General features: G+C 33.0%; 6 protein-coding genes and 1 pseudogene across 15 annotated transcripts in view; 4 read left to right on the top strand and 3 right to left on the bottom strand.

The window, feature by feature from the left end:
* Positions 1-4487: 4487 nt before the first annotated feature.
* On the bottom strand, positions 4488-4928 carry LOC106763661. Its single transcript, XM_014647828.1, has one exon. The coding sequence runs from the start codon at positions 4926-4928 to the stop codon at positions 4488-4490; it is 441 nt and encodes a 146-aa protein (XP_014503314.1).
* Positions 4929-5546: 618 nt separating this feature from the next.
* On the top strand, positions 5547-7925 carry LOC106764163. The gene is made up of 2 exons (XM_014648394.2): positions 5547-6526; positions 7716-7925. The coding sequence occupies exons 1-2, from the start codon at positions 5694-5696 to the stop codon at positions 7780-7782; spliced, it is 900 nt and encodes a 299-aa protein (XP_014503880.1). The 5' UTR covers positions 5547-5693; the 3' UTR covers positions 7783-7925.
* A 17775-nt stretch (positions 7926-25700) lies between these two features.
* On the bottom strand, positions 25701-29244 carry LOC106763012 (F-box protein SKP2B). Its single transcript, XM_014647164.2, has 5 exons — positions 29097-29244; positions 27999-28366; positions 27025-27373; positions 26800-26941; positions 25701-26400 (listed from the first exon to the last, which is right to left on the bottom strand). The coding sequence occupies exons 2-5, from the start codon at positions 28262-28264 to the stop codon at positions 26036-26038; spliced, it is 1122 nt and encodes a 373-aa protein (XP_014502650.1). The 5' UTR covers positions 28265-28366; positions 29097-29244; the 3' UTR covers positions 25701-26035.
* A 13346-nt stretch (positions 29245-42590) lies between these two features.
* Positions 42591-44037, bottom strand: LOC106763660 (flavanone 3-dioxygenase 3-like). Its single transcript, XM_014647827.2, has 4 exons — positions 43812-44037; positions 43387-43610; positions 42960-43290; positions 42591-42879 (listed from the first exon to the last, which is right to left on the bottom strand). Exons 1-4 carry the CDS (start codon positions 44019-44021, stop codon positions 42631-42633), a joined length of 1014 nt encoding a protein of 337 aa, XP_014503313.1. The 5' UTR covers positions 44022-44037; the 3' UTR covers positions 42591-42630.
* Positions 44038-51893: 7856 nt separating this feature from the next.
* Positions 51894-56803, top strand: LOC106763659 (annotated as a pseudogene).
* A 4692-nt stretch (positions 56804-61495) lies between these two features.
* Positions 61496-66590, top strand: LOC106763109 (ACT domain-containing protein ACR3). 7 transcript variants are annotated; one of them, XM_022782353.1, is made up of 8 exons: positions 61496-61570; positions 62253-62341; positions 62645-62690; positions 63251-63365; positions 63719-63786; positions 64303-64914; positions 65306-65410; positions 66110-66590. In XM_022782353.1, exons 2-8 carry the CDS (start codon positions 62271-62273, stop codon positions 66434-66436), a joined length of 1344 nt encoding a protein of 447 aa, XP_022638074.1. In that variant the 5' UTR covers positions 61496-61570; positions 62253-62270; the 3' UTR covers positions 66437-66590. The 7 variants fall into 7 exon arrangements, 6 of the variants coding, with proteins under 6 accessions (XP_022638074.1, XP_022638072.1, XP_022638070.1 ...); XM_022782351.1 differs by lacking the exon at positions 61496-61570 and adding an exon at positions 61681-61858; XM_022782349.1 differs by lacking the exon at positions 61496-61570 and adding an exon at positions 61681-61858 and having other exon boundaries at positions 62142-62341.
* Positions 66591-71296: 4706 nt separating this feature from the next.
* Positions 71297-72089, top strand: part of LOC106763111 (TOM1-like protein 3) — a 7458-nt gene continuing 6665 nt past the window's right edge. For 3 of the 4 annotated variants that reach the window (XM_014647296.2, XM_022782347.1, XM_014647295.2), the window contains exons 1-2: positions 71297-71462; positions 71910-72072. In XM_014647296.2, coding sequence (XP_014502782.1) covers positions 71963-72072 — 110 coding nt within the window. In that variant the 5' untranslated portion in view covers positions 71297-71462; positions 71910-71962. Of the gene's footprint in view, positions 71463-71909; positions 72073-72089 lie in introns of those variants that run through there. The other variant, XM_014647297.2, reaches the window with a different exon arrangement.

Below are 72089 nucleotides of genomic sequence, written 5' to 3'. Positions count from 1 at the left end.
GTATGTAGTGAAACGTGTCAAGAAATTGAGTGGATACGTGGCCTTTTAATGAAGGATTAAAAAATGGTAATGATCAATTAGTTATAAACTGAAATTAAAAAGGGAATTAGGTTTCAGTTAATTGAAAAAAGGATTTAGGGTTCAGTTAATTAAAAAAGGGCATTACGGGGTTCACTTAAATGAAAAAGGGAATTAGGGTTCTGGAACATCGAAAAGCAATTGGGACTAAGTTACATGAGAAGCTTCAGAGGAGTGCATCGCAAGTTCATACACATCGCAAGTTTCAGATGAATCATACGTGAATCGGTCAGTGGAGCTTCGTCATTCCTTACTTTAAGTTGAATCGCGACTTCGTTCTGCGTTTTGGTGTAGTCGTTTCTCTTGAAATTGGTGGAAGGTAAGTTAGTTAATTGGGGATGGATTTTTTAATATGTTGATTATTTGGGAATGCCTTTATTTAATATCTTGATTAGTTGTTAAAAGTTGTTTTATGGGGATGCCTTTTTTAATGTCTTGATTGTTGTGGTTTCTCTTGAATCTGCTGAGACAGTAGTTTAATATTTGATTGTGATAGTTCGTATTGTTATGTGGGGATGGCTTTTTTATATGTGGGGTATGGGTTGTCTGAAAATTTGTTGTATTGTCTTTGCGGTTGTGGTCCCCCATGTCCCCCATAGTTATACTTAGATCTTGTTGTCATTATCACTTTATTAANCGGTGTCTTTTGTCCTTTTATNGTTATTGGTAGGTGTAGCATATTGTTTACGGTTACGGTGTTNTGAGTGATGNACCATATNGAAGTAGTTATTCATCATGGGNGAAAGTTCGTNAATGANGGNTGCTTAAAGTATGAAGGGCTAATTGAGACACTTGTATTTGATCCTGACGTATGGAGTTNTTTTGTGGTAGTGAGTGTAGTNAAAAGTCTAGGGTACGATGGTTTTAAAGAGTTGTGGTACTCTGTTGGTTGTGGTCCTATCTTAGATGATAGGCTGGAAGCATTGACTGATGACGTAGGTGTCATGCAAATGGTCACTTTAGCTCACTTAAATGGACGAGTTCATATGTATGTAGTGTACAATGTGTCTGAGGCTGAAGTCATTCACATGATTGAGTTTAACGTTGATGAAGGAGGTGAGGATGTAGCTAGTGATGGTGAGAGGATAGCTGATGAGGGGATAGCTGTCTCACCAGATGGTCAAGCTGGGGATGTTGCTGGGGATGTTGTTGGTATTGAGGTTGATGAAGATTATGTTCAGATGACAGAGGTTAATAGGGCAGAAAAAGTTGAAGTTGAACTTGAGACTCCTAGTACTGAGGTTAATAGGGGAGAGGAAGTAGATGGTATTGAGGTGCAGCCTGATAGTGTTGAGGTTGATACGGTACAAGCATGTGAANTTGAAGTNGAGGCTGAGAGGATACAACCACANGATGGTCAGATGGATGATGTAGAAGTTGGTGATTGGAGTTCAACACATGAAAGTGATGGTGAGATGGATAAGGAGGATGGGTTAGTAGACGTAGATATTGAGTGTGATGTAAGTGAAAACTGTAGTGATTTGGAGGTTGAGGTTGAGCCATTTCTACCTGAGTCTGATTCTGATAAGGATGGAGATGAGATTAATGATTGTAGTTGGTTCAATGATGAATGGAAATCTGATGAATTAAGTTCACGTGACAATAGTGATGAAGACAATGAGCACGAAGGTTATGGACATTTTTCCACATTTATGCAGCCCAAAAATATGGTAGATTTTAAGTGGGAAGTGGGAACCTACTTCGTAGAGAAAGAAGACATCCTTGATGCAATCAAAAGTTATGCAATGGAGAATGGGAGAAATTTGAAATTTGTGAAGAATGATAAAAGAAGAATAAGGGTTAGATGCTTGGGCTCAAAAGGAAAATGCCCGTGGGTGGTATATTTTGGTTTCATGGGTGCAATTAATTCATGGCAAGTAAGGACTGTGTTTGACACTCATACATGTACTAGAGAACACAAGGTTCAACTATTCAATGCAAAATGGCTTAGTAGAAAACTAGAAAAAACAGTGAGAGAGAATCCTAATGTCAAGGGAGTTGATATTAGAGAAAAAGTTTGTAGGAAATGGAATATAGCAATATCTAAGAACATGGCATATAGGGCCAAAACATATGCATCAGATGAAGTGGCAGGCTCCTTTACTAAGCAATATACTAGAATATATGATTATGCACATGAGTTATTAGAAAGAAACCCTGGGTCTTCAATCAAGGTCAAAGTTGAGCCATATGATGGGAAAGTAATATTCCAAAGGTTTTACGCATGCCTAAAGGCTTGCAAAGATAGCTTTCTTTCATGTAGGCCAATCATTGGCCTTGATGGAGCCTTCTTGAAAGGTCAACATCATGGTGAGCTATTAACTGCTGTGGCCAGAGATGCAAACGACCAAATGTTGCCATTGGTGTATGCAATTGTTGAAGTTGAGAACAAAGACACCTGGAAATGGTTTCTGGAGCTATTGATTGAAGACCTAGGTGGTACAGATGTGTGTTCTGGACTTACAATAATGTCAGATCAACAAAAGGTCATTTCCATTATACTTGTTCTCTTTTCTCTTACACAATTAAGTAGTTCATTTAACGAACCATTTGAATGCCTTTACAGGGTTTAAGATATGCTGNAGAAGATGTTATTCCTGGAGTTGCACAAAGATTTTGTGTAAGGCATTTATATGCCAACTTCAGGAAAAAATTCCCTGGAAAAAACTTGAAAAGGCTTATGTGGAGGGCAGCTACAACAACTCATCCACAACAATGGGAGATTGAGATGAGAAAGATGAAAGCTGTTAACGTAGATGCTTTTAGACATCTCATGGGAATTCCTTCAAGGTTTGCCAATCTTACTTAGTACTACTTTTCAGGTCATCTAACTTAACAATAGTTTTCATGTTATGTAAGTTAACACTAGTTTTCCTTTAAGGTTTTGGTCAAGATCAAGGTTCACATCCACAGCTCAAAGTGATACCTTAGTGAATAACATGTCAGAAGCTTTTAATAGCATTCTGGTAAATACAAGGACAAAACCCATTATTTCAATGTTGGAGGACATCAGATTGTATATGATGAAGAGATGGGCCACTAATAGGTTAAGGGTTACTTCTTTTAAGTCATCAATTTGTCCTAAAATTCAGAGTAGACTAAACAAGGAGGCACAACAAACAAAGTATTGGATTCCCAGGTATGCACAACTAATACATATGTATATACTTGTTTATGTTTACCAAATAGATATAAATAATGTTTGTTTTTCTTAACAGCTGGTCTGCACACAAAATTTTCGAAATCAAACATGTGACCCCAAGTGGGGACAACTTTGTGGTGGATATAGATAAGTATACATGTTCTTGCAGGAAGTGGAGCATCAGTGGAATTCCTTGTGTGCATTCATTGACAACAATGAGGTTTCTGAACCTAAATGCAGAGGACTATGTACCACTATGCTTTAAAAAGTCAACCTATGAAGAGATGTATTCCTCCATTATATACCCCATTAATGGAAAACATCTATGGGAGGTCACTGAATGTCAAGATGTCTTGCCTCCACCAAAAANACAAATGNCNGGTCGTCCTAAGAAGAAAAGGAGATTAGAGCAATGGGAGTTGAAGAAAAGTACCACAAAAATGTCAAAGGGGGGCTTACTCAAAAGATGTACCATGTGTAGGGAAGTGGGACACAATAAAAGAAATTGCCCCAACACAAGCCAAGTGCAGGAAGAGGGACAACCTAGTACATTGCCTCAGGGTGAGCCACATGGAGCAGATACCCAGGGTGAACCACATGGAGCAGAAACCCATCCTTGAACTTGAATTTTGCCAGATTTTGTAATAGGCCATATTTTGATGGTAGCTCATGTAATAGGCCATATTTTGTTGTAACCAGTTTTAGTTCATTATCAAATGTTTAAGTTTACCAGACTTTGTTGTTTTAGTGGTACTATATATGTAATAGGTCACTTGAATGATGAAAGATGTAATATGTCACTTGAATTTTGCTGGCTGTATGAACATTGAATGGTTACCTTTTGCTATTTATATAAAAGTTACGAAATTCCAGTGCCAACTTTACTCAATCAGTTCTTTTTTCATATTGATATGTATCAGTAAAATATATCAGTATAATTACTGTTAATCTTCTTCAATCAGGTCACAATATATAACTTTCATAACTGAATATATGGAAATGCTGCCAACACATGCTTTCCAAAATACCATTTTCATTAAAGATAACAACCATACATCAAACATCTGGTCCACTACATTAAACATCTGAAGCACTATATCTTCAGAGCACAAAACTACAATAACATAACAGACCACCTAACTACGATAACATGACCACCATAACAGACCACCTAACTACAATAACATGACCAAATCCTGCAACTCATACCAAAACAAACCAATCCTAACTACATTAAGATGACAACAACCTACAACTACATACATCATCAAGCCCTTCGCATCATCATTGCAATTATAATCGTGTTCATTACAAACAGAACACTAAAAACCACAACCAAATATTTCATCTCTCTTTGAAGACCCACCACAACTTTCTCCACATCAGACATCTGCTTAACACCTTGCTTTTCAACAGATTTCACCAACCTCACGTCATTTGCTTCCAAAAGCTCACAGCTAATACTTTCTTCAACTCCCCAATCACTAAACCATCTGAAGAAGTTGCATCCATTTTCACTCCCCAGCTTATACCTAGGGCAACCCCAGAACTGTTTCCCTCGATTCTTGGTGGTTCTTGCAGTCCTCAACACATTATTCTCTCCACAATGGCAGATCAGCGATGCATCTCCACGAGAGCTAACAGAACGCATATGCTTCCTTCGATAGTCATTGCAAGTTGAAGAGGAACAAGAATGCGCCATGGACATCGTTGCGTCTTGTAGTTTGGAACTTCCCTCTTCAAGTGCAGCCCAAGCTTCAACTCAAATGAACCCTAAATAGCTCGATCTGGGTGTCCCACTTCAGAACTTAAGCTCAATCACGATTTCATTCTTCTCCTAATTACACAATTATAAATATAATTACAAATCTTAATGAATGGAAAAAATGACATGTTTCATTCAACAGTGCCAAATGTCGCAAATCAGTAAAACGTCTACCACGTCAGCCAACACATCTGCAATAGTTTAACACCGTTAACGATTTTTAACGGGAAGGGTTAATTGGTTTCAAATTAACACTTAAAGGGACTTAATTAGGACGTTTTAAAAGACGGGGACTCAATTGAAAAAACATTACAAAAACAGGAACGCCAAAGTGGTTTTAACCTAAAAATAACGAAATTAGAGACTTTTTCATACTCCTGACTGTAAAGAAGTCCAGTTTTGAAATAAAAATAAAAATATAATGATTTTGATAAAAAGAAATTAAATAGATTTATTTTAAGAAAAAAAAAGAAGGGTAAAAAGAAAGAAGGAGAGGAATAGGCCCACGTGTCAGTCCATCTAGAATCCCTTGACTTTAAGGACGCTCTCTCTCAAGCTATTCTTTTCTTGTTTTAAAAATCTTAGTCTCCAAGAAATTAAAGAGCAGCATCACCTTGAAGCTACACTTGTTGTGATTCCTGCTACACTCTCCCACCGTTTGGAAACCAACCACACAAACATAAACACAACCCTCATTATTTTTATAACATGTTTCATCCGCAAAGAGACCAACAACCCACGATTTCTTTTCCTCTGTCGAATGAAAAAGGACACACAACAACTCATAGTTATGACGCTTGGGGAGCCACAAACTCTTGTTTAGTAGCTTCAAAGAAGCCACCAAAAAGCTACCAGAATTGTCACAGCTGCAACGACATGGAAGTGCAATTCGGAACAGGGTCAAAGGTGGATGATGAATCTGGCATGTGTTCCCCTCCTTTGTGGTCCACCAGTCCATCAAAGAGTCCCCATCACCGCAAAAACCACTACCGCTGCCTTTCCCCCGCTTCCAAGACTCAAGCCATTGCAAGAGGCCAAAGGGAGCTCATGGAAATGGTTAAGAACATGTCTGAGTCAAGCTACGAGCTTTCTCTTAAAGATCTGGTGGAACACCCCAGAGTCGAAGTTGGACAAGAGAAAGGGGTGAAAGGGGTTAAAGGGGTGAAAGGGGTGGAAGAGGCAGAGGAGAGGAAATTGAACAACAAAAATGTGCATGCTAGGATGGTTGATAAAAAGGGTCAGGTTAAGAGAAGTGGGAAAATTGATAGTGGAGGGTTTTATTTGAAAATGGTGTTTCCAATGTCTCTGGGATCCAAAAAGAAGACCAAGAACGAGGCTTTGGTGAATAATAGTCCAAACAAGGTGTCTCCTAGAACATCGGTTTCTGAAGGATCTGCTAAGGGTGTTGATAAAGATTGGTGGAAGAAGAGCCTTTCAGCATCTGGTGGAGAGAGTGACAGTGGTGTTTCCAGCATTAACAGTGGAAGCATGAAGAGTTCTGCTAGCAGCAACAGTAGCAGTAGTAGCAGAAGTAATAGCAGGTATGTTCAAACAAACCAATACAAATGGATATTGAGTTTACATGTTGAAACTTGAAACCATAGAAAATTTATTGCCTAAGTTGCTATTCTCAAAGTGGTATGAATTTGGCATGACAAAAAGTATGAATTTTGCTGGAGGACTTTGATTTGCTGTGAATGATGACATGATCAGCATCTTTCTAAGATCATTTAGCAGTTAAATGCATAAAGGAAATTAATACTGATGGTGTAGATTTTTATCAGTTAATTCTGCAGAAATTTCAATGTTCTTGTACTTTTCCAAAGTATTTAGTAGTTTGATAAATTCTTAATTAATATAAAATTTTTTATTGTAATACTATATGTTTAACTTTTAAGAAAAGGTATCTGACTGTACTTGAAACACGTACATAAAACATAATTATAAGCTAAAGTTACTGTTATGTAGCATTCATGGTTTCTTATTATACTTTGAACCATGTATGTTTTCAAAATTCAGAACACCTCTCTGTTTTCTTTAAGTATAATCTTGAGTAAAAGTTGTTTAAACCCTTTAGCTTTCAAAATGCTTTTTTGAGAATAGTCACAACACCATGTTGTTTCCTGTATGAAAATGTGTTTCTTGGGAAATATGTGCTTGAAATCTTCACTGTGTCTCTGGTAAATGACAAAGTCAATGAATGTAAACAAAAGTATGCACGCATTGTCGGTTTATTGGCCTTACTTCACGGAGGTTAAAGGGTCAAAGGCACCACCTATTGTAGTCTTTTAATTGATAAAGTTTGGTGGCGTAACTTTTAAGGTCTTTAAATCAAATCAAATGTTGCAGTGCTCAGTTGTTGGTGGATAAAAAAAAAAAACAGACTGATCTTGTTCGTGAGCTAGGTACATTTTTGTCGGACACCAAGATTCTAATTAAGAACATAAATTGTTGATTTGTTGCATCACAACAACCAAGTTTATTGTTCCAACGAATAATCTAGCACACATTGCCGAACAACACTAACAACTATTGATTTGTGTTCACATAGATCAATAGTTGCTTGAACATGGTAGCAACTTCTGTTAATTACATTGTTGGAGTTTAATTATGTCATTTTTTAGGTAATAATAACAAATAAGAGTTAGGCTTAATTCGAATCATGGATTTTTTGTCAACAATATATCATTATTATGAGAAAATTGACCAAAAACTATTTTTGGGATGCAGGCATGAAGTGAGTGGTAGTAGTTGCTGGCCTTTCATGCGAAGACTTGAAATCCAATCACAAAAATAGAAGTTGGCTGAGATTATTATGAGTACAATTTGATATACGTATATGCAATTATAGTTTCTTGGGTTTTAGACATGACATGACACATAAAAAATATAATAATAATGCGAGGAGTGTCTTTATGAATATTTTCTCAGAAAGTTTAATTAACGAAGTGGTATCTTTTATTCTGTTTTCTCGAAGAACATGAAATCACCTCGAATGGATAGCTTAATAGGGCATAGTATAATGGTAGGGACAAAGGCCTTTTGATCTTTTAAAATATTTAGGGTAGAATAATCTGGTTCTTCATTATGCGAGGATGATACGTTATAAAAACTATTTAAATCTTGATAAATATTTAAATTACTTATGAAAAAACTACTTTTTTTATTTATTTATCTTAGATAAAGAAGGTATTGAGTGCATAGCAAGGTTCCAGAATTCTATGAGGCATTCTAATTCTAAAATAGTGAGTATCTTAAAACAACACACAAAAAATGACTTGGAGATGTTCGATCAACAATTATCAAGTTGAACACGAAATCATACTAGAGAGGATTAGAACACTGGTAAAAAGATCATAGAGATAGGTGTATCAATTATAATAGTTTAATTAATCACTATCAATTTTTTTTCTGAACTCTTCCTAAAATTTGCAATATAGCGAACAATAACTTAAGTCGTTATTCATGAATGTTGTGGGAATTATGAGACAGGTTCAATTAAATGATGTAAATGATTATGAAACATCAATCAACATATTCTTAGAGTCGTGCATTATTAATTATTATAGTGTAGTATAAGGGGTAGCCGGTTAAATGGAACGTAGTAATACAAAGGGAAGTTGGCAAGGTAAAGATGAATGGTTGGCTGGATAAAGATAAGTCAGATGGGAGGAGTTGGGAGTTGATCGGTAGGAGTTGGGAGTTGATCGGTGTGGCCGTTAGACCGGTCGGTCGGATCGAGTGAATAGGGGGAGTAGGTACGGTGAAATAGTTGTTGGGACAAGGAAGCGAATATTTCGGGCATGTTGGTAACGGTCTTAATTAGTGGACGAATCTTGTGGATTGATGGATTAGCGGTTACGGGTAGTTAAAGCCCATTAATCGAGTCTGATGCCTATAAATACAAGGATAATTAGCCATGTATGACACTTTTGATCTAATAACATTTACATTGATTTCATTGTGACTCTACTGACTTGAGCGTCGGAGTGCAAACGTGTAGGTCGCAACCGATCGGACGTAAGCGTGAAAGATCTTTGGGAGCGTGACACCAGGGTAAATTGGATTGTGTTCGGTCTTGGGTCCTCCATCCGAAACATTTTGGCCCCACGGTGGGCGCCATATGTAGTGTAAGAGGGTGGCCGGTTAAGTGGGGCGTAGTAATGCAAAGGGAAGTTGGCCAGGTAAAGACGAATGGTTGGCCGGATAAAGATAAGTCGGCCGGGAGGAGTTGGGAGTTGATCTGTGTGGCCGTTAGACCGGTCGGTCGGGTCGAGTGAACAGGGGGCGCAGGTACGGTGAAATAGTTGTTGGGACAAAGAAGCGAATTTCTCGGGCACATTGATAACGGTCTTAATTAATGGACGAATCTTGCGGATTGATGGATTAGCGGTTACGGGTAGTTAAAGCCCATTAATCGAGTCTGATGCCTATAAATACAAGGATAATTAGCCAGGATGACACTTTTGATCTAATAACATTTACATTGATTTCATTGTGACTCTGCTGACTTAAGCGTCGGAGTGCCAACGTGCAGGTCGCAAGAGATCGGACGTAAGCATGAAAGATCTTTGGAAGCGTGACACCAGGATAAATTGGATTGTGTTCGGTCTTGGGTCCTCCATCCGAAACATATAGTATTTTAATTCAATTCAATAGTAAAATAAAACTAACTTATGAACTAAATAAAAATATCATTCCAATTAATCCTAAAATATTTATCAGCTATCAATTAATTATCTAATTCAATTTTCACAAAAATTCATATCACAATCAAGATTTAACAAATTTAGATTTAAAGAAAAGAAAGAGCATAATTGAGTTTAATAATTATGAAACGAAACATAAATAATAAGAAATGAAAGTTGATTGAATAGTTTAACCTTCCATGGATCCATGAGCAGAAGATGAACCAAGATAGAGAAAAGAAACAAAAGAGAAGAAAAGTTTGAGATCACGAGAAGTCTTCAATTTTATCACTCTCATCTTGAAACCTATTGATAAACTAAATTTGTGGCCTTATCAAATTAATCAAACTCAATCCCTTGTTCTCGAATACTCATAACAAGTAATTCCCTAAAAACATTATTGGAGAGTTGTGACTTTGTGACACATTTTTAGGATCTTTCTACATGAAAATTAGTTTTGAGAAGTCTGAGATCTTTCTTTTAGATTTTCAAGGAAACAAATATTGATAGTTTAAGTGATAAGACGAATTAAGAAAATTAAGTGATAGTTTAAGTGAGATTTGAGAAATTGTCACAAATGGTCCTTTTGTTTCTACTATTTTTATTAATAATTTGCAGAAACCTAAATCTCGTGACCTTTGAAACGTTGACGATAGAAGAAGATCCCAACAAGATGTAAGGGCTCGAAATATAATATCATCTGCTTTAACTGTTGATGAGTTTTATAGGATCTTAATATGTAAGACTGCATAAGAAATGTGGGGGGGTTTTAAGGATCACTCACGAAGGTACTGATGATGTTAAAATAGCAAGAAAGAATACTTTTATCCAAGAATATGAGATATTCCACATGAAACAGGGAGAAACAAGCATAGATATTTAGAAACGCTTCACTCATATTGTGAATCATTTCAATGGGTTAGGTAAGTCATTGATGAATTAAATATTAAAATTCTTAAATCATTAGAAAGGACTTGGCAATCGAGTGTGACTGCGATATGTAAGTCACGAAATCTTTATACCATGTTAAAGGTTCATTGATTGGTAAATTGAGAGAAAATGAATTGGATCTCAGAAGATTGAACAAAAGGGGGCATTACCGACGACCAGAGTCCGTCAAAAACAGAAAAAAGTCATCGAAATGCCTATTACCGACGGATTAGTGACGACCAGTTTTTCATCGGTAAATCATTTGTCGCTAACCATTACCAAAGGGCAAAAGCCTTTAGTAGCTGCTGAAGGGCAAAGGCCTTCAGTAATTACCGAAGGGCACACGCCTTCGGTAATTATCGAAGAGCAGAAGCCTTCGATAATTACCGAAGGACAAAGGCCTTCGGTAAGTCCTTCGGTAAGAACCGTGCATAATTAAGTTATATTTGTATTTGTTATCCAACTACACATACCTGCATAACATGTTCACAACACAGACAGACCTGCATAACATTTTCAAACCACAGACAGACCTCCATAATATGCATCCCAAAACCATTCAATCATTGATGAAGTAAAAAACAATATAATAACATCCCAAAACCATTCAATCATTATTCAAATTTAAGAATTTGTAGTTGTAAATGAAACATGAAACATAAAACATCAAACAATATGTTCATCTAGACCAACAATGTATATGTTTGAAAAACATTAGCAAATGTAATGTAGCATAATCATAATGTTATAACATCCAAATTTTCTAACAACTATGTTCAATAACAAAATAAAACTAATAATCTACATAGTCATCATCAGAATGATCTTCATCAACTTGTTGCTCTGCAGATGGTTGGACTAGTGTGGGCTGGACTGATGTGGGTTGCACTGATGTAGGTTGTTGAGGGACGACGAGTGACAGGGAGGGTTGCGGTTGGGTCGAAGGGATGGTGGAATGAATGTGAAAAGCTTCAGGTAACGCTCTCATGACTACGTATTTGAAGTTTGTAAACTTGTTTCTCAATTCAGTCTATTCTTCTCTCAAATCCCGATTTTCCTGGTCACGTTGTTGTAGTAGTTGTGTCAGGCGCTCAACGGTCTCGTCAGCAGTGGTGGTGCTTGAAGAAGAAGGTTGGTGCTTCAGAGTACCTCCTATTGTTGTTGTTTAGTTTGAAGTAAACTGTTTTACACCGTACACTTGCCCTTTTAATGTTCTATAAGGATTTTATTTTAATGTTTTCATTTAGCACTTAATTCCATGTTACTTGTTCTGCCATTTTTATTAATGCCCAAAGGGGGAGAGCAATTGGAAAACAAATTTCTTATTGTACATCATAAAAAAAGGGGAGATTGTTGATAGGGGAAGCTATATCTATCTATACCCATCTAAAATACGTGTTAAATTTCTCTATATTTCAATATATGCTTAACAAGGGAAAATAGTCGTGTAGTAATCGATTACATTAGTTGTATAATCAATTAAAACACGTTGTTATGCCAACATGTTTTTGATAAGTGCATTATATGTTTAAAATGGAAATTGATTTGGAAATTTGCTTAAGTATGGAACTTAACCGATTACATAAGTTTCCTAATCGGTTAAATTGTTTATCTTGTGAAAGTCAATTTCACTTAAAGCCTTAACTGCCTATAACGATTATATTAATTGGTTGTTGACTTGTATGATTTACATAATCGATTACATGCGGTGTTTAATCTATTAAATCTAAAACAGATGTAAAACTGTTAAAATAGAAGGAAAAGGTTAACAGATTACATTAATTGCATAATTGATTAAAGAGTGTCATGATTTGAAAATCCTATATATATTTGTCTTCCGTGTTGTTTTAATATAACTCTTTGAACATTCACTTTCATAACTAACTTGTTGATTGAGTATTGATTGCAGGAGCATCTAAGAACGTATTGGAGAATCAAGATCACAATTTGGGTTAAATCATCAAGATTATTGCAAGAAAGTTGAGCTAAAAAAGTTCTGATCTTATTTGCACTACTAGTGTATTCCTTGAATATCAGTTTCTATATTTGCAATGAAGAGGATTGTGTTCCTATACAGGTTATCCAAGAGGAGAGAACCTTGGTGTTCTTCATTGAGAGTTGGGATTCCTCTCAAGGTGTTCAGAAATTTGGGATTTCTTTCTGGTTTGGTAAGATTGTGAGGATTGTTCACATCTTATACTATAAGTGATTTTGAGTGGGGGAGAACTACATTGAGAGGGTATATCTCTGTATTCTTGTAACTCAATCATTATATTGGATTTCCCTTCAACAAAGTTGTTGAAGGAAGACTGAATGTAGGCTTGGTCGAACCAATATATATTATTGTGTTGATCTTTCTGTCCCTTATATTTTATTGTTGAGTCATCTACTTGTGTTATTGATTTCAAGAAAACTCAAAGATTTTGCAATGTTTTTTAAAAGAACAATTTTTTAAGTAAAATCAAATTCAACCCCTCTCCCTCCCCTTCTCTCTTAGGAGAATTTTTTAGTATCTTACTCGATTCTTCTTTGTTCTATCTTCAAGTTGATATTCTGATGAAGCTTGTGATTATCCTTCTTTTCTTGAGCTCTTCTCTTTTTCTTTCTCCTTGGTTAGAGGAATTTTGCTTTAATAGCTCAAAGAGATTTCCTTGCTCAATTGATGGTGATATATCTTAGTGTTCATGTTTCCTTCATCATCTTCTTCTTCTTTTTATCATTTATTTATACACCTTGATAATATAGTTGTTCTAACGATACTTGTCTTGAAATTTGATAAAATGATCGTTTGACGAAGCTTATCTCGAGATTTTTTCTCTTCTGGCCATTGATGTAGATGTATGTCATAGGATGAAGTCTTTTGTAAGAGCATATGTGCTTTTTAGAGCTTTATCAAAGGCATATTTGACTTCTCATTTGGCACACCTTTTGATGACCTTTCTTTTACCTTCTTCTTTCCAACGTTCATTTTGATTCTTATGAGATGAGATAGATGAACGTTTGTAGTAATCATCCTACATATGATATATTAGAAGTTTATGCAACATGTACGTCCTATTTCTTGTTTACTTTGATGTTCTCAAGTGCTTTCAGCATTTGTTCAGGATTCTATGTTTTCTAATGTTTTGTTTGTGAGTGTAGTTGATATCGTTTAGCTTGTAAAAGACTCCTTCTCGAGGTGTGTTTTTGTTGTTTTCATGATTTGTTTTAGACGTAGGTACTGTGTCACGATTTCCTAAGACAAGAATATTCTGTGAATGTCTTTCTTGTTACAAATACCTATTATTGATCTGTTTAGGGTTTTGATGTATAGTTCATTCATCATATATTTTTGTTGTTTTTGAACGTTGAGCATTTAATGTCATTTAATGCTTGTTCAGAACAAGAAAGAGAGCTTTCCAATTTTCTACCGTTGAGGTAGCATTTAACAGTTTAGCTTTTCTTTTAAAGATACCAAGCATTGAGAAGAGACTTCATCATTGACGGAGTAACATTTTAGCTCATGGTATCATTTAGACTGTGTAAACACATTTTGTCATTTTACCTTTGTAGAGCAATAACGTTTAGCATTTTGTGTGTTTTCTTCGATGTTTTATGTTTTAGTCTTTTAAGATGTTTTTATCAGCGATATTGTCTTGACATTGTTTCCTTTTCTCGAAAGTTGAACTGAATACCCCTTTGGTATAGTAAGCTTGCGCGTTTAACTTCAACTCTCTTAGACTCTTTGACCTAATAGTCGTGTAGCATAGCGTTTGGGTGCTTTAACTTAGTTGGTTTTCTATTTTCTAAAATTCGATAACAGTAATTCTTACCATTATCTACGGTGCATTTTTTATACCAAATCAAGTCTTTTTGAGCTTGAAGCTTGTTAATCCTCTCTTTTATCTAACTTTTGTGAATAAATTTAGTCTGGGTTACACTTAAAGGATTTTCATCACTAATTCCCTCATTTTGTAGGAAAATGGTGTGCATTGGAAAAGCATCAAAACTGTTAAGGAGCTGGAACCCAGGAAAAGCAGCAACAATATCAAAATAGAAGGCACATGAAGGCAAGTTTCCCGCCCACGAGCCCCTCTAGGGGCGTTGAGCTCCATTTGGCTCGCCAAGCTCGAGCCTAGGTGCCCTAGCCAAGGCGCTAAGCATCATTTGCCTCGCCAAGCTCGTGCCTTGGCGCCCCATTCAAGGCGTTGAGCGCCATTTGCTGCACAACTCTCGCACCTGGGTGCCCTCCTATCTAGACGCTGAGCGCGAAACTTGCTGATGTGACACCCTAGACCTATTTGAGGTTATCACGCAACGAAGAGACGATTTTTTAGCAACTGAAACGCAAAAATACATTCTTGGAGATCTTGGAGCAAGCTTGGGTGCGTGGGAACTCTCTATTCTTCTTCCTAGGGTCTCCTTTGCTTTCCATTTTCTTCCATTGTAAGCTCAAGCTCTCCATTTACTTCAGTTTTTGTTGGGGAAGGATGTAACCTCTGAACTTCATATATATGAAAAATGTTTTGAATATATTAAGCTTCTTTCATTGAATGCTAGTGGTTTTCTTTTGTTCTTAATGCTTGTTGTGTTTTGGTCATTCATAACTTGATTTTTGGTTTTGTTTGATATTGGAAAATAGCTCATGAACCGTGACTTGGAGTAAGCTACCTAAAGGAAATAGCATTTAGGAATGAAGCTAGGACCTTTAGTTGTCATAAACTTCTTTTTATAATGCAAAATTGATTATTAGGATTTTCAAGGAATTGAAGTCTAATAAGCAATTCTAGGCTCTCAACTCCAAGGGATTGGGTTTTGAGTAATCTAGTTAGTTGGCATTAGCATTTTTATGAAGAAGATGAGTTTTAATATTCATGATACTGAAGTAGGTGAAATGTAACCCTAACATTACCATTTCATTTTATTTCAAACCTCATTCATTTCCAAGTGTTTTGGCTACTAAAGATCATTTTATTATTCAAGCAATACACTTACTTTAATCATATTTAAGCACCCTTTACATGGAATCATTCGTTAGTCTACATTAGTTAGAAATTATACGATTATTTGGTGACACGAGTCTCTTGGAAAATGATATTCAGTCTTATCAGTTTTACTACTTGAAACGATTCAATACATTTGTTGAGGTCTTAACAAAATCCTAAGTGTTTTTCTTGAGTTAGCCTAATTTTAATGTTTTATTTGTGTTTTTCTATAATCTTATTGTTTTCTAAGAGTTTTCCGTAGTCTTTCTTTAGCTAATCTAATCATGTTTCTCTTGCGTCGTATCTAGCTAGTGTTTAGGTTTCTACTTGTCCTATTTTTCTAATGTTATAGCCTAGTTTGATCTTTCTGTGTGTTAAACTTCTTTCTAACTTAGAGTTCTATTGTAGCGTATAATGATTGTTTGGATACTTGTTATTTTCTTGTGTGTTAGACTCTTTTCTTAGAGGATCGTCTACGTCTTTTCTTTTTGTGTGGATACTAGTTCTTTCTAACTTAGAGTTTCTATCCTATTATTTAATGTTTATGTTTTTAATCTTCTATTCTATGATACTTCTTCATTTCATGTTGTTTAGTTAAACTTCAAAACCAAGGTTTTATAGACGGTCTTGTCTTGCCTTAACAGTTTAAACCTCAAATCTATTGAGATAACATCATTAGAGTTAATCATTACATTTGAGGTATTGATTGTTTTCAAACATAGAGCTTTTATAACAATTTTGTTTTTAAAAGGTACCTTAGAGGATTGAAGGAGAAAGGTGTATTTAAACTGCCATATGCCTTAACTCTTAAGCGATATAATACTATTGGGTGTACTAAAACAAGTCCACCAATTGAAGGCTAAGGGAAACAAGGTTTTTAGGAACCTCATTTTTATTCCCACATATGGCACTAATATTTTGACCTTAAGTTCATTAAGATAACATCGTTAAGGTCAATCACCGGATCTAAGGTACTATTCTCTTTAGAGCTTAAAGCTTTTGTCATAGTTTTGTCCTTAAAAAGCATCACGGAGAATTAAAGGAGAATTGTGTATTTAAACGGCTTCTGGTATTCTTAGGTAATGTGGGACTATTGGGTGTATTGGAATAAGCTCCTTAGTTGAGAGCTAATAGGAAGGAGGGTTATGAATCTCATTTTCGTTCCCATAGACGATGTCAATGTTTTGACCTTAAGTCTTTTGAAATAACATCATTAAGGTCAATCACTACATTCACGATACGGTCTACGTTAGAGTATAAAGCTTCAATTACGGTTTTGTCCTTGAAAAACCAATTTAAAGATTGAAGGAAAAATATGTATTTAAATTGTATTAAAACTTTATTTTTAAGTGATATGATACATATATCATTATTTATATTATTAATTCAATCTAATATGATTTCATATTGTCTATCTTAAATAACTCTTAAATACACATTTAATTTATTTTTTAAATATAATTATTTCCCTATTTAAAAATAAATTTTAAAATTATATAATTTATTTATTTTATCTTTATAATAAAAATTACAATTTTTATCAATAAAATTGAATTTTTAGTTAATAGTTAAACTATATCTAATAATTTAAAAATTGAAAATATTAGTTTAAATTCGCAAATTTTGTTATACTTAACCTATTTTAAAATATTCATTTTAAATATTTAAAAATGTTCATCATTGGTATAAATTTTTATAACCTAATTCAATTATTTACTACTTGATGGTAAATTGTTATATTTAAAATAATTTATAAGGTAATATATTTATTTGAAAAAGTATTAATCTTTCACTCTCTTTTTTCCCAAATAGTCGTTTCCTATAAATTTCGATATCCTGAGATCGACTTAAAATTATTAGTACTCTATGTCAATATTAACAACTTCTTTATTGTGCTAAATTATTTCAATATTTGAAAAAATTCATTAATTAAAACAATAACAATTTCATTTAACATAATCACTTTTATTTATCTAGTGTCTTTTAAAAAAAACATTAACTTAAATTAATAAAAGGTACATTTCTATCCATAAACGGTCACACATCTAATCAATAACTAAAAAACAATTATAATTTCATTATTATAAAGGTGTTCTAATTTCTTGAACTTAGAATTTTGATATGTTTGCCATTACAATCAAAGTTGTCACCTCAAACACGTTAAGAGATATATTAGATACACGTCAACCGTTCTTGTGTATTTCCCCAAATCCAAAACTTATCTATTATCGACCAATGCAACGTGTACTAGCTCCGTATACCACACAGTTTAAAGATAACGACGTTTTATTAGATTTATACAAGTTATATTTTGATATTTATTAAATAAAATATATTTATTTAATATTTAAAAGTAATAATATTTTAATTATATCTATTTTAATTTTTAATTTAAAATTTTAATATATATTATTATTATAATGTTATAGGAATGTAAAGTGGATATAATGTTTTATTCAAGAATATTACAATATTGTTTTTTCTAAATTTATATATAATTCAAAAAATTGTACATTATAAATTGTGACTAGTTGATTTAATACAAATTAATGTATAGTTAATAAACGCATGGGAAAAATAAAACATAAATACTAAATTTTTTATCCATGCACACATATGTACTCTTGCACTAAAGTAAAACATGTAGATGAATAAAAATAGAAATAATAGATTTATTTCATAAATTTGATTTTGAGTAAATAACGATTAATTGTTGCTTTTTTACTTTAATGTAAACTTATTTATTTGCGTTTTTTCTTATTATATATATATATATATATTAAATACATTCAACTTTTATTTTATTTCTCATCTTCTTTTATATTTTTTTTAGTCTTAATAATTTGTTTGGTTCTAAGTTGGTCGAAAAATTTTAAATTAATTTTTTTGTCTTAAAATTTGTTAAAATGCTTCAATTATTTTTTTTTAATGTCGTTAAAATTGTTAACATCTACATAATTAGACATGTTTATTTTATTAGTAATTGTTATGTTTTCACAAGGTATTACTAGCTTTATTGGTGATATATTTTCATTGGGTTAAGTGGTTACATGTTAGAACTTAAATCTATGTTATATTTATTTGGATTTTGTTTTAATAAATGCAACATTTGTTATTATATAATTGTTGAATTTGTGATATGTGTGATTTTAAATGTGATGTGTTGGACTTATATTTTTAAGAAAAAACTTATGTTTATTGATTGAGAGAGAGAGAGCGCTTAAGGACAAGAAGGTATTTTGTTTCTTAATAGATGCAGGTAAAACTCTTATGTGAAAGTGAGATAGATAAAAGAAGAAGGCATGTGTTGTTTGTGTATTATGAGACATGAATTAGGGTTTGGGGTTGTGTGAATTTATGATGAGTGCATGATAGGGATTATGCAAGTTGTGTTTATAATGTGTTTGTGGGAAAATATGAGGTTTGGCCAAGTGAGTTTATATGTAATGATTGAGTATGTGAGAAATATGCAGGTTGAGAGATTGTCATATGTATATGTGTGTTGTAAAGGGTTATGTATTTGTTATATGCAAAATAATTAGTGATGTTGGGTTAAATTTCCATAGTAATGGGTGTTGAATCATTCTTTTGGTATGATTCAAGTATTTAGATGTTTTCCATGTATTTAGGATGCTTGGAGGTTTGGTTAAGGTGTTAATCTTATTTTTACGAAGTTTAAAGATGATGTGTGGATTGTATAAGCCTTTTGAGTCTTTCTCGTGTGGTTTGGTTTTGGGAATAATCATCGTGAATGATAATCATTCTCCGCGAGTCACTTTAGAGTTGGATCTTTGGAATAATTGATTGTAAGAAACAAAGTGTCTTGTTTCTCAACACCAAGAGGGGAGTGAATTGGTGATCAATAAAAAAAAATGTTTTTTTGCAAACTTTGAATGATCTTTAACCTTTCTTGTAATCTAAGCAACATGTGTATGCAATGAAAGTAAAGAGATAAGGAAAGAAATACAAACAAAGAATTTATACTGGTTCGACCTTAATGCCTACATCCAGTTTCCCTTCCAATCAACCTTAGATTGAAGGATATTTCACTATAATGATTTGAGCTTTACACCAAAGGTTTTACAAAGAACTCTCTCACAATGTAAACACTTCTCCCACTGTTGGGTGGCCGACAAGTGTATCGGATCATAGCAAGTAATAATCCTGGTAAGATCATGTATCGTTTCCCAAGAGACTCTCGGCACTAAATAGTCACATGATAATTTGATCAATTAAGAATTAAAAAAGAACGAAATCATTGGTTTAAAATGCAATTATACAAAAATTAAATATGAATGCAAATTTAATCAATTGAACAAAAGAATAACGATGAACGGGTGATATTTGTATTATGAGATGAATATGTTGTTGGGGTTAGATTTCACCTAGTTTACTCTCATGTATATAAGAATTCTTCTTCTTCATTAATGTCAACGTCACTTGCTAAATTACTTAAAACTCGATCCCTCGGCGAAGAAAGTTTATCCTTAATTACTAGGTCACAATCCCTTCTATCCCTAATAATTAATTTTGCAATAAGATTAGGAGCTTAAGATGACCAAAACTCATACCCTCATCCCTAAGAAATACTACTTTTGGGAATAATTCTCTAGAACCTCAATTGTAAGATACCTCCCAGTACTCATCCAAATCATACATCATGATATGAATAAGTTAAACAAAGCAAGCATTGATCACAGAAGAATTACCCTAACAACTAATGAAAGAAGCAAATATAATTAAGAATCAATTCAAATACATGAGAGTTCAAGAGGTTACATCATCCCCCAACAACAAATAGAAGTTAGTTCACCATTGTCATGGTGAAACTAGATGTACAATGGAAAGGAATGAGATAGAAAAACCCTAAAGGTTGAAGATGGAAGCTCCCACATCCCAATCCACCTCCAGAGAGTGAAAGAGTGTGTTGTTGCACCTCTTCTGCCAAAAGATACAAAACCTAGGGTGTCCAGGTCCTTTAAATAGGGCGAAATCACAACAGAAACAAAGCCCAAGCCCATCTCGCTGCGCTTAGCGCCCACTTAGAGCGCCCAAGTGTAGTGCGGTGCTAGAATTGTTGCTCAGCTTCACTCAGAGGGCAAGCAGGCGTGGTGCATCTGGAAGAGCGGCGCTCAGTGCCCCAAAAAGGGCACCCAAGTGCCAGCCGATAGGTTTTGGCACTGAACGCCCTAAAAAGGGAGCTCAGGCGTCCTACGTTCCTCCTTTTTGGTGCTCTTCTAGGTCTTTCTGAGTTCCATCTCCTTGACACTTCAACTCTGCTTCCATATTATCTCATTTCCTGCTAAAATAAGGGAATTTGAGTTATACTGCCCAACTCACAAGAACGCTTCTCTATAGTACCTCACACAGCAAGGGCGTAGCCAAACCTTACAAACCACCAAAATGGTGATGGAAACAACTCTTAGAACTAGAATGGATAGAGAAGATGAAGAAGAATGCTTCTAGTTACATGCACCAAGTAGAGTTGCATGTCCTAGGTTCCTAAAGCAACAGAGGAAAAAGATAAAGTGACTTACCAGTCAGATTGAAGAAAATGATCGGTCCAAAATGTATCCCTCTATGCTGGGAACACGGGAACGTCACTTGATCAACAATCCGATGGCTCAGTGAAAGGAGATTGAAGAGAGAAGGAAAAGAAAAAAAGAAAGAACTTGAGAGGAAGGTGAAACTTAAACTTAATGTTTTAAGTAACTTATTTTATTATAAAAGCTCAGCCCTATTATCAGAAGACACGTGTTCACCTTGAACGTTTTCTTTTTCTCAGTCGTTACAAAAACAAATATTGGTAAAATAATTATTTTAATTGAAAAAGTATATATAAAAAGTAACATCAAATAACAAATGTAAACAAAAAAAAAGATAAATGCTGAATAGGTATATATATTCATCACTTTCTTTTTTTTCATTTTTAATATAAAATATTTCAAGATTAACAATTAAATATATTTTTATTCTTAAATTATTTTTAAACATTTATATTTCATGTGTAAATTAAATTATTATCTATTTATAAATTTTATATAAAATATCTTTTTTAAAATGTTTAACAATTTTCATGTGAAAAAAAATAATTCTACAATAAATTGTAATATAAAATTTATATATCTATTTTTATATTATATTTATTCTTATAAAAAAAATAAGTATATTTTTTAATTTAAAAAGAAAAAAACTTTTAAATACAATTTAGAGATGGAAAATACATTTAGTTTAATTTAATGTTTTCAATTTAAAAATAAATATATTTTTAGTCTTAAATTTAAAAGTAAAATATTCATTTCCATCCACAATTTTAATATATTTTAGTCTTAAATATAAAAAATGAATAAAATATAATCTTTTTAACTTAATTATATTAATTTTTTAATATATCAACTATGTTTTTCAATTATATTAAAATAAAAATATATTAAAAAAATATAAACCATTCAAATACTAACATAAAATATATTTAATACACAATAACTAAATTCATTCAATTTCAAATTTAGAAAGTAAAATAGAAACAAATATTTAAGTATTAGATCTTCTGCCTACAATATTATATCTAAATTTATTGAATGTTTAAGAAAAATCTAGAGATGTGATGTGATCATACTTGAATAGAACAAAACAAGATTTGTGCCACGTCATAATTGATATCCACCATCAGTATCCATCAATTGTTTGTTGTTTTTCAACTTCAACATAATAATCGTACTCGAGTGTTTGGAAAATGGGCCACCAAAGATTCTACACTGGACCCCATTGACCCAGTCTCACAAAGTAAGACTAATTACTTTACTATTAATTGTTAATCCTTGTTTAAGAGGCAAAAATTTTAATTTTTAGAAACATTACAATTGATAATTATTTAATTAAAATGTTTCTCTTAATTTAATCCGTCTTACATTTAGGATTTCAAGACAACTCGGTTTTACAAATGGAAAACATGGTTTCCTATTTCAGACAAATATATCGAACAGAATCAAATTTCAATCTTAAGTGGATAGAAGAAAAAACAACAGAAGGAGACACCGAAATTATGTAATATTTAAAAAATACCACTACCATAACCCTAAAAGTTTAATAAAGATACATATCTCTAAATCAAATGTTCATTTAGTACTCACAATTTATATATACATGGTTTAATCATCCAAATAATTCCTGTTTTTGTGGTTTTTTTCAAATAGGATTTTATTTCTTTTCTATTTCATCTTTAATTTTGAAAAATTAAAACAATTGAGTCTATTTTATTAATTCAAAACTAATACTGTTAGAAAAGTATCATGTGTCACTACTAGACTACATGTTATTACATTTGTCTTAATTTGGTCTCTGTATTTTTATTTTATTTCAATTTAGTCTCAGTATTTTTATTTTGTCTCAATTTAGTGTATTTTTTGAAAAATCAAATACCATTTATTATTAAACTTTATTTATTTTGTCTCAATTTAGTACTATTTTTATGAATTGTTGAGGAAGGAGTGAGACTATTTTTACACAGATCACCTTCACAAAAATATTTATTTTTGAAATGTTAATTTTTATAGTTTTCTCATTTATATTATTTAGGTCAAATAATTTCAGTTGTTATTTAATTTTGTGGAAAAATATTAAATGAGTTTTTTTATTATTTGTCTCAATTTAGTTTTTGTTTGAAAACTTTAATGTAATTAAGTTATTTTTTATAGTATAAAAAATTTGTATAAAAAATTTTATAAAGATTTATATACAAATTAAATTTTGTTTGAACTTAGAGAAGAACAAAAGTGTTTAATTTTTAAAAACATTAAGACTAAATTAAGACAAAATAAAAATATAGGGACTAAATTGAGATAAATAAAATGACATGTGGTCTGACAACGACCCGTGACACTATCAGACCACGTCACATTGTCATTGTCACATGACATAACGTCAGCTTGACACGTGACACATTTTTTATTTAAAAAAATAAAAAAATTAAAAATAAAAATATTCAAAAAGATATTAAAAAAAAAACACGAGCTAACACGTATCATTTCTTTAACGATGTTAGTACGAAAATAACGAAAAGGACCTAGTTGCTTAAAATTTTCAAAATAAAGACCCAATTGAGAAAAAAAAAGGTGAAGGACCAATTTAAGAAAAATCAGTCAAAACATAAACTATCTAAATGAAAAATTTTATACATCCTTTTATTTTTATGTTAATTTTATAACTGGTCTAACTTCCAAATGAAGAAAATTTTACTATAAAGGACTATTTTTTCATAAATTATATCATTTATCATGAAAATTTTATAGATCAAATTATCACAAAATTTTTTTAAAAAAGTTAGTCATTTACTTGATATCATATCCCATATCCTAAGAATAAATCTAGTTGTTTTCAATGAATGAAAGCATTTTTAAAATTAATAGTTTTATAACTTTGATTGTTAAACCACATGATAATATGTTTGATAAGAGGAAATATTTTAATACCAAAGTGGATAATAAGTTGATTTAAATTATAAAAAAACCTAATAGAATATATAAAAAAAAATTAATACTAAATCCTTTACAACAAAAACTTCTAAAAATTAGGCACTAGTAAATACAAGTAGTTGAAAGCTATTTGAAAAAAGAAAAAAAAAATTGTAATTGTATTACTTATAGAAATGACTTTGTTAAAAAAAAAAAATGGATACTATGAGTATAATAACAGGAGGATAATAATAATTGTAGAGTAATAGAAATTAACGGAGGAAAAAAAAAATCACATGACAAACTTGTCTAATGTGATTTTCGAGTAATTTTTAGGATCTTTCACACTTCTTTTAAAGAGGTAACTTTTACTATTTTCTCAAAGATGTGTGTGTGGATACTGGGTATGGCCTAATAGGTACAACACAATAATAACAACATAGATTGTGGTATTGTGATTGATAAACCTCTAATACACATCAAGTGTCTTTGGTTTATATAGATTGTTATGTCAACTATATTGTGTGTTAAGTTTCTTAATCTAATACTTGGTTTATATAACTTACTCTATCAGCACTGCATTATAACTTATCAAATCCAGAATAAAAGTTTCTTATTTTTTCTTAATTTTTATTTAACTAGAACAAAGATTTGCGCTATTACTTTATACACAATCATTTTCTAAATTTACAAAAAGATGACATATTTGAAAAAGAATTATCTGTAAAACAGAAAATCACTTTTGAAACAACACTATTTGAATCAAACATCTTTTCTATTTTTTTTTTCACAATATATGAAGGATTGTTTTAAATAATAATTTATAGCAAAAAAAATGTTGGATTTGAATATGGAAAGGTCAAAAAAATATTGCCAACAATAATAAATAATAAATAAATAAAATGAACATTTGTACTTTTGAATCCAAAATTTCTTTTACAATAAATTATTATTCTACTGACAGCTTCTTTTCACATGACTGTAATTGCATTTTAGTTAAGGTTATTATTTTAATGTTGGTGTTTCTTTGATTAGTCAAAGTGGTAAGAGTTGTAGGTGTTAACAATATCTTATTGAATTGGTCACAAGTACGCTAGTGTTTAGAGTTTCATAGAGTGAAGGCAATGTAATTGAAGATTGTGTAATTAGATCCCTACAAATATTCTGATTAAGGACAACCATTAAACCTTTATGGATACAATTCGCTAAAGTTGTAAATTTAGTATAATAATATTGACGGAAATGAAGTAATTTTTCACAAATTTGATTGAGGGATTTCATTAGGGCATAAACTCTGATTTTAGAGCTCTAATGAACCTAACCCATGATTAGATAATCATATTTAAATAATCAAAGAAATATATTTTATAATAACTTCCTATATTTTGTTTTGTAAATGAATTGAAACACAATTATGTTAATGATGAAGTACACAAATGATCACATAGAAGTTTCAAAGAATCTATCTGAATTATAATAATAATTAGTATTTTAAACTAAAATTATTATATTTTTATAAGTTTATATATTAAAAAAATAAAATTGCATGCATGGATTAGTTATTATTTGTCATGCCATGGACCCATAAACGAATCCACCCAATTAATAATTATAATCAGAAGTAAAAGTAGATGAAAAAAGATCCAATTTTAACAAAAGCATTTCAAAGTTAGAGCAATATGAATCAAGTAAAACTCAACTTACCTAATATTTCTCAACTTCAAGAAGAAAAAACAAGCATCCTTGCATAAAAGGATGCAATAGTAAGAGTCTATCTCACCATTAATTCATAGCCAAGCTAGGAACAAACCCCATTTTTACACCCAAAATATCCTAAGCTTTTCACATGAAATCCAGATATGAACAACAGCTCAAGCACCAAGTTCAACCTGTTCTACAATAAACATGAAATGATGCAACATTCAACATAAACTAAAACTAATGCAAAAGACCTAAAACTCTGAACCCTTCAAGTGAACTTCTCCAAAGTGTGTTTCTGCATGAACCAGTGTCGCTCAATGTGCTGTATTAGGAATGGTGCTGATACCACGGTGTGCTTGGACAGCACATGCACAGTGCACAGATGTCAGACTGAGACAACCACTCATGATGAGTGAGTGTCTTCCAGAACAGGTGTGGAGTGCAGGGGATGAGTCACACACAGCCTGAACAGCAGAAGGGGTGAGTGCTGTGCATTGGCTGATGTTCAAAGTCCTTAATCCATCTTCATCATTTCCACCTTTCACAGATCCCCACATTCTATTCTTCACTTTGCTTTGTGCCAAAGAATACATTGCTCTGTCTGTTATGTTTTGGCAATAGTACAGTCCAAGGGACCTAAGATGAGGACATCTGTTTGCCAAGGCAATTACACTGTCATCTGAAATAACAACACACGAGTCAATGTTGTACTATTGTCAATCAAGAGGCCAAAACTGAAGCATTTATACTAAATGAAGTGACTATTGACCACTTCCTGAAGCTGCATCATGCTTAAGAAAGAAAGAACAAGGTTATGAGAATGTAGATTTTGAAACTTTATTGTAATAGACTAACTATCAAATTTGGATTAGTTTTGAACTACTGTACTGCTATCTAGATATTTCTATTTCTCTTCTAATAAGAGCACACCCAAAACCATGAATAAGCTCAATACAAAGAACAATGTGGATAAGAAAGTTGTTTGGGTAATGAATTTGAACTTGTAAAGCAGAATCACATGATATGAGTAGTGAAACCAACTGGCATTTACAGAAGACTTAAATTACTGAAATGATACCTGTTATAAGGACACAACCACACAAGTCAAGTGTTCGAAGATCAGGGCAGCCATAAGCTAAACTCGTTACTCCAACATCACTGACATTTTCACACCATCCAAGGTTCAAAGACTGTAACTGATTGCAGTAACGTCCAATTGCCTGCATTCCATTTATTTATTAGAATATATCTCAGCCATCTTAGTTCTTATATGGTTGTGAAAATCAACTGGTCTTGAACATACCTGTAGTGCAGTGTCGGATGCAGCTTTAACACATCCACATAGATTCAATACTTTCAGCTCTCTGCATAAACTTGCTAGGTAAGCCAGAGCACTGTCACTAAAGGCTGAACAACCACTAATGTTCAGTTTTGTAAGATGCCAACAACCTAGGGCTATGGCATATAATGAACGATCTGTGAGCTTGAAACTTTTGCTGAGGTCCAGGATTTGCAGGTCATGACAGAAATTTGCAATAGACGCAACAGCATTGTCCTCTAGTTGAGGTTTGTCTTGACGAAGGATTAAAGTTTGCAGTTTTGTAAATTTAGGAGTAAGGGATAGGACCAAGTTATTCATGTTCTTGCTACACCTGAAAGGAATTACATAATCAATTTTGTAACTGGTTTTGAACTCTACCCCCAAAAACATTGAGAACAAACATCAGTTTCCTTGTTTAAATTTTCTAAAACCAAGTTGCCCTATTACCAGTAGCTTATAGTTGTTATTTAAACAAGTGCAGACCTGTTTATCTGACCTAAAAGGTAAATGTTCAACGACATAGACACATTTCATCCTCTTGTTTTGCACACAAAGGAATTAATCCATATTGCTAAATGAAATGCAAAGCAATCATATGAAATTAAAATGGGCTGTTACTCACCAAGTCTCTATGCTAGCAATCCATAAACACATGTTAAAGGTGAGCTAAAACATACGGCAGAATCGAGATTGCAGCAAAATGAAATCAATTCATGACCATATAATAAACCAATGAAACCAAGAATAACAGTTTTAATTTGCAGCTAATAGCAGATAAGTAGAAAAACATCATGTGCAATCATAAACCAGACAGTGAAAATATAAATTTTTTGTGGTTTATAATGTTTGATATACATAGATAGCATTTAGAAATCAGAAAACACAGTGAAGTTTAAATTATAACTAATCAAAAAATTAAAGAATTTTTGAAGGGAAGATAAGAAATAACGATGTACCATGAGAGTGACAACCGGGTAAGGCCAAAGCAAATTGCCTCTCTCCACCCACGACAAACTTCAGAAGCTATGATCACCGTTTGATCATCAACAAGTGACAAAATTTGCATCAAAAGCTCCACTGGAATATCTTTCCAATCAGTGATCACCCCAGCTTTCAAGTTCACTCCTTTCCCACTATTTTCACCACCACCAACCATCATAAGCTTCCCAAAACTCAAGTTCAACACCCCAGTTCTCAAACCCTCCTTGCCAACCATTTCCATCAAAGCCAGATAAACTTTGCCCTTGTTTTTACAAAGTAGCAGTGATTCCACACAAGAAACAAGGATAACACAACAAACTCTAGAACCTTGGAGTAGCCCTTGCTTCAGTGCAAACAAAATAATAACCACAAACCATAAATAAATTTAGTTAACGGCCACAAGTTACTACCAGAGAAAGATAATAATAATCATAGCAATTAACAATCAACAGATGAGCTTTTTGATATTTTTTTCTTTTTGTTTTTTACATGTACCATCTTTCAAAAGATCAAATGCAGATCCTCTCCTATAAAAAATTCCATTCTTAATTCACCTCCTTATGAAAAACTAACCCTAACCCCAATATTATAACATTTTGTGAAGGAAATACATAATAAATAAATGATAAAAACTGTCTAATCTAATTGGAAAATTTCTGCATATTCCAGAAATACCCTTAACGTGCTTTTTAATGACACGATTGGGACAAAACATCAAACTTGATCATCACAGAAAGAGTATTAAACATTTTCTCTTTCAAAACATTAAAAACCCCTTATGCACAAATTTGACATGCAGGTTAAAAAGAAACCCAAATACTTCAAATCGTAAGGTAAAGGACCAAACTAACCATAAAAAAAACAAAAAGTTGATCAACAGAAAAACTAAACCTTTTTAAAATATAAAGCAGCAACCACAGATGAAAAAACTAAAAAAAAAAAACCCACAACCCAATCTAAATGAAAGTTTTCTATTCCACTTCTTTTAGAAAAAGCCATCAGAGTTTAAAAATGTGCAGGATCAAAAGTAAAAGTGGAGAACAACGCAACAGAGATAATGAAACCACCATTACCAGCTCGTAGTTATATGCCAAAAAGCTTGGTTCTTTATGATGCTATTGATTCAAGGAACAAAGAGTCTGCTTCGCTTCTCTGAAAACTGCAATAGAAGTGAAGGGAAGGAGAAGAAATAAAGAAGAAACTGTGACAGAGAGAAGAAACGGTACGGCTCATGATAGCGACGCGTATGATGCCACGTGTAGCTTGAAGTGACAAGGATGTGGACCCCACCTGAAGCTATAACAGAGAGAAAAAATAGTGATCATCACTAATTGGCACCCAGAAAGAATTGGAAAAAATTGAAAAAAGGTTATTACTTTAATGCATGAAAGGAAAAGAATCATAGTTATCATGAAGTTAAGGAAAATCGAAATTAAGGAAAGAAATAATTGTGGTGGTTTTGGAGTGTGTAGAAGGTTCGTTTTGCCTGAACCCGAAACCGCGAGAAAAAGTTGAAGATAATAGGTTGATGGGTACAGTATGAGAATACTGTGATCCATGAAGATGATTATATTTATTTTTACTTCTTCAATAAAATTAATTATTCAGATCAAATCTTATTAATTTTTTTATTTTGAAGAAAATGAATGTACTGAGTTTGAAAAATAACAATGATACAAATAGAGCTTCATTTAATGGTCATAATATTGTTTATCTCACCATTAAGATGTTTCTATAATTTCACCATTTTTAATGGATTTTTTAGGTACTTTATTTATGTAACTTTTTTAATTTAACAAAATTAATATATTTCAAAATTTAATATAAAGAGAACTTGAAGTAATTGAATTGATAGTGAGAATAATGTATTGTTAAAATGAATTATAAATGAAAGACGCAGGTAAGAAGGGGAAATTCATATTTTATTTTAAATTATTTTTTAATTTCTAGTTAATTTAGAAAAATGATATTTTTGACAATTATATAACCATTTAATAATACATTCTTAAGAGTAAGAGCAAGAGTGCTATGATTATAAAAGAATATTTTTTTTATAATTATAAAACAGAAAAATAAAATAGAGTAACGAGTTTCATTATATAAATTTACTAAATTGTTGACATTGTGCAGGATTTTCTCTCAATTTTTATTCTTATTTATAAAATTTCTCTAATGTGTGAAGTTTAATTTCTTTTTTCAAAATTGGATATTTTTGTATTTCCTACTATTTGACATTTTTTCTTCTTTCATTTGTGTATTTATTCTATGTTGTTTTCTTTCTGTAATATTTATTACTTCCTGACAATGTTCAGTTTCTTTGTTTTTAAATGAAGAAGTTTCATTAATGTTTTAAGGTTCAGTTAAAGACATTAAAGACATAAAAGTTGAAGCCACATCAAACATAAAAGAAAAAAAAAAGTAAAATGTTATATTTTTATTTATTTAGTAATTTCAAATATTCATACTCTCCACATTTGTTTTACAGAAATTAAAAATATATTTGAGTAACAAATTATATAATTGAAACATCAAAAAATAATATCACGAAGATTAACTATAAATATTAATTTTACTTCTTATTAATTATTCAGGTAAAAAAGAAGATAAATTTGGTTACAAAAGGAAAAAGTGCAAATAGGAGAATAAAAATGAATGATAGTTTTATTGACATTTAAAAAAAACATTGTTAATATTTTATGCATTACAAGGAGATGAATTTTAAATAAATATATAACAGAAAAAGGGTATATAAATTTTTATTTTCATATTAATGTTTACATTTTATTGATAAAAGCTATATTGGCGAGTTTATTAATATATATATATATATATATATATAAAATTGACTTTTCAATACTTGTCTTATAAGAATAATTTATTACCTTTAATTGATTACTAGCCTTTGAGGATTTCTAAAAGTGTCGAATAAAATTTAAAATGTTTTTTAAATAGATATATAAAAATAAATAAATAATTAAAAGATCATTAATATTGTAGTTATTCATTTAAGTGTTTTGAAAAGAAATAGGTTAATTAGAAAAAGTTTGAAAAACACAGAAATGTTTTAGAATATTTTTAAGATATACAAAAATAAATAAATGAAACAATATCACAAATGAAAACACTATTGAGAATTTCATGAAGTTCCTTGGCTTCTATGGAATGATTTATGGTTGAATTATGCTAAAAAAATCATTTTTTATTATGCTTTTTTTAACAAGATAATTATAAAGGTTTGCTTGCCTTTTATAAATGTTGTATTTCTTTTACTTCTTTAGTTGTTTTCATCTTTTTTGAATTCCTATAATTTGGTATTTTCAGTGATTTGTTTAAAAGTTATTTATGGAAAAGGTGAAGTGGTTAGTGTAATGGGTAGAATCTGACTGCTGATACTATTTTGGATAATACTAATTGGATTGTGAGCATGGTGATTAGATTAACTTCTGAAACAAGAAATGGTGTTCTAAAAGTTTCATTTATCTACTAGTTGATGTTCCTAATGTGGACAAAGTTTCAAGCTTTCTGCTAAACTTTCGTAAAATTGGTCTTTCTTACTTAATTCTTATGATTAGGAGAGATTGATTTTGGTGAATTTCATCTCTCTTGGAAAAACTGGTTTTTTTATAGTAAAAGATGAAGAGATTCAATACAAATGTTTTTCTCTGTGTTTTACGTGTTGTTTATGTAAGTAAAAAGAGAGAAACACATTAAAAGAAAAAAAAATATCATATCTCCATGTAATACAATTTTATTTGTGGATTACTTATGAATAAAAATCTATAAATAAATTTTGGTGATAGTAAATGTTATTTATGAATTGATTTGTAGGTAATTTTATATAAATATATTAATAAGTAATTATATATTGATAAATCCGTATATAATTACTTAAATCGAAGAGATTCAATACAAATGTTTTTTTATGTGTTTTACGTGTTGTTCACATTAAAGAAAACCATAGTTTATCAAAATCGTACTTGATACAATTTTATTTGCGGATTACCTATGAATAAAAATCTATAAATAAATTGGTTGTAGTAAATGTTATTTATAGATTGATTTGAAGGTAATTTCATACAAATATATTTATAAAGTAATTATATATAGATAAATTTGTATATAATTATATCTGTATATAATTACTTAACGATTCGAATATAACGTAATTGTTTGTGTTCTCTGATGAAACAACTTGTTTCTTGGAATAACTATATAAATTTGTATATTGATTAAAGTACACATACTACAACAAACATATCTAAGAAATATTCATTAAGCAAATAATGTTAACATACAACAGTATTCATACATAAAAGCTCTAAATTCAAACATTATAAAATAAAAATCTCTAATACTAATAAATAAAATTTAGAGTCGATAAGAACTTAAACATGGTAATAAATAAATTTTGGAGTTCTCTAATACTAGAAACTATGATAAGAACGAGGCGAACTAGGGGATCATTCATCTTGTTGTATTTGATCATTGTTGTGTGACTGGTTTCGTTGTTTAGTATTTAGCGTCTGAAAAATATTTTGTGCAACCGTTGCTGCCAGAGGCAAAAGATATTGAATGATCACACCAATAAAATTCTATAAGGTGTCAAATCTGGTTTGAAATTAGGAATTCATTTGTCAAATTTTTCCTCACTATTTGCCAGTCACGTTTGAAGTTGAATAAACTCCTCTAGATTGCAAGCTAGAAAATGCTTTTGTTTGTTGTAAGTAACTATTAACACAATCATTATGAGAATCGACATGTCCAATCTCGTATACGCGTCCGTTGTACTTTCCACCGACCACCTCTAACTAACATTTTTTCCTTAGTCTTTCCTCCTTAGCATGATATAGGGACTGCATTATGAGACATCAAGAGATGTAATCTCCCTAACTGCTTGAGAAAATCTAGTTTGAAATTCTTCTTTTTAAAATAAGAATGTTTGTGTTAAAATAGTAAATACTTCAGGTGTAAAATGTAATAAAGTTGGTAAAAACTAACATCCACTAGTAAAAAATTGAGTTTTTACAGCGGACATTATGTCATGGTTCACCAGAAACCACAACATAATACTGTGCGGTGACATTTTTGAAAATAAATCGAACTTATAGGCCGCGGTTCAAAGGGGAACCGCGACCTATTCCCCAACGTTTCACGCCATGTCAGCCCTTGCAATAAATTAGCAGGGGAATTTCAGAAGTTGTAGGGGAATAGGTTGCAGTTGTCCTGCGAACCACGACCTATTCCTCTACAACTTCTGACATTCTCCCCTGGTCAGCCTTTGGCCAGCCCCTATAATAAATTGGTAGGAGAATAGGCCGTGGTTGCTCTGAGAACCGCGGCCTATTCCCCTATCAATTTATTGCAGGGGCTGACATGGCAGGGAATGTCAGAAGGTTGCAGTGGGAATAGGTCGAGATTTGCAGGGCAAAAAACTCACGTTCATGTTGTAAAACCAATGAAAAACTCTTAACAAGGGAAGGCATGGGACCCATTTACATTATTTCTAGTAGAACTTGTGAATAACTATTAGTGAACTCTCGAAGGAAATTTATAACATCTTTGTGTTCCTTTTGAAGCTTGGGAAGAATACCACAAGAACACAAAGTTTAATAGTGGAAAGTAAAAACACAACGATACATTTCTAGATTTTTCTACATGACCTTCTACGGAGTGTAATATTCTAACACAAAAGAATCACCTTACTTACAACTCTATATTTGATCTTGTAAATTAGTGATTCTAAATTGGTTTGCATGAGAGAACCTGATGGCAACCCCTAAAGGGACTTCCCATCCAAAGAAGTATCAACTACACTAAGACTATGAAAGGGAAGTTGATTGAGAACCTAATCTTTTCTTTCTAAAATCTTAGCATGATTCTCTTTCACTAAATGCATTTTACTTTGTTTGTAGGTAAGAATAATGAAGCAAAGGAAGAACAAGAGGTTTGCTCACGGCTAGTACTTGCTAAACACATTCTGCACATGGAAAACACCAAGCTAGCCACACTTATGCCATTTTCCATATGCAACAAAGAAGCTGGCCGAGACTCATATGTGGAGCACCATTTCCATGCATTTTTCACGTGATTTTATACCTAGTGCAGCTCATGTTCCACACTTGGCACGTGAAACTCACCTTCCACACTTCATTTCTGCACATGTCCAATTGATAGCTTCCTCTGCACACCTCATAGCTCTTCTTCTTCTTATAAAAGAGGAGCACCACCACTTGTAATCTTTAACTTGAATGAGAATTAGTGTTATGTTGTTGAAATTCTTCCAGCTGCTAAAATCTTCGAGTTCATACCTTGCTTTGCTTTAGCAAAAGCCTCCTCTAGCTCCTTTCCCTCTAGGAAAGTCGTCTGAGCTAGTTTCTTCACTGCATAATCTTCTAAACACCACCAAACCTTTTATCAAACACCTTCTGTGCGATTCATCAACTGCAACCGTTCTCCATTTTTGCTGCCACACCTGACCGAGGAGTTTCTTCCATCTTAGACGTGGAGGTTGCTTCTATCAATTGGTATCAAGAGCCAACATGTTCGCGCGTCTACACGAGAGCTAAGTGTAGTTTTCATTTGTCTTTACATTCTGTCATGTGTTGTTCTTCACATATGTCACTGTTCCATTGTATTTCAATTTTAATTTTGCATTTTCTGTGAATGTTGATCCATTTCACTGTTCTATAGCTCTTATTCATCATTTTAATCGGTGCTTTTGAGTTGTTTGAGTCAATTCTACCTTTCACTTTAATTTCAGTTTCTGTTAGTCATGTGCAACAATGTTGCAAAAATTGTTTTCTCTGTTTTACGTATTTGATTCTTTCCGATCTTTGAGGTTTTTCCATATTTCTACCGTTGCTTCCATCCACATGACCTAATGTTTGATGGCTAGATTCATGGATCTTGTGAGCCACGAGATTACCATGTGATTATACCGACGCCATGGATTATGCAGAGGATCAAAAGCGAGAGGACAGGGGAAGTCAGTTGTGATGAATATTTCTTTGTTCTTTGTCTTGAGAGCAACAATCATCTCTCGTTCCCATTGATAATAGTTGTATCGGTAAGAAGCACGACAACAATAATCAGTATTGGATTTTCTCCAGGGTGAAGGTAAAGCGGATTTGAAAGATTTATGATGTGATCTGTAGATTGATTGAAAGAAGAATTTTGACTGTGGGAATGTTAAATAAACTTAAATTCATATAGGGTTAATTAGTAATTTTGGGTGCAGTTTTATTTTTTAAAGTCGGGAATCAGTTGCATCGTGGATCACATTTCAATTATTATTTTAGTTTTCGTTTCACAGTAACAACCTTGGGAAGTTAATGGTTGGTTTTTATTTTGGTAGAAACGGTCTAGATTATTTTAGTTTTTTTTTTCAGTTTTATACTTTTTTGCGTCAGTAGTTTTTATTCTCTCTTGCATCAGTCAATTTTATTCTTATGTAATTTGTTACTTTTGTGACTATATATAGAGCCTATGTTAGTGAATGAAATTAACACACATTAAAGCATTAAAAGTTATATTATTAGTGTGTGGTTTGTTTATTTTTTTAACAAAGTGGTATCAAAGCTTTATGTTTTGAGTACCAAGGAGAGAGAAGAAAAAGTGAGAAAGAATGAAACATTGTGAGGTAAACACCGAGTGTGCTTAAGTGTCTTGAGAAAAGGGAGAGATGGCTAAAGTAATCAATGGAATGGTTGTGCCACATTTGTCACAGAAAACCAATTATGATAATTGGTGTTTGTAGATGAAGGTTCTGTTGGGATCCCAAGATGTATGGGATATAATAGAGAACGAGTATCAAGAACCCGTGGAGAATGAAATCCAGATGGTGGAACAAATTACCATATTGAAAAAGGCACGAGTGAGAGATAAAACAACCTTGTACTTCTTATACAATGCGTTGGACTTGATAGGCTTCGAGAAGATAGTAAATGTGACATCTTCAAAAGAGGCATGGGAGATTCCGAAAGTGACATACAAAGGAGACAATCATATCAGACAAGTACGACTACAAGGTCTTTGAGGTTAGTTCGAATGTTTGAAGATGGAGAACAAATATATGGTGGCCGAGTATATAGCTCAGGTAGTAAAGGTAGCAAATCAACTCGACAAGAATAGTAAATGCCAACTAGCCAGATTATGGAGAAAATCTTGAGATCACTAACAATTAATTTTGATAGCATCGTTTGGCCCATAGAAGAGTTGAAGGATTTGTTAGTTCTCTCGGTGGAAGAAATTTCTAGGTCGTTGGAAGCCCACAAACAAAGGAGGAGAAAGATGTTGGAACCCTTAGATCAAACACTACATGCACAAGTTGAATTGAACGTAAGTAGGAATACTCAAGGCTAAAGTTCTAGAGGTAGAGGTCGTAACAGTAGAGGCCGAGGAGGTCGTGAAGGCTGAGGAGGTCGTAGAGGTTGAGGAGATCATGGTCAGGATGTTGTTGAATTCGACATAGATCAAACCGGACATCAGAATCGGTGTGGCCATGGTCAAGGAAGAGGTCGTGGGGTACAATATAAATCAGGTGTGGAATGCTTCAAGTGTGGCAAACATGATCATTATGCAAACAAATGTAAATCAAGGAGTTGTTACAATTGTGGTAAGATTGGCCACATAGCAAAGTTTTGCTATGCTGAAAAAAAGAAAGAGAAGAAGATGAAGAAGAGAAAGGGATACTTTTATTGTCAAAAGTGTGATCAATTGGCTACTAGAAAGGAGATCTGAGCTCAAGCCATTTCGCATCGAGCAGGTGGAGGCTGGGGTACTTGAGTTTGAGCAAGAGACAACCGAGATGCTAAGTGTCAAGTTGTCAAAAAGCTCGATAATGCTGATGAAGAGCTCAGAAATAAAAAAGGAGAGTTCAGAGTTGGATGTGAAGGATTTAGATGTAGAGTCATGCTTGAAATCAAATGTTAAGAAGATTCCTACCAAATCAGTTTGGTATCTAGGCATTGGGGCAAACAATCATATGTGTGGAGGTGATGTTTTCTTTGATGAACTCACCAAGGTGGACATCAGTTTCATGTCTTTTGGAGATGATTCCAAGTGGCTGTGAAAGGGTATGGAATAATTAGACACATAAAATGATGGACAAGTTGGAGAAATTAAGGACGTTTACTATATTTCGAAGCTAAAAAATAACATTTTAAGCATGGATCAACTGATAGAGAAAGGAAACTCAGTTCTAATGAAAGATCGAGTATTATACTTGAAAGACAAGCATGGTCGTCTTGCAGCGCGGGTAGAAATAAAGAAAAACGAGATGTATAAACTAGAGTTGAAGATCTTACAAAAGAATTGCTTAAAGCTAAACATAAAAGATGTGGCACTTTCGGTTTGGACACCTTAACTTTGGAAGCTTGGTTGAGTTATGAAAGGGGGAGTTAGTACTCCGACTATCTGGTGTAGAGTTTGAGAAGAAATTATGTGAAGAATGAGTACTCGGGAAACACTCTAAAACTAAGTTTCCAAACTCGGCTATGTATAGGTGAAAAGAACAACTCGATCTTATTCACACCAACCTTTGTGGACCAATTTCTCTAAGCTCCTTCAACGGTAAGAGGTATTTCATCTCCTTTATAGATGATTTCTCTAAAAAAGCTTGGGTATACTTCTTACAGGAAAAGTCAGGAGCATTGGAGGCATTTTAGATGTTCAAGCTTATGGTGGAAAAAGGAAGCAAATAAGTAGATTAAAGTAGTACGATCAGACAGGGGAAGTGAATTCACATCAACAAATTTTAAAGAATATTGTGAAGAGCATGGGATAAGGCAGTTTCTTACAACTCCATATTCACCACAACAAAACGGTGTGCCTGAGAGAAAGAATCAGACCATCCTTGATATGGTTCAAACCATGCTTAAAGGGAAGAATATGTCAAAGAAGTTATGGGTAGAGGCTATACAATGTGCAGTATATGTGCAAAATAGGTGCTCACATTCGAAGCTGGACAAAATGACACCACAGGAAACATGGAGTGGGAGAAAACCGAGTGTCAAGCATTTCATAATATTTGGAAGCATGACTTATGGACATGTACCAAATCAACTTAGAACAAAGCTTGATGACAAAAAAAAAAGGTATGTGTTTATTGGTTATGGTGAACAAACAAAAGCCTACAAGCTGTACAATCTAGTTTTAGGCAATGTTATAGTAAGTCAAGATGTGTAAGTGGATGAACAAAATGAGTGGAGTTAGACTGACTTGAAGGAAAAGCCTTCATAAAACATTGTTTCTAGGGGAGAGAACTCGATAGTAACAAATATGAGCTCGATTGACAGAAGTGGGCGACCAAAGATTACAATTGAAGAGGATGAGCATAATGAAGAGGAAGATGAACCCATATGACCAAAAATTTGGAGTTTAAATGAATTTATAAATCCACTAATGAGGTACATGTAGTATGTCTCTTAGTAGGTGTAGAAAATGTTAAATTTGAAGAAGTTGTATTTGATGAAAAAACAATAGATGAAGAAATCAAATCAATTGAAAAAAATGAAACGTGGGAGCTGAGAAATCTACCCATAGGTGCCTGACCATTTGGTGTAAAGTGGGTATACAAGAAGAAAACTAATGCAGAAGAAGAGGTCGAGCGCTATAAAGCCTGACATATGGTGAAGGGATACAAACTGAAAAAAAAGAATTGACTATGATGAAGTATTCACTTTAGTAACAAGGATAGAGGCAACTTGACTACTATTCTCACTAGCAGCTCAACAAGGATGGAAGAATCAGTTGATTGACGTGAAGTCTGCATTTTGAATAGGTTTCTTGAAGAAGAAGTCTATGTAGACCAACTAATGGAAGCGCCTGAAAAGAAGATGAACTGGAGTTATGCAGATGCCATTCGAACTCCTCAACTTCCTCCAAGAGTGAAATACGCTGCGGAATGATATGAAATCTCTAGATTGAGAGAGAATTCAGAAGAGATTCTAGGAAACCCTAGGAAAGGGGGAAAACATAAAATGAACTGATTAAACGGTTCAAAAGCTTGAATGATCGGTGGAAAGTGAAGGTCAAAGGGAGAAGAGATGTTTAACGAGATAAAATGGAAGAACAATTGGTGAAGATGACTCTAATCGGTAAGAAGATGGATTTGTGAAGATAATGGTTGACGATGTGGTGAGACGCTCTCGAGCGAGAAAATGGCTCGCGAGAGTGCATTGAGCGAAGAAGGAAATGAGGCGTGGTTTTTTATGCATGAGATGAGAAACCAAATGATGTGGAAACACGTGCATATGATATGGCAGTAAGGAGTTGTTGCGCTGATGTGTGCTACATGTGGCGGCAAAGGAATGATCGACGTTGATGAGGAGAGAGAAACACAAATGGAAAAATGGAATATGAGAAACGGAGGAGCGTGCTTGGAAGGTGGCTAGAGGCGGATCTCTTGGATTCTCTAGGTTGACTTTCAAGAGAGAATTTTATCTGGAGTTTCTCATAGAAATCAAATTCTCATTATGTTCAAAAGTAATTGATACAATGGTGGAGATGGGTATTTATAAGGCCCATGCTCCTTACAAGCTAATATTATAACATATAAAAAATGTAAAAGTACAAAAAGATGAAGGGTTTTTAGGCGGTATTCCATCATTCCCTCCCTCTAAAAAAAGATTTGTCCTCAAATCTTGGTAGTTGCCTTATGAAGACTTATGAAGACGCTCCATAATAGGAGTAGGGCCATCTTGCAGTGGCCTTATTCCTTTATTCCTATAGAACCGCTTGACTTCCTCCTGGATCAAACATGAATCTATAATACACATCAAATATATCTGCGATTAATATCAATCCAAGAAAGAAAGTTTCTAAAATAATAACTTTAGAATAAGGACTTCTTATAGTTTGTTTTGAAGTTTCAAGAATGTTTAGAAGTCCAAAGTCAAAAGTTATTTTGCTTTTCTCTTGAGTTATTTGTCTCCATAAAGGTAACAATAACTTAAGATTGTCATAATTTGAAAAGTTTTGCATAAAGTATGAAATGACAATTGATCTGAAAGGCTCTCTAGCCTTGAACTACTAAGGGAAATTTCCCTTCCAAACCTTTTCATTTTGAGTGTTTTAATCCTTCAAAAGTAGTCTTGATTTGGTGAGCTTTGTGTCATCACCAACCTCTCGGTTATATGAGAAGAGGTGAAGAAAATAAGGTGCTAAGATTGAAGAAGGCGTTGTATGGTCTGAAGTAGGCTCTTTGTGTCTAAAATGAAAGAATTGATACCTATTTCCAGAAAAATGGTTATGAGCAATGTTCGTATGAATACACTCTATACATAAGGAAGCATAAAGCAGTATGTTGTTTGTTGCTCTATATGTAGATGAATTGATTTTTATGGGAAGTAAAGTTGAGCTAGTTGAAGAATTTAAAGAAATGATGAAGAGGGAGTTTGAAATTACTGATCTAGGCATCATGAGATATTTTTTGGGTTTGGAGGTGAACCAAACCTCAGAAGGAATTTTTGTGTCTCAAAAGAGGTATGCTAAAGAGATATACTGAAAAAGACAAAGATGATGAAATTCAACCTAGTTTCCACTCCAATGGAACCTGACACAAAGTTATCAAAAAATGGAGAAAGGGATCGTGTTGATGCAAGCAGATATGGAAGCTTGATTAGAGTCTCAGGTAATTAACAAACATAAGGTCATACCTTATACTCAGCGTGGGAGTCACAAGCCATTTTATGGAGGAGCCAATGTATTCTCATTAGAAAGCATTAAAGCGGATACTAAGCTACGTAAAGGAAATTATGTCTTTCGGATTATGGTATACTAAGTCAGACAACTATCGGCTTAGTGGATATTCAGATAGCGACTGGTGTGGAGATGTGGATGATTTGAAGAGCACAATGAGCTATGTCATATTTATGGGAGATACAACATTTACTTGGTTCTCAAAGAACAACCTATTGTTAAATTATCTATGTGTGAGGCTGAGTATGTGGCAACATCTTGGAGTGTCTGACATGCAATATGACTGAGAAACCATATATGAATTTGGAAATAATGAAAAATGAAAAAGTAGTCCGAGTGGACAATAGATAAGTAATTGGGTTGGCAAAATCCAGTCAACCACGAGAGGAGTAAGCATACTTATATCCATTTTTATTTCATCCAGAAAAAGGTGAAAGAAAGAAGCATGGAACTTAAATACGTAAAAAGCAAAATAAAAATAACTGATATATTTACAAAATTATTATCTGTTGTATCATTTCAAAAATTAAAAAAGTTGATTGAAATGAAAGAAAATAGAATTTAAGTTTACGGGAGAGATTTCTTAAATAAATTTAAATTGATAAATGATTAATTAATAATTTATGGTGAAATTTTATTTTCCAAAATTCCGATCAGTTGTATCATGGATCTATTTTATTATTATTTTAGTTTTGTTTCACAATAACCACCTTGTGCAACCAATTGTTGGTTTTTATTTTGGTAGAAACAGTCTAGATTATTTTAATTTTTTTTATTCTTGTTCGTGTCATTAGTTTTTATTCTTGCTTGTGTCAGTCATTTTTATTCTTAGGAAAATGATATTTTAATATCAGTTTTTTGACACCATTTTGACATTATACACGTGTTAAAATGTGGTTGGACGATTTCAAATTAAAAAAGAAAACTTTGATTTTTTCCTTCCAAATATGTCTTTGTCTTAACTTTTTTTTAATTTGAAATCGTCCAACCACATTTTGACACGTGTGCAGTGTCAAAATGGTGTCAAAAATTGGTGTTAAAATATCATTTTCCTTATTCTTATGTAATTTGTTACTTTTGTTACTGTATATAGAGCTGGAAAATGATATTTTAACACTATTTTTTGACACTATTTTGACACTGTACACGTGTCAAAATGTGATTGGACGATTTCAAATTAAAAAAGTTGGGATAGGGGTATGTTTGGAAGAAAAAAACCAAAGTTTATTTTTTAATTTGAAATCGTCCAACCACATTTTGACACGTGTGCAGTGTTAAAATGGTGTCAAAAAATGATGTTAAAATTTTATTTTCCTATAGAGCTCATGTCAATGAATGACATTAACACACATTGAAGCATAGAGTTATATATGATTAGTGTGCGCTTTGTTTATTTTTATACCGGGGAAATCATGGTTGGTCGATCAAGGATGAAAAAACACACAAAAAGACGCGAAGAATGTACCTTCTAATACCATGTTAGTGATATGAAAACATACTTTAGAGAAAGACAAAAAGCAAGAATCTTTGAGATGGAAAACATCAACTCATTTGATATAAAAGGATTATACACAAGAAGGAAATTTACAACTAAAATAGAAAACAAAACGGTTTTAACAAAAGCTTTTTTACAAAGTTGTTAAGCTAGAGGAGAGATATGTGTACAACACTAATAAAAGAAAACTTATTAATTTATTAATTGAATAAAATAGTTTATTCATACAATAATGATACAAGTATACAATAATATAGACCAACATCATATACTTTATATAATGTTTAATTTCAATACATTCTTAGTATTATATATCATTTTTTATATTCAAATATTTTTGTAATCTCGTTTTTGTTTTTTAACTGTAGGTGAGAATAAGTGTTCATTAATTGTTTCTGATATTCATTAAAGTTTCACAAAAATCTAATTTTGTGAAGGGAGGACTGCACATCTATCTCATCACCCCCATTTGCTTCCAATGATTCTTTATAGGTCATCCCATGGTATCTTTGTGGATGTTCTTCATCAACAAAATCTACGCCCGGGCTGATGAATTTCTCCAACTGAGGTCCATGAAGGGTGACCACAGAGATCCTTGGCACCTTATTTTTCTTGACAATAACTCGATGGATGTGACTCTTATACTTTCCATTGGTTAAGACCTAAGTCAAGGTTGAAAAAGTTAACACAAGAGCTTCTTGAACTAACCCAAAATGACTTAAACTAAATTAAGTTAAAGTACCTCAAGATGATCACCAAGTTGGATGAGTATGGCATGATGGGGTATATAAACATTGATCCACTTTCCTTGATGGGATAGTATTTGGAGTCCACCATCTACATCTTGCACTAGGGTTACCACAAAACCAGGGTCAGTGTGTTCAGGGATACCAATCTCTCCCTTTGACCTAAAATTTGGTGGATAAAGATTCATAGCCATCACATCAAACCCTGACTTCAGGTTGAACTCCTTCTCTATGTAGTCTTCTTCAAACCCTAATGTTCTGGACACTGATCTTCCCAACCCTGCTACTATATTCCTCATTTCTTTGTGATATTCTTCTAAAATTTTTCTGATAAAATATGAAACATCACAAGTATTATCAAATATATTATACAGAAATACTATGAACAAAGTAAATATCATGGTTCATTTTATAAATTTATACCTAATTCCTGATGGATTAGAAGGAGCATGGAACTGGGGATGTGCGATAACTTTGAGATATTCCCTATTTTCTCCAGCAGACGAGTTTACGTCCCATCGAATTTTATCAGATGGACCACTTTTGCAGAAGACCCTTCTTTCATGTATGGTTTTTGGATCAAAGAAATCAGAAAACCCCTTTAGAGTAGCGTCCAACACTTCATCTGGGATGGTGTGGTTTACCAACTGCATGATGCATATACGAAGAAATAATCATATATATGATGAAACATGTTATACACATGAAACATTTGAGGTGTAATGATAACTTTGAAAGAGAAAAGGATTCATGCATAGCGTATATATACATATATATATATATATATATATATATATATATATATATATATATATTTTAAGTATGCAAGGGATGGTGAAAGATTTTACATAGAAAAAGCCATATTCTTGACATGCTTGGCGAAGGTTTTCTAGGGCAAGAAATCGTTGAACAGGGTTATCAGAAAATAGTAGAGAGTAATCAACCGTGGGTATGTTATGATCCGAAGCAGAAAAAAGATCTGCACTGTGCTGAGAAGAAGTAATGTTCTCAACTGGGGGGACATTCAATTTAGGTTGAGTTGATGTTATTTCAGCCATGGAAATTATTGAAAGCTTTTCTATAACGCTTAACTAATATACCTCTCAATTTGCCATATATGCACCATTTATATGGTGTGCATCCAGGGTTTTAAATTATTCTTATATGACCATTTACCATTTCAAAGTGTTTTCTTATGCTAGTTGTATTATCACATATGTCTGAACAACTTTTTCGTGATGTAATAGTGCAAGAAGGCATTTAATAATGTTTTCTTATACCGTATAACGCGTATTTCTCATGTATCCTAATATGTATCCTAAGATTATTTATTCAAATGATGTTAGATAGAAACGACAAACTAATGTTAAGTAGGAAGAATAAAGAAGAAATCACCATGTGCGTCCAGTGAGCTCATGCGTTTATACAATGAATCAAATAGCGTAGAGCAGTTTATAAAAAATAAGAAGTTCGTTAAGAAATAAAGTAATCAATTTTTAAGTTCTGAAGCTGATGAACTGTACAAGTTGGTCATTAATAATGATTAGCATTTTCTCAAAGATGGTTTTATTCTTCTCACTTGATTTTTTTTAATCAGTAAATTTGACATATTGCAGCAGCTCAAAATATATAAAAGAAAGTACAAAACAGATAACAGGAATAAGTCGATACTCATGAAAATAAAATGAAGAAAACCTAAAGATTCTATCTCTCATGTGCTATATGACGAAGGGAGGATAATCAGGAAAAAAAAAAAACCTTCAACTTATTTATCCTAAAATACATGAAATTATCGACGGTCGAAATATATCAAAAATGTTCAAAATCCATTGATAATGATATTTTTCCGACGGATTACCGACGGTCATAATTTTGTCGGTAATAACATTGTCGGTAAAATTTAACGAAGAAAAAATCTGTCAGTAATTGTCATATAACCCGTCAGTAATTACCAAAAGAAAATCTGTCGATAATTATCGAAGGAAATATCCGTCGGTAATTATCGAAGGAAATATCCGTCGATAATTATCGAAGAAAAAATCCGTCGGTAAATATCTTGATCTGGTTCATCTTCTTCCTCTTTCCCCTTCTTCTTTTTCCTCAAATTTCAAATTTTTTTTATCAAACTTTCTTCATTCCTAAATCAAAAGAACAATTCAATTCATTCCAAAACCAAAATCAAATATTAGTGTCAACTTGACTAATGTTAAATTGTTTTAATTAAAAGGGTTAAATATGTTTTTAGTCCCTAAAATATCAGTGATTTTTGGTTTTAGTCCCTAAAGTATCAGTGATTTTTGGTTTTAGTCCCTACTCAGAACATTGATGCCTTTTAATCCTCTTAATATTGAAATCACTACTACAAAAAAGCCTTTTTAAGTCTGTTATTTCGGGATTTTTAAGTTTGTTTTACAACAGACTTAGATTCGGTAGACGTAAATTTTAAGTCTGTTGTTGACCAACAGACTTAAATTTTAAGTCTGTTGTAGACCAATAGACTTAAATCTTTATACAATTATAAAAGAAATAATAATGAATTTAAATTTATTGTGACGAGATTAAATTTAATACTTTTTAATTTTATTTATTTAATCATTAAACCAAAAATGACAAAAATCAAATTATCTAATAAATTAACCCAAAATCACAATTAAGCTTGAAATAAAAAATAGTAAACATATGAAAATTTTCGAAACGATATATTTTAACATTACATTTCAATTTTTAATATAAATTTATTTGAATAAATACTTTTAAAGGTACTTAAATTAATCTTCACGTTGGAGGAGATAACCAGCTTTTGCCTTGGAATCCTTGCTTTTCTTCAACCTGCAAGTCAAATTTCAAACATGTTCAGCATGCCAATACATAACCATGGAACATGCCCCTATTCTATAAAGTATATTGCTAATGAGCACCTTAAGTCAAGTCTACATCAACACATTCATGCTGAAATTACACTCTACTATTGTGAGGTCAACATTGTTATTAAATACTGAAAGTTAAGCTACATGGACCAAAAACTGCATAGTAAATATAAAGGATCAAATCTGAAAAGAATGAGGGACTAAATTCGCAAAATGAAGAGATGGAAATGAGATCGAAAATGCAAATAAGGCTGAATAATTCAACTTAGGTAAAATTGTAAGCATTGAATATTCGATATGACAAATGCTACAATTTTTTCATAACATTTTCTAGTTTTATATCAAACAGTACCTTAGAGCAACTATTACTTTTCTAATGTTTGTTTTCTAGAAGTGAAATGTACCTTTGCTTGCTAAGGAATGCTCAAGACACCATGTCAGAAGTTCTTCACCACAGACACTCCTTCATAAAGGGGAGCACTGATTCCATCTTCGCCAACGCTCTCCAATTTTCCACGCACAATAAAAACCATCTTCTCTACCAAACCACCATCATACAAAATTTTGCTGCCTCAAATATATGTTTTCTGCCTTAGCCTCTCACATATGGCATTCAATATATGCTCATCCAATAAGGTAAAAATTCGATCCTGCAGCATATAAAACACAATGTAAGATNCATTTAAGTTTGAAGTGTGGACAATGCACAAAATCACGTTATCTTGTAATAAAACTCAACTGATTTAGCATAATGGGAACAACAAGGATCAAATTCTAGATCTCATGAACATAAGGTTATATCACTTGCAAAATCTATATAACCGGTGAATTGATGACAAGGAAACTACTCTATAAATTTCTTAATAAATGTGAAGAGATGACGTATAATTTCCCTTTGGAGGTCTTCTGGAAAATTCTCCAGGAGCATTTCTTCATTCACCCCCTTGTTGCAGCCTAGTTATATCATTCAGCCTGTNGCACTCTCCTACATGCCATCAAAAACATATTATATATAAATATAAATCTATATACCTTTGAAAGATATTCCATTTGCTTGATTTCCTTTATGTATCAGACAAAAGAGCCATTACAATGCTGATTTGTTGTCGCTACTCTATCGCCGCAAGTGGTCATCGCCGGCTAGAGGAGAGAAGACAAACTGTCGTTTAGAGGTAAGAAAAACATGAGTCGTTGCAGATCGTTAGCCGCACCCACTTGTGCCTCCATTGACGCTACTAGTGCGACCACCATCAACCACCACGGAAACCCTAAAGCAAGAATTAGAAACCCAAACCCCCAATTCGAAACCCTAACCCCCAAAACGCACCAACATTTTGCAGATGAACATCAAGAACACACAAAATTCAGAATATCATAATCCCCAATCCCAAAATCGCAACTTCAAAAGCAATTTCTTAAACGCTAGAACACGAAAGTTGGTTGGCACTATTCCGTCAACGCATCGGTGCCGATGAGCCGCCAAAGGTCGTCATTGCCGACTGGATGAGAGATTGAGAAGCAAATTATTGGTGTAGAGATGGGAAGGGAGAGAAATTGCTACGTGACAGCTTTAGAAGAAGAGAAATGGGAGGGTTTAGCGAAATGAGAGCTTGAGAGGATGAGTAATTGTAAACCGTGTAAAAATTTAAGTCTGGAAAATAAAGTTTAAGTCTGTTATCGTGGTAAGAGACTTAAAATAGTTTCTTTTATTTACAAAATTACCACCACATATTTTGTAAATATAAATTTAAGTCTTTTATCAGAGTAACAGACTTAAAATAACATCTTTTATTTACAAAATTGCCACCGCATACTTTTTCAGTCTAATATTTTTTTATCATACTTAAATGAATAGACTTAAAAACCTTTTTTGGTACTAGTGAATATGTAACTTTAGTCGTTAAAAATTGGATGGCGTCAAGTTTTTGTTGAAGTGGCTAAGAGTACTACCATGTATTGAAGTGGCTAACAGTTGTTAATAACTTTTGGTTGTTGCCTCCATCGGAACCCTTACTCTCCCATATGTCCACCGCCAAATTGCGCAACTTATGTCGTCGTGGCGGCAGTGACACCGAAGCCAACGACGAAGATGGTGATTCCTCCATCCTCTCATCCAGACCCCCTTCGTCCGCCAAACCCAAGAAGCCTCATGTCCCCAAACTCCTTAGCTTTGCCGACAACAAAGATAACGAAAATCCTCGTCCACGATCTGCAAAACCTCAACGTTCCACGAAACCCTCTTCTGCTCACAAAATCACAACTCATAAAGACCGAATAACATCTTCTTCCCCTTTGGTTCCTTCCAGTGTCCAACCCCAAGCTGGAACCTAGGGAAACATATCCCCTAGATGTCCCACCAGCATTCCACTTCAACGAAAGACACCTACACAGAATTATTATACCCTCCTGGTACTACTCAAATCCCTCAAATTTATCTTACGATCCTGATACAATCTGAGGGATACACCAAGTTCACCAAATATGCTTATAAGCAATCTCTCAATAAATCAAGACCAAAGGAGAGTAGGAAAAAGTGAATGAAACAATTTCAAGGGCGTGCATGTAGTATTTCATCCAGTTACCAAAACTTATTCAATATCGTATAGCTAAGTAGAGAATATTTAAATGTACATATTATAACTAAGAATAACAAAACAAACAGTTAAATTATAAAAAAAAAGAGTATGTATTCCTCACTTGAGATCTACGAGCTTCAAATTATGGTTTAACTAAAGTCACTAATGCTGTATTTTCCTTCATGACATTGACCACAACAGACATGACCTATTAAAAGAATCCAAGAACATTTAGTGGATCAAGAAGGCTAATAATAATACCCTTAGTTCCTAGTTCAGTGAAAATCATCTAATGTGGTTCCCTTATCCTTCTCAGTTTGCTTACAAAGGATGAACAACCTTTTAATCAAGAGAAACAGGAAGCAAGATTATGATTGTAAACTTTCATTTTCATTTCAACTGAAATAGGAATATAGGATCATGTTTAACCTGATTTCAGGGCTTACCAAGAGAATAGAGATGAACGAGAGATCTAAAGTCACCAAATCAATATTTTGTGGGAGTTCAGTAAGATACCTTAAATTTGTCCATTCTATCACTGATACACGTCATCAAATCACTCCTGATTGCCAAAATAAATATGCACATACATCTAAGTGTACTGAGTAAACGAATGATAGGTAGCACGAAAAAGAAAGAGAAAAGAAAGAAGGTTCTGAAATACATTAGTTGCATTGCAGTACCTTGTTTTTGAGTTGTAATACATTTTACCTGAAGTTTTAAATAGGTTCAGACTTTATTCTACTCTAATTTGATAACTTTTACCAGGCAGAAGTTCAATTAAAAATATTATTTTAGGCACAGAATACCAGCATACAGATCAACTTATGTAAGATCCTAGAACGTCATTCAGATAAAACTATAAGGATATTTCAACTTATGTTAGCTCTCAGTGAAAACCTTAGCAAATGATATTACTACCACATGCTCATACAATCTAGCATTGCAAATTTAACATCAAAAGACGAGGCAATGTTGCACATTCGATTATCATGAAATTATATTTACTAAAGAAAATATTAAAAAGAGAGAAGTTAAAAGTAGGGAAGACAACAAATACTCATACACAAGAAAAGAAAAATAAAACAGCAAAGGAACTGGTTCAATCTCTTTTATATGCATAAAATTAATGTCCCTTTTACAGCAGATAACTGCTAAATTTAGTTGGCCCATGATTTATATAGCCCAGGCGAGCTTCAGAAGAACACCCGAACCTTGGTCATTGTCAGCAGCTCTTCTCGACCCGAGCCCAAAGCCCTCGCCGAACCTGTCATCGTCATCAAGGGCCTCGTCAATCCAGTAGCTTCGGAGCCCCAGGGTCGGGAATCGGACTCCGAGGGGGATCATAAAGAGGTTGAAGGAAAATTGGGTGGCTTGGGCCTTCATAATGGGTGGGAAGAAGGGGTTTTTTAAAGAGGTGGAGGAGAGGAGAGTGGGTGTGAGGTTTAAGGAGGAAGAGGAGGATGACGAGGAGAGGAGAAGATTTGGGAGAAGAACAGTTGAGGAAAGGCTTGGGGAAGAGCGATGATCGGGTAAGGTGATGTTAGTAGAGTTGATCGGTCGATCATGCGAATGCACTGGTCGATTACGCAAGTACACTAGAAAGCATCAATGAGCAATTAATAGGAGTAATTACCATATTATATGTAGATATATGACACTTATTAATGATTAGCAGTATATATTGTATGAGATATACTAAATATATGAAATTAATGAGTAATTAATTAGTTATATTGCATAAAAATATATTGTATTGATGGATAGTTAATGGGCTTGACAGTTACAGAGCCTATAAATACAAGGTCAATGATGAGGTAATATCATCTATGTTAGAATTATACTTAGACCTTCTTAAGAAACATACCTGACTTGAGCGTCAGAGTGTTTTCTGCAGGTCAACCCACACTAGTCACTAAAGGATTGGACAGTTCGGAGGATTGCGGTAAGGAGCAAATGAAGGATTATAGAGCAGTGTGATCAAAGAACAGTGATTTGGGAGAAGGATTGACCTCAGACCCCTTCAATCGAAACATTTTGGCACCCACCATGGGGCCCGAGGAGAGTAGGAGAAGCCCAATTGAGACCACAATGACAGAACAACTTCAGTTGGAGGTGCTTCAGGAGATGCGGAGGCAGATGCAGGAATTGAGGGCAGAGGTAGCGGCCTTGAGGGTAGAGCGGGGTGACGGACAAAGGGAGATGTCGGTCCAACAGTTGGTGATGCCTACACAAGAGCAAAGGGTTGACAACGCCCCCACGGTTCAGGCGGAAAATAGCGGTCAGAAGGCTACCAGCGCCGCAACAAGACCTGATTCTGTTAACCAACCGGCATGAGGGTCGCAATGCCCAAAAAGAAAATGCTCCGATCGGGTAGAAGGACTTCATCCCTTCACAGCAGCAGTCATGAGGGCTGCAATGCCCGAAAACAAAATGCTCCCCACGATGGAAAAGTACAACGAAATGACTGATCCAAAAGAGCATTTACTGGGATCCTTCGTGCATGCTATGGTCGTTTACTCATCAGATGACCTGGTCTGGTGTCAGGTTTTCTCTTTTTCTTTGAAAGGGGGAAACCTTATAATGGTTCCACTCCTTGGAGCCTAGAAAAATTGACGGATTCGATACCCTACGAGATTTGTTCAGCCAACAATATGCTTCTAGTAGAGCAAATGATCTAACGTATTTAGCCCTTGTGAAGATAAGGTAGGGGAGGGATGAGACGTTGAAGGATTTCATGGATTGCTTCAATAGGATAGTGTGCCAAGTGAAGGATGTGGGGAGGAAGTTTATTTTGAGTAGCTTAACAACTGCGTTGAAACCGGGCCTTTTCCTTGATAGCTTTTACACTGAGCCGCCACCAACACTGGGAGAATTGCATAATAGGGCAATGAGGTTCATACGAATTGAAGAAATGAGGGCTTTTCAAAAAGGCTAGAAGGAGGAAATGGCACAACTTACGCATCTCAAATACGAACGAAAGGAGGGAAGAGACTGTTCGGTTATGATGAAAAGAAGGGAGGTTCGGGAAGTCGGGAGGTCCAAAAGTGGCACAAGTTTGCCAGTTACACACCTTTGAGTGCACCTAGGACAACGATACTAGAGGAAGCGTTACTAGAGGGCACAAGTTTGCTAGCTACATACTCCTCCTAGTGCTAATGGGAGAAGGTACTGCCAATATCACTAGAATGTCTGCCACAATATTGAAGATTGTCCTGCCTCAGGGACATAATTGAGGAACTGATAAAGGTTGGTCGCCTTAAGAAGTACATACAGGGAGAGTTGCAAAGAAATCCCAACAAGAGGTAGCTGCTGGAACAACAAGGACGATCGGCGTAGCAGAAGCTAAAGCAGGGAGCGACCCTTGAGGGGCCATATCAATACAATTTCGGGAGGCTTTGCAGGAGGCGGTTCGACTTTGTCAGCCAGGAAGAGACACCTGAGGGGTTTAAGGAGTGTAAACAGAGTAGAGGTGGTAAAGCGATCAATGCTTGCGATCACCTTCTTAGATGAAGATTTTCACGCCCCAGATCCGGAGCAGGATGATCTAATGATGATGATAACTGCAATCATTGCCCGTTATAGCGTAGGCAAAGTTCTCATTGACCAAGTTAGCTCGGTCAATATCTTATATTGGAAAACCTTTCAGCAGATGGACCTATCTGAGGATTTGATAGTACCCTATAATAAAAAGATTGTGGGATTTGTTGGGGAGCGAGTAGACATCCAAGGCTATTTGGATTTGAGGACGAGCTTAGGAGCAGAGCGAGGGGCAAAGGAGTTGAAGGTTAAATTCTTGTTGGTGGATGGACGTAGCAGTGGTATATGTGAGTAATTACCATATTATATGCAAATATATGACATTTATGAATGATTAGCGGTATATATTGCCTAAGATATATTAAATATATGACATTAATGAGTAATTATCGAGTTATATTGCATAAAAATATGTTGCATTGATGGATAGTTAATGGACTTGACAGCTATAGAGCATATAAATACAAAGTCAACTTTCAAGTAAGATCATTTATGCCAGAATTATACTGAAACCTTCTTGAGAAACATACTTGACTTGAGTATAAGAGTATATTTTGTAGGTCAACTCATACTTAATCACTGAAAGATTGGACGACTAAAGGATTACGATAAAAAGCGAGTAAAGGATTATAGGACAGTGTAATGGAAGAAAAGTGAGTCAAGAGAAAGATTGACCTCAGACCCTTTATATATATATATATATATATATATATATATATTTCATCTCTTTCTAAGCCGAGGTTTCTTTCATTTAATTATTGCTGAAATTTTTCGTATAATAAGAAAACATAATCTGTTTTATTAATGTTCTTTTTTATTTTCTTTTGACCAAGGAAAGTATTCAGAACAGAGAAACAAATAGTTGTCATATGATTCTTTTCACACTGCTGTTGAGCTTTGGGTAGCTGCCTCGTCATTGATGGTTTATTCAAATTTTCATTCATTAACGATTCCTGAATTTCAAAGTAATTACCTTGTCTAAAACAACTCTATTAAACAAAAACTTGCCAAATTTGAACGGTTATTACAGTTACGTAACGACTCTATCCATTAACGCCCTCACACGTCCAAATTACAATCATTCTAGATTTCGTTCTTTTATTATATTATTATTGTGTGAAAATGGAGAAGATTAAGGAACTGGGAAAAGATTGTAATGTAGAGAGCTGTTCATTGACTTTGAAATCGAAGTTGGATTTCAAATGGATTGGGATGGTTGATGATAAACATGAGAATTTGTGTTAAATGAATTCAAAAGATTAGTTTAACAAGTAAATGAATATTTAGGCTAACTATATCATATTAAGTATTTCATTTAATATTCTTACGTTCTTTTTAAGGTTCAATGTTTCTGTGGTTTCACTCTAGCAATACTCATTCAACGATAATCCTTTTCTCCTAACTTTACTTTTCGGTTTTGCACCTTAATTTCACATATAAATAGCTTTTTTTTAGTGATACTAACTCTTCATAAAAGAAATATCAATATATTAAGTTACTGCTAATCTAAAAGATAGAGTAGTTCCTGCACCTCCATAACTTTTTTCATATACTCTCGGTAAATTTTTATATTTCATTATGTAATTCGGAATGTAAACTTTGGACTTTTGAAAGATATAATTTAAGATGTACTTTTTATTTTCATTTTAACATGTATACTCTAAAATGTAATTCCTTTATTCTAAAAAGCACTATCCAAAATATATATATATATAAAAAATTGTAGAGTCTATAAATCATGTTTTTCCAAAGTATATAATTTATAACAATTTTGTGTTCCGAAGATATAATTCATAATGTCTTTTTTATTTTGTATTCCAAAATATATAATTTAAAATACATTTTTTTTGTATTATAAAATAAAAAAATGATTTTTAATTATACAATTTAAAGTCTATAATGTAGTTTTAATTTTGTATTTTAAGATATACAATTTAAAGTATAAAATAAATAAATAAATATGTGTATGCAGTTAAAATTATGGAGGTGGAGGAAGAAATAATTTTGCAAGAAGTAAAGCCCATATAACTCCAAACTCAAAATATTCATATATAACAAGGATAAAACAGCTAAACAAATAAATACTGAACATATTTTGATCATTTATTTACTTTTTCTATGTGTTATATTGTTTAAATAAATAAAAAATAATTAATATATATACCAACGCACTACTAAAATTTTAAATTTTAATGTTGGTTATAGTTACTCTTTAATAGCAATTGTAATCATTATTATTTTTTCTTTTTTTTCCGTTATCCCATTGACATAGAATTCAAGATATCTGTATGAGTTAGATTGGTACAAATTAGTTATTATTAACGGATCAAATTCAATTTGAGACTGGTTGTGCTGCTTAATTAAAATGCTTTAAAATTTTAGTTTTAAGCATGGAAGGGAAGCAAAAGCTTTGATTGCAGAAAATAATAATTCATTTGAATGGAGTATATTGTTATAAGTTTTGACTTTTTTTAATTACAAATTTCTATTCTCAAAATTTTAAGGTTAAATATATGTTTTAGTTCTCATATTTGTTTTTCATTCTCAATTAGGTCCTCATGTTTTTTTTTTGTCCCAATTGCATCCTAATATTTGTAAATTTGAGGAATTAAGCCCTCTCTGTTTTTTTTTTGTCCCAATTGCATCCTAATATTTGTAATTTGAGACAATTAAGCCCTCTCCNTTTTTTTTGTCCCAATTGCATCCTAATATTTGTAAATTTGAGGCAATTAAGCCTTCTCAATTGGCCTACGACGTTAGTGGCCAGTTAACAGAAAGGATTTAATTGCCTCAAATTTACAAATATTAAGATGCAATTGCGACAAAAAAAAATATGAAGATCTAATTGAGAATGGAGAACAAATATGAAAACTAAAACATATATTTAACCAAATTTTAATCATCTATATTTTACTATTGTATCCTCTGCAGTAGCATGTATATATTATTTTAAATTAGATGAGTCAACTTGTATGATCATAACTTTTTATAAAGTAAATAGAATCATTAAAGAAATGAAGTGAACTATATTTTCTTATTTTTATTACAAACTTGTGGTAGAATAGGTGGAGTTGTTTTACTTGTGGATTTTGCTTTTGTTATTATGAAAACTATATATGAAAGTATAAAATATAGTTTTGTTTGATTAGTATATTTTTTGAATTTTTATTAGTTTTTTTAATAAAATATTTTATCAAAAATTAAAATGTAATATAATTATTATAGTAAATGGTGTTATTACATGAAAAATAATTAAAAATGGTAAAATAAAATAATATTCAGTATGATAAGGGATGTGATAGAAGGGAATCCTTAAAGAGAGATGATAAAGAAGATATAGCTCGGTAACAAAGTGGTGTAAAAATAAAAAAGAAAAGAAAAGTAAATTAAGATAATAAAAAATAAGGTTAAATATGTTTTTAATCTTTGAAGTTTCACTGATTTTTGGCTTTAGTCCCTACATCAAACATTGATGGCATTTCATCTTCTTAGTATGGAAACATGTAAAAATGGTCCTCAAAAATAGACAGCGTCAACTTTTAGTTGATGTGACAAACGACAATGCAATGTTGGCTGCCAGCTTTCCTGTTCTTTGTCTGACACGTTGCTTATACCGTGAAAACCTCCATGGCCATCTTCCTGGGAGAAAAAACCTAACCCAATCTTTGCAGATTCATCATCTTCCTATCCCAAATTCCCCCTGTCAAAGAAATTCCACCAAGTTGTAAACCAATTTCTCACCGCCTTCAATCCCCTTTCTCACAATCTTCAACACAGTAAGTGTTGCTGGGACGTTTGGTGTTTTAGAAAAAAACCCTCGCATGGAGAGGAAGGAGAGCGGCATTGGTGGCGTCGGTGAGGGAGCGATTCTAGCGAGGACAGCTAGAGTCAGCTTTGTCGACGGTGGGTCATCACCACTACCAACCAACCTCTGTCGAACAACGGAATGCTATTAGCCTCGGCATCCCTCGACAAAACCCTAATTATTTGGTCATCTACCACGCTTTCCCTCCTTTACCGCCTTGTCGACCATTCTGAGGGCATCTCTGACCTGGCCTGGTCCTCGGATTCGAACTCTCACTATATCTGCTCCGCCTCCGACGACTGCACCATCCGAATCTGGGACGCCACCGGGGGCGATTGCGTGAAGATCCTCCGCGGCCACTCTGATGCGATCTTCTGTGTGAATTTCAATCCCCAATCAAGCTACATCATGTCCAGGTCCTTCGACGAGAGCATTAGGGTTTGGGATGTGAAGACCGAAAAATGCGTCTAAGTCATCAAAGGCCACTCCATGCCTGTCACCTCTATGCACTACAACCGCGAGGGCACCCTCATCCTCTCTGCCAGCCACGATGGCTCTTGCAAAGTTTGGGACACCAAAACCTTTGCTCCATTGAAAACTCTCATCGACGATAAGGTTCATGTTGTCTCCTTCGCCAAATTCTCCCCCAATGGCAAGTTCATTCTGGTCGCAACTCTGAATGACACCCTCGTGAGTTTTCATTCTCTTCTTAATTTTTCTTCTTCAGTGGTTTTTACATTCTAAATACTGTTTTTCTTCTTCAATGGAGGAAAATTCTCGCCGGGATGGGTCATCACCACTACTAACCAACCTCTGTCGTCACTTCTCAATCTCAAAAATCATTGTCGCTACCAATTGATTTGGATGAGAAAATGGAGGAGAAAAGAATGGGAGATGAACAGATAGACAAAGGATTTGACGTGGCAGGCGGAGAATATTAAAACTGTTAGAAGATGTGGCAAGTCCGTTAGTGAGATTTGACGCCGTCTATTTTTAGGGACTAAAAATACATGTTTCCATATTAAGAGGATGAAATGCCATCAATGTTTGATACAAGGACTAAAACCAAAAATCAGTGAAACTTCAGGGACTAAAAACATATTTAACCCTAAAAAATATGATATATGAAGTAGCCAATAATTTTTAGGGTGCTGGTACAATAACATGTACACGTGTCAATTACACTAAAATGACACTGTTTTTTCTATTTTTTCTTTCAAAATTTCTATTTTTTCAATTAAAAAATATTTTAAATGATGGAACCACCGTGTTATTTCAATGTCAACAATAAATTGCCGTGTCAAATAATTTTTGTAATTTATGTTAGAAATTAATAAAATAAGTTTGTATAGTGTAATAGTTTGCAAACTATCTCATTCAACCTGTTAATATACTTGATGTTTTCGAGTCATGAAATATTTTTACTTTTTAATTCGTAGTTAAATTTTGAAAATTGACACCTCAGTATTTTTGTTAAAAATGAACTTTATCAGTTTATTTATTTTAAATTAGTTATATTTTATAAAAACTAATATAGAGATATATAGAGAGAATTATCTATTGAGAATATATTCTTTAATAGTGTAAATAATAAATATTAGTGATTGGATATATTTTTGTATAAACAGTAAGCTAATAAGTGGGATGCTGACAATAAAGTATGTGACAGACAAATAATTTGGCATCACCACTGTTGGATGAAAAATTGTCTTGTATTTATGTCGGAATCTTTTAAGGTATTAGTTATTCTTATAAATTTTTTATATTCACCACTAGTATTTTTCAAAAAAATAATTATCAAAAATATCAAAATTACAAAAAATAAATTTGAAACGGTGCATTTTATATTAAACTTAAACAATTTCAAACATAAATTTATTTAAAAAGTCGTGTTACACACCAATAATCATGTTGTACATATACATCACCCATATTTGTGGACATGTATATCCTAAACAATGAATATTTCGTTTGGATACTTTTGATAATGGTATTATTTTTATAGGAGCCATAATCAAATTAAAATTAATTTTTTTTTCTGCTTAAAAACCTTTAAATTTTCTCGTTAGAAAAAGTGATAGTTATATAATCTAAGTTGTAAAGAAAATGTGAAATATTAAGATATTGTTTCTTCTTAACAAGATAGAGTAGAGAAGGATGAATTTAAAACTATTAAACTATGATTTTACAGTTTAGTTTAGTTACTTAAAATATACTTGTGTCCACACTTCTTACCAATATCATTCCATTTTCTTTGTATATATCAGCTTTTATTTTTTGTTTGGATAGGAGGACAGAGAATGAGAAAATAAAATAAAAAAATATTAATATTCGTAAACATGTTTTATGTTTATCAACTTTTTTTTATTTCTTTTTATTTTGGATTCCAATTTTCCTTACTTAAAACAAACAAGACATTCATCATGATGTGTACATTAATAATATTATTATTATTATCCACTCATTCACATATAATATTAATAATAATATTTGAAAATACAATTTGACTTCTTTTCACTAAAGACAAGTAAAGTTTTTTAAGCAATTAAATGATATATGAATGTTTTTTTAAGCAATTAGGTGATATAATTAATGTGGGATTAAAGTTAATCGATTTAAAAAAATTAGAAAACTAAGGTCTTGTTCACTTTAGTGGAGTTGGGGAAGAGTAATTGAGAGGATTTGAAGGTAATTTTTTTTGTTTCTTATTTGAATAAATTTGGAGCTAAGCGAGAGTAGGTTTGGAGTAAAATTTGTGAGAATTAGTGTATGATTTAATTTATGTGACAGATTAAAAAAATTTACTTCCAAATTCACTCTCACTTACCTCCAAATCTATTCAAATAAACAACAACAAAATTTATCATCAAATTCTCTCAATTACTCTTCCTCAAATTCACTCAAATAAGATAGTAAATTTTTACTGGACCAAAATTATACATTTATAACATTGTAGAGATCACAAGTAGATTTAAACTTAAAAAAAAAATAGTATGATAACTTATTTCATATATAATTAAATTTTAATTAATTTCAAATTGCAAGTTCTTGAAAATGCTTATCTCTCTCCCTTTCCTCACTATCAAATAGAGAATAAACAGGCGAAAAAGAAGCCATTATTACATGGGAAGGAGGAGAAGACTTGACACAAATGTGATTGAAGAAGAAGGAGACTCGCAAGGCAGAGCATAGAAACTTCAGGAACTAGGGCGACCAAGCAAAGGCAAAAGTGACGGTTGGGTTTGCCTTAGACAACCTATTTCATTAATGCGTGGAACTGACGAAACCGCCATCCAATCTGCACCGTTGAATACAAATGATCCAACAGACCTTTTTTGATGACTCTGCAACTGCCTTGAAAGTGGGAAAACACTAATCATGTCTACAACGCTAAACGACAACACGACTGTGTCATTCTAAAGTCACACGAAATCAAACATGTTTATCTGTCTCCCCATCTGACATGACTCGAATGTCCTATCAACAACCAAGCGCTCGTCCACCTTCTAATAACTCCTTAAAATTCCTACAGTTAAGCCAGCCTACAACCTTACGCTTAACTCGGACTTGAGGGAGATGATGTACGAAAGGATGCCTTCAGCGGTCGGTTACACCAACCGAATACGATTACCAGACAACCGAATGAAAAAAATAATAAATCAATCATCATGTTGGGCCATAATTGGGCCAACCCTGATTATTGAGCTCGTAGCCCATCAACAATCTAAAAGGTATTCCATTAAAGATACCGAAAATCAAACAATATAATATGGAGAATCAAATAGTATCTAATAAGAGATATAAAGGAAGCTGTTTAACTGTTTATGGGTATTCAAGTAAATTTGTTTATATTTTATTCTGTTTATATCCTGTTAATCTTATATCAACTCAAGACCTATAAATAGAGAACCAAGGACACCAAACAAGGTACACTTGCATTCTTCACATTCTCCACCTCCATCATAATCACACTGCAATCCCACTACCATCTTTCTCACTCTGAGCATCACTTTGTTGAGATCTGAGAACACTTTATTATAGACGCCTAACTTGAGCATCGGAGTGCCTTCGTAGATACCCTCCACTCGATCAACGGACGGTTCAAGGAATGGCTGAAACCTTGAAGGAATCCGAGATCCAGCGTCAGAAAGAAGCAGAGTTACATCATCAAGATTAGTCCTTTCGGTCCCTAAAATTTACTCGGAAACAATATTCATACATACAAGTCATGTCAATATTTTAAAAGTTACGTGACTTATATAGTTATAGATTTATTTGTATTCATTGTTTAAAATGCACTAATTCAAATATTTTCACATCCAAACAATTAAAAAAGACATGATGAGTGTCTAAAACAAATTGTTTCGACATGTATCCAAACATATTTAAATTTATTTCTTCCATCTTGTGTAAAAATATAAACCTTTTAGTTACGTCATGTGTGTATTTTTTAAGAATGATATATGGATAATCCTATTTAAATATATAATGAAACGTTACTCTATTTAAATTACCAATAATCTATTTATAATATACTTGTTAAGAAATTAAATTGATTGTTGCAATATTATTACTCTTGATGAACACTTATTAGTTTTTCACATAAAATACCATTATTGTAGCTGGTCAATGAACTTTTGCATAAAGTGAGAATGAAATGCTACATAAATTACGTACCCCACAATTTATCATTCAATATATTTAATCACCATATATAAACTCATTGGTATGCTAACTACACTGTTATAATCATCATGAAAGAATATTTTCTCAGAAACTTGCAGAAAAGCACTCATCAAATTGAACGGTGGTAACTGAAGATCTTTCTATATTACGGAATAATTGTGGAGGATAAGGTAAGGGCAATTCACAAATAAAGTGAAACAAAACAACTATTGTTATCGAAGTTGGAATCATATATTTATGTCAATTCAAGTCACTTTGGTCGGACTTCTAAGATTCCATTCAACTGTTTGCTGCTATGTTACAGAGTTACGAATTCGTGCCGAAGCTTAATTGTCATTCATTTGGGTATCATATGCATGGCCCTCTAAAGCTTAAATATGTCTCTTCATCATCTGGATTCTTGTTGTTGCTTGATGCCGTGTTTAGAGTTGTGTTGAAGTGGATTGAACTTATAAATTACATTAATATATGCTATCAGAATGAATATGTTAGAAGTTGTACGACTACAAACAACATCAATTTATAATATATAATTGTGATACAAATTTCATCTTACAAGTCAGTTTTATAAAATTGAATTAGACTTAAAACCCACATTGTATTGGAACAAACATGCTATCAACTCAGAATTTGATCATAGTGAATGAAATAAACGTATTTTTGAGTTTGAATATGGAACATACAACTATCTCAATTTTTCATGTCAAGGGTCTTTTTCTAGTCATTAGATAGCTCTAAAACCACTACAAAATTATAGCTTGTACTGATCTTTCACTATTCAAACACAATTTGGAAATGTTGAAAGTCTCACATTGATTAGAGATAAGAGTGATTCAGTGTATAAAAGTAGGTGTAAACATCACCTTATAAACTAGTTTTATGGAATTGAGTTAGAGTTAAAATCCACTTATATCGGTAATCCTAAAAAAAAAGGTGCCAGAGGTTATATATATATTTTGCTTACCTAGCATAACATGAAAGGTGGTTGCATGAGAGTGATTCTTGCTTGAAAGAAGTTATAAACCACACAATAATCAGAAGACAATCACTATAGTATGCAAGACATGGAACTGATGAAAAAGTTATGTGAAGAGCTCTCAACCACACGAACCATCTTGCTTTCTGTAATAATTGTGAGTTTTGTTACTGTATTTGTAAAGTAAATTGCTTTATTATGCGTGCTCCAAAGAAAGGGAAAGGTTATATAGCATTTAATATTTCCACTATGGCATTAATATACTCTCTCTGGATTCTTCCACGTACCCATCTAGGTTTTGCACCGAAAATGTCTCCTTTTACCGATGCCATGATTCTCCTGTCATCCTCTTTATTCTTGTCTCTCTCTCTCTGCATTTGATGATCTACTGGAAAAGGAACGTTCGGTGCTTAACATGTTATTATTCCTAAAGTCATGTTCAAAGGTCAGGAAATGAAGCACGAGGATTCTTTACTCATGAAGAATGTGTGCCTAATGCATTGCATTAAGTAGTGCTCTACCATTCCCCACCGATGACATCATCGTTTTAAAATATGATTTTGATTGTGTGATGCTTTTCAAATTTGTGAAATATTGCAGGTATAAATATGGCACGTTATGCACTACACTTGATAAAACTATTGTGCACCATAACATATAGCATTCATGTAACTGATGATGGGATCTGTCTTAGGAACTTCAAAACTTATTTGATTCCTTTGCTGTAGGTCTCATTAGTTACCTGTGATCCGTTTTGCGCTAGGCAGTTATATTATATTGTATACTGCAAGTAGGAATCTGCACAAGAAAGTAACTGCTCTGTTTCTCTCTCTGACTAGACTTTTTCACTCTGATAAATGGCAAAAGTTTGTTGGCCATATTTTGATCCAGAGTATGAGAACTTCAGCAACAGAATCAACCCTCCAAGGTTCACTGTTTCATCTTCCCTTGAATTACAGCTTTGGTTTTCTTTTCTTTTCTTTTGCTTAGCAATGGTCTGCATTTTTTTATAGCTTAATTGGTTTAATGTAGTCACAAAGGTAAAAGGGAAAGAACAGCAGAACAAAAAGGTTAAAAGCTTGAGAAATTCTTAGCTTAATTAGTCTTTGTCATCAATTTAATCCCCACTAGAGTCCAAGGTTAACTCCCTCTGAAATTGGGGTTTGTGAAGGGAATTTCTAATACCTGGAAGAAGTGACTCTTTGATGGTAACTTTGTTTCCACTTCGCAGGGTCTCTGTGGACAATGATAGTTGCCATGCTTGTACACTAATCAAGGTATAATTTCTCAAAATGACTAATTGTGATAATGATATGGCCTCTTTGTGTTGAGTCATGATTTGGCAGCTGAGAATCTTGGGAAACATACCTAAATCATATGGATTTTACAGTTACTTTAACCCTAGAGCTTCACAATACGTTGAATTTAGCTTTATTCTTATTCTTATATGCCAAATGAAACTTTATTGTACCTTAGTTCTGACTTCAGTAAAAAACTTTCACCAAATCTCATTTTAGCAGAAAATAATTCAAATTTTAGCCCCAAGTGACCTTTGATTAGAAACATTCTCCCAGTTTCTTCCTTGTTCTAATTTGAATAAATGAACAGAAAAGATAGTTGAAAACTGAATTGAAAAGCATATTGAACAGACAGAATTTCTGTTAAGATCCCATTAAGTCGATTGCTAAATTATTAAGTTACCAAAACCATTTAGCTTCCACAAGTGGCTATCATCATCAGATCATATTTTTTCCGTAGTTCAAGAATGAATCATTAATATAGAGATAAGTTGATGCTATATCTAACGGAATTTTAATTTTTCAAAAAATAAACGCAGTTTGATAGTATTAACAAACCTGGAATTCTGCTGGAAGTGGTGCAAATCCTGACAGACCTTGACTTCATAATTACCAAAGCTTACATATCTTCTGATGGTGGATGGTTTATGGATGGTATGTTCGTGATTGAAAACTTGAATCGGTAATGCATTGACTACAAAAATTTGCCCTGTCCATGATTGTTGTTAGCCTAATTAAGAGCTAGTTACTATTGAGAAGCACTGGTCGCTATCAAGATGCTACTCATTACTTTCAGTTTTCTCTTGACCATGTATGTCCATTATGTATTTATTTTCCTATGCATATTTGAGCCAAAAAGAGGTATAATCCACTGTTTGGTAGATTAAGTGCTTGTATGGAAAACAAGACATTGGTGTTCTTATGAACATATTTGATTAAGCATATCTTGTAAATAAAGATGAATTCATAGCTAAACGCTGACATGTTTGAACAAATTGAATAAGCAGTGTTTCATGTCACCGATCAGCAAGGCAAGAAGATAACAGACAGCAAAACAATAGACTTCATTGAAAAGGTATTCATCTTTCTTCTCTACATATGATATATTATTATAGTTAAATATAATGTGATAGTATGTATTAGTAACCAAACAATCATGGAAAAAATTTTAGATTGTTGATGTAGTAAACGGAAATAGGATAACAATTAAGAGTTAGCTAAATGGAGCATTGAGTGGAAAATAAGTTTTATGTCTTAGAAAAAGAAACACACATCATTACCAATCATGAATTTGTTCGTTTAAACAAAAAGTCAATTGTAGTATAAACAAAATAATTGGTTCAGTTCATATTCAAAACCAGATAGGATTTGTATCCTTTCTCATCTTTGAATCTCCAATGCACTTGCAAACTCTCCTAGAGACTTCCACAGTGTAGAAAATACACTAGTGATTTTGGTAAAAAAATAGGTTTATTGTAGTAGCTAGGTACCCTTCATTTACATATGTAATATAACAGAATTGCTTCCTTACAGTGACATAAATATTTAACACACATCAAATACTGAGTACTATTTGGGAACATTACAACAGGCTCTAGGACCAAAGGGCCAGAGCACAGAAGGAGTGAAGAGTTGGCAAGGCAAAAGGGTTGGAGTTCACTCAATTGGTGATCATAAAGCCATTGAAATCATTGGAAGGGACCGCCCGGGTCTCTTGTCTGAGATATCAGCAGTCCTTGCCAGCCTCCAATTCAATGTGATTGCTGCTGAAGTTTGGACTCATAACATGAGAATAGCTTGTGTCCTTTATGTCAATGATGCTACAAACCAAGCCATGGATGAATCAAAAAGATTGTCTATTATGGAGGAGCAGCTCAACCACATCCTACGCGTGTGTGAGGATGACGAGAAAGTGGCTAGGACCAGTTTCTCAATGGGTTTGACCCACATGGATCGTAGGCTCCACCAAATGCTATTTGCTGACAGGGACTACGAAAGTGCTGGAGTAACAACAACAGATTGTCCTCCTTCTTTTAGGCCAAAAATCAGAATAGAACGTATTGTGGAAAAAGGGTACTCAGTAGTTACTGTAAGATGCAAAGATCGAGCAAAATTGATGTTTGACATTGTTTGCACTCTCACCGACATGCAGTATGTGGTTTTCCATGCTACAATCTCATCAGAAGGGCAACATGCATCACAGGTACACATCATTTATCAAAAGTAATCCATTCTGTACTTCAATTTACCATCATATATATAATTACTGTGATCATTTAACTTTTGGTTTGCTCAATTGATTTTAACCCAAAAGGATGCAACTGTAAAATAGTTTATCAGAAACTACAAAGTTGAAATGATTCATACGGGGATTTACTCGGGAAAAGAATTGAACTGCTATAGAGTCTTTTACAGAGTTATGTAATTGAATGTTGTAGTATAAAAGTGAACAAATCTACTTTACGTGAAAATTTGTAATTGAAAAACAGTGAAAGCTCATTTACATTGTTAGTAGATAAACTATTCTTAAAAAAAATAGATGTAGAAAGACCAAGTTGAAAAATGTGGACTAAGTGTTTAATGTGCATTGTTAGGAGTACTTTATCCGGCATATGGATGGATGCACGCTTGATACTGAAGGAGAGAAAGAAAGGGTCGTCAAATGCATTGAAGCTGCTATTCAAAGAAGAGTTAGCGAGGTAATGTGAACTTTACATTTGATTGATGCATGTTTTTTTAACCCATACCAAAAAACGAAGGCGAGGATGAACTTCTGCGTCTGAACTTAGTAAGTTCTTCATGCAACTTGATTTCATAAGATGGTGTTGCAATAATTCTTATGCTATGTTGTAACTACTGAATTAATTTTCTCTTGACCCCTTTTCTTCTGAAGTCAGCGATCTACTATATTCTTTTCTGCTCATTTCTTTCTTTCCCTCTTTCTTTCTCTTCATCAGAAACTCTTCTGAGTTTAACCCAATTAATACATTTTGAACCTGCAGCTATCTACTTGTATTGTTGCGAATGGTACGGCAGATATATGGGGACTCAGATTGTATGTGACCATCATATCCACCTAATGAATCGGTGACAGTGATGGTCTTTTGTCTTCAATAGAGCATTAGAGCTTAAGAACCTATAATCTCCACGTAATATCATCTCATCCACATCCCTATCACCTAAAAATTACAAGTTAAAAACATTAAGGCAAAGTTTGTCGTTTGGTTTTATCATATGCAAATTGAGTTAATGTGACGGATGCTTGTCATACATACTCTAGAACAAGATACAATTAATTACGTGATAAATGTGACAGTATCCTATTTGACATTTTATGCATACAATAGAATTAATTATGATGATGATGTTAGCATTGATCCTGTGGATGGTGAACACAGGGTGTGAGCCTTGAACTGTGTGCAAAGGACAGAGTGGGATTGCTGTCAGAAGTGACAAGGATTCTACGAGAGAATGGCTTAACAGTTAGTAGGGCAGGTGTGTCAACCATTGGGGAGAAAGGGCTAAATGTGTTCTACGTGAGAGATTCATCTGGGAACCCAGTAGACATGAAGATCATCGAAGCATTACGCAAGGAAATTGGACAGACAGTGATGGTCAATGTGAAAAGGGTACCTGGCAGTTCCAAAGCACCAGCTGAAACCCGAGGTTGGGCCAAAACAAGCTTCTTCTTTGGGAACTTGTTTGAAAGGTTCTTGACTTCATAATCACACTTCAAAATCATGCATGCATTGCTTATAAAAGACACATCAAAATCTGTATATATTTAAGAATAAAATCAAATGTTGTTCAGTGTCTCACTTGGGTAGGCCTTTAACTTGTCGCTTTTGTTTTAAACCAATGCTTATAAGATGTAACTTATATTTAGTCTTTCCTTTGGCATATCTGTCTCTCAATGTTATCTTATTTTTGACTCGAGTAAAATAATTATAAAAATATAAAATTTATATTTTAAAAAAAAAAGATAAAAAAGAATAAATGTAAAAAAAAATTAGATGACTCAAAGAATATTTTCCTTTTTTTACTCATGTACTTTCTTTATATTAACTTTTGTTTTACATAATGATGCTATGATACATAAAACTCTTTTATGTTAATGTAATATTATTTTTTATTTCTTTTTAAATATAAAAATTGACTTTTTCATGTTTTTTATTTTTTAAAATATAAAAATTAATTTTTTATGATTGTTTTATTTTTATAATATATGCTAAATTAATATAAATATGTGTCTTTCTATTATTACTTTATCTTTTATGACTTAAAACAACAAGAGCCGTAAGGTTACTGTATCATTTTTCATATTCAAAGTCTAAGTAATTTACAAAGGACATAACTAAGTTATATAAATAAATTTGGATATAAATATATTTTTACTTTGTAAATGATTTTAGAATTAAATATGTTTTTAATTTTTAAATTTAGATATAAAATTAAAATTTTATTTTATTTTCAATTTGTATATATTTTAGTTTTTAAATATGTCAAAATATAAAGTGATAACTAAGTTGGGAAAATTATATTTACTTCCTTTTATCAAGAAATATTATTAGTTATTAATATTTTTATCAGTGGAGTTGAATCTACTATATAAAAAAAGATTAATTTAAAAATAAAAGTTTTAAATTAGGTAACTTCTTAATTCACATGTCACCGTATTTTTTTTTCATTGGCGGTCGAAATGGACATAGGCAACGACCCAAGTTCGTCTTTGAGTTGAAATGTCATGATAGATTCAAAAGACACAAGTTTTTCTTACGAAGAAACTAGCAAAGGAAGGAAGTGTTACTACGCTACCCAACGACACAAGAAAAACTGTACAAAAACACAACGAATACTTCATAGACGTCAGTTAATGTACTAACCGACGTCTATAATGTTCATAGACGGTCGGTTAATGCAATGTCTAATGGTTTTATAGACATCGTGTAAGGACTTGAAAATAAGCTTACGGGTCCTTATGAATTGGGGCAGCCAGGCCCATAAGTTTAGAGTGCCTCAATCTTAGAGGGGGTTTTTCTTTTTCAAAGATTAGATTCTTTATTTTTGCCTTTTCTCCTTCTCACTCTAAACAGGAACCTTTCTTCCTAAGCATATCTCTGATTTCTCTCTAAAAGATCCCAACACTGAACTGTTTAAATTTTAATCTGAAGGTGCTTACACATTCGCAGTGTCAAGGGCTATACTTTGAACCGATCGATTTCGTCGTTTCATTCTGGTTCTGTAAGTTCAATGTGGTGTGGGTACGGTCCTAGGGCATTCTTGACACGTTACTGTTAAGCTTTCCAGGTAAGAGGAGCTAGTTATTTTTGTTTGAAATTAATTTATGAGATTTATGCATGTTGAATCTTGAATTGGTGTGTTGATTTATGTACCTGTTGAGTATAAATTGACTTGTATTATTATGATGCTACAAATTGTGCATGTAAAAATGTATTGGTTGTGAGCTCTTATGATGAGATTGATTGCTGAAATATAGATGGGTTTAGTGAAGATAAAAGGAATGAAGTTTTCTGCATATTTATTATATAAGTATGGATAATGAAAGAAACTTTTTGTGTGAGAAATATAAAAAGGAAGAAGTGTTGTGAAGAGAAGAAGCAAAGGACAAAAGAGACTTTGTCTCGATTTATTATGTGGGGACCACTTTTTAAATTAGAAGAGTGAGATGAGGTATTGGGTTTTGTTTGGTGGTACATTGATCGGTTTGATGATTCAAGTCACACTATTTCTTGTTTTTATACCATTGTTTATGCCACTGTCCAGTTTTCTTCTCCCTGGTAAATTTTGGTGCCATTCTTTTCTTTATTTGTTATTCCTTTCAAGTTTAATCCCAACTTCTTTTATTTTTTTTTAATTAATTGTTCTAGTACTTTAAACAAATTTATGCTGCAAAGTGAGCTACTGCAAGGAGGAGTTTTGTTTTGCCTTATGGTAGGAGTTAAGAGATAATGGAAAGGGAGAAAGAAAGAAAATAAAATTTAGTGATAGAATTAATGGGTGTGAGTCCCATAATTTTGGTTTAGTAAAATGGCAACAGTCCTTTTAAATTGGTTGATCACAGTGATGCACACACTTGTATAAATAATTCTTAGTTTATGTAATGCTTTTATTAAAGGAATGAATCCTACTTGTTTTTTTTTTAAGTTTGAGAAAACCTTTTAAAGGATAGGAATGTTGTAACTTAGCTTTCGAAATAGAAATGTTGAGATTAAATAGTATATTACGGTATATTATATATTACATAATATGCTTATATCATAATTTTTTTGTGGTCAACCTTTTATATTATATAATAATATAAACTTATACATATTAGTATATATTAGATATATAATAGTATAGAAACGTTAACAAGTTATTTAGTTAGTTTTGTTAATATTATAATATTAGAATTCTATAAGTTTGACCTCTAATTAATTTATTGACTGACATAAATTTAAATTATATACTATTATCATTATAATAGTAGTTTTATGTTTTGTTAGTAAATAAACATATAAATTAAGAGATGAAATAAATGATTTTCATAATTTAACATGAGGAATTATTATGTATGTAAAATAAATTATAAAAGTTGAATATTTTTATGCGTTGTGGTAATAATTTTATCGTAGTAATTTTATGGTTTAAACCCTTTTTTGGTCCCTAAGTTAAGTTTTGATGTTCAGTTTAGTTCCCGATTTTAAAAATGTTAACCTTTAGTCCCTATGATATGAAAAATGTATCAAAACAGTCCTATTCGTTAACAAATCACAAGTTTTTCATTAAGTGATTTGTTGTTCATAACACCTTCCGTTAACAAATTACAAAATATTGGATACCTATAGGTATGCAAACTTGTGATTTATTGTTCATTAAGTGCTGTCATGAGGACTGATTTGATACATTTTTCATATCATAGGGACTAAATATTGACATTTTTAAAAGTGGGGACTAAATTGAATATGAGAACTTAACTTAGGGACCAAAAAAGAGTTTAAACCTAATTTTATATGTTTCTGTGGTGATTTATTTGTTGTAGTATTTTTATAAGACGTTCGTAATATTTTATTTGTTGAAGTAAAACCTTGCATTTGATGAGTCTATGTAAGAAAAGTATTGAGGTTGTGTTATAAGTTTTGAGATTGGTGAGTAATGTATATTGTTGAGATTGTGTATATGTTGATTGTGGCAAAAAGTATATGATTACAAGGTGATGAAAGTACGATCTAAGTGGTAAACTAAGTTCCATCTGTGTAGAATCTCTCGGTGAGATTCTTAGTGTTTTAGAATGAAAGTAGAAAGCTCAGTCTTAGGGGTCATCCTGAAACTCCAATGGTCAATCAAGTTGACCTATAGAGATTGAACCATGTGATGAGGAGTAGCAGGAGGTCTTAGTCTTGGGGGCTCCCAGTATTCCTCAAGGCCTGGAACAAGCTAACCTCGTGAGTGTGGCAGGGTGGGGAACCCAAGTTTCATAAGTCACTACGAGTGTAAGACCCACCATAGTTCGACTATCATTCTAAAGTCCGGACGAGTCAGGTCTAGTATTCAACATGTTAGGATGTATGCCTTGATCTCTTTGATTAAAGTTAACCCTTGTATATTCTATGCTTGACAAATTATATGCTTTTTATATAATTAGCTCACCCTTACTTGCTTGTGTTTGTACCATGTTGTATGTGTTTCCTTTTGCGATGATCATCCACTTGGATGGAAGCAGATGGCGAGGAGGATACTTTGGAAATAGCTCTTGATGGGGACAACAATGCTATAGCTTAGATTTGCTAGTTTTTATTTCCATCAACTCATTATTTTGAAGAACTTTAGTGCATTTAAAGTTTTAAATTCTCTGTAATTTCCAGGGAGAAACTCTAGTACTTTAGTTTTCAATTCCACACTATTCTATGGATGACTGTAATCCTTAAACACCTTAAACTATTGTCTTAACTGCTTTCTATTATTATGATTGATGATGTCTTTATAAATATATACTGCTATATATTTGGGATGTCACACGTCGCACATGTCACTGAACCGACGTCTGTAGTGCACTTAGACGTCAGTTAGTGCAATGACGTATGTCTTTATAGACGTCGAGCTTTGCACTGGACCATGTCTATAGTGATGTCGTACCTGTAGAAATCCAACGTCTTATTAATGTCACTCGTAAAGACGTCGGTTCGAGAGGTGACAATAAAAATCTAAAATAGCTTATTTCTAAAATCATTTTTCACTAGTGCACTGCTCATGCTTGAAATACTTAATGCATATGATTGTATAATGGTGAAAACATACACCCTGTCCACATTTTTTTAATAATAGAAATTAATAAAATTATTATGATTATAATTATAAATTAAAATAACTTTTTGTAATTTTATTTTTATTTGATCGATAGTTTATAATTTAAAAATTGGTTTAGTTTAAAAAAAATACTCATATAAAATTTAAATTTTAAAAAAACGACTACTATATCCATATAGGTGTAGGTATTTTATACGATAATTTGTTCGCAATAAAACGTAGATAGAGAAAGGAGTAATAGTTTCTTAGAAAAGTTAAATATTAAATAACACAAAAAAGAAAAAAAGAAAAGCGAAGCAAACCCACAGACTTGATAAAGGCGCCAACAATCCCCATTTCCCAATCCCAGAGCTATGGCTACCTCATTCTTCCTTCAATTATCCGAACCGCTAATGATTCGCTTTTCATTTTCAATTCTAATCGGCGGAGTTTTCGTCTGATCATGTAAAGTAGTTAATTTCGCGCATTGTAATCTATTTGCTCGTTGATCTTTTCGTTTGCCTTCGTTTGCCTAACTCTAACAGAGAAATTTTGATCTGACAGCGTTTTCATGTTTGCTCAGGCTTTAAGATTTCTCCAGTTCGACAATATTAATATGATTTTTAATAATAAGAACATTATTGTTATTATTTTGAGCTAAATTAGCAAATTGAGTTTGTTTTTACAATTATAATTTTGACTTACAGGGTGGGTAATTTCTTTTGCATTCTTTTACTTTTTCAATAAAAAATTTGATCGTCTCAATCGTAGATTGTGAGTGAAACCTCTGATCAGATAAAACTAGTATTGTGTATGGTGCAGTTCGAAGTTTTATTTTATGGTGCTTGATTTTTAATGATTTTACTTTGGCTTAATCTTGTTAATCATATAATTTTGTGTTCGAATTTGCAGAAGATTTGAATTAAATTTGAGAATTGAGTTTGACTGGAGAGAGGGAGAGAGAAATGGCTAACAATGCATCAGCCTGTGCTGAGAGGGCAACCAGTGACATGCTGATTGGGCCAGACTGGGCAATTAACATAGAGTTGTGTGATATCATTAATATGGACCCTAGGTATCTCTCTCGTTTTA

This window comes from Vigna radiata, chromosome 6 (assembly GCF_000741045.1).
Source record: "Vigna radiata var. radiata cultivar VC1973A chromosome 6, Vradiata_ver6, whole genome shotgun sequence".
NCBI classification, from domain to species: domain Eukaryota; kingdom Viridiplantae; phylum Streptophyta; class Magnoliopsida; order Fabales; family Fabaceae; genus Vigna; species Vigna radiata.
Note: the sequence above shows the minus strand (reverse complement) of the source record. Positions and strands in the feature narration are given on the sequence as shown.

Coding starts and splice junctions, on each gene's coding strand:
- LOC106763661 (XM_014647828.1), bottom strand. CDS start 4,928: ATGTCCATGGCGCATTCTTGTTCCTCTTCAACTTGCAATGACTATCGA.
- LOC106764163 (XM_014648394.2), top strand. CDS start 5,694: ATGTTTCATCCGCAAAGAGACCAACAACCCACGATTTCTTTTCCTCTG. Junction 6,527..7,715: donor AGTAGCAGAAGTAATAGCAG/GTATGTTCAAAC, acceptor TTTGGGATGCAG/GCATGAAGTGAGTGGTAGTA.
- LOC106763012 (XM_014647164.2), bottom strand. CDS start 28,264: ATGGAAATGGTTGGCAAGGAGGGTTTGAGAACTGGGGTGTTGAACTTG. Junction 26,942..27,024: donor CATCCGACACTGCACTACAG/GTATGTTCAAGA, acceptor AATGGAATGCAG/GCAATTGGACGTTACTGCAA. Junction 26,401..26,799: donor TGGTTGTGTCCTTATAACAG/GTATCATTTCAG, acceptor TTGTTATTTCAG/ATGACAGTGTAATTGCCTTG.
- LOC106763660 (XM_014647827.2), bottom strand. CDS start 44,021: ATGGCTGAAATAACATCAACTCAACCTAAATTGAATGTCCCCCCAGTT. Junction 43,291..43,386: donor TCTAATCCATCAGGAATTAG/GTATAAATTTAT, acceptor ATATTTTATCAG/AAAAATTTTAGAAGAATATC. Junction 42,880..42,959: donor AACTTGGTGATCATCTTGAG/GTACTTTAACTT, acceptor ACCTTGACTTAG/GTCTTAACCAATGGAAAGTA.
- LOC106763109 (XM_022782353.1), top strand. CDS start 62,271: ATGGCAAAAGTTTGTTGGCCATATTTTGATCCAGAGTATGAGAACTTC. Junction 63,366..63,718: donor TGGTGGATGGTTTATGGATG/GTATGTTCGTGA, acceptor TTGAATAAGCAG/TGTTTCATGTCACCGATCAG. Junction 65,411..66,109: donor TTCAAAGAAGAGTTAGCGAG/GTAATGTGAACT, acceptor TGGTGAACACAG/GGTGTGAGCCTTGAACTGTG.